General features: G+C 46.1%; 2 protein-coding genes across 2 annotated transcripts; one reads left to right on the top strand and one right to left on the bottom strand.

The window, feature by feature from the left end:
- The first annotated feature begins 53,979 nt into the window (after positions 1–53,979).
- Positions 53,980–57,482, top strand: LOC123121524 (keratin-associated protein 5-2). Its single transcript, XM_044541529.1, has 5 exons — positions 53,980–54,396; positions 55,561–55,619; positions 56,193–56,237; positions 56,316–56,360; positions 56,619–57,482. Exons 1-5 carry the CDS (start codon positions 54,265–54,267, stop codon positions 57,235–57,237), a joined length of 900 nt encoding a protein of 299 aa, XP_044397464.1. The 5' UTR covers positions 53,980–54,264; the 3' UTR covers positions 57,238–57,482.
- Positions 57,483–62,506: 5,024 nt separating this feature from the next.
- On the bottom strand, positions 62,507–65,454 carry LOC123121522 (serine/threonine-protein kinase RIPK). The gene is made up of 4 exons (XM_044541528.1): positions 64,757–65,454; positions 64,509–64,644; positions 63,963–64,099; positions 62,507–63,449 (listed from the first exon to the last, which is right to left on the bottom strand). Exons 1-4 carry the CDS (start codon positions 65,153–65,155, stop codon positions 62,760–62,762), a joined length of 1,362 nt encoding a protein of 453 aa, XP_044397463.1. The 5' UTR covers positions 65,156–65,454; the 3' UTR covers positions 62,507–62,759.
- Positions 65,455–72,089: the final 6,635 nt, after the last annotated feature.

Below are 72,089 nucleotides of genomic sequence, written 5' to 3'. Positions count from 1 at the left end.
GATTGGTTATCTTTGCAAGTCTCTTCGAATTATCAGTTTGGTTTGGCCTACTAGATTGATCTTTCTTGCAATGGGAGAAGTGCTTAGCTTTGGGTTCAATCTTGCGGTGTCCTTTCCCAGTGACAGCAGGGGCAGCAAGGCACGTATTGTATTGTTGCCATCGAGAATAACAAGATGGGGTTTATATCATATTGCATGAGTTTATCCCTCTACATCATGTCATCTTGCTTAAAGCGTTACTATGTTCTTATGAACTTAATACTCTAGATGCATGCTGGATAGCGGTCGATGTGTGGAGTAATAGTAGTAGATGCTGGCAGGAGTCGGTCTACTTGTCACGAACGTGATGCCTATGTACATGATCATACCTAGATATTCTCATAACTATGCTCAATTCTATCAATTGCTCAACAGTAATTTGTTTACCCACTGTAATACTTATGCTCTTGAGAGAAGCCACTAGTGAAACCTATGGCCCCCGGGTCTATTTTCCATCATATTAATTTTCAACACTTAGTTATTTCTTTTGCCTTTTATTTTACTTTGCATCTTTATTTCTCTTTATCATAAAAATACCAAAAATATTATCTTATCATATCTATCAGATCTCACTCTCGTAAGTGACCGTTGAGGGATTGACAACCCCTTTATCGCATTGGTTGCGAGGTTCTTATTTGTTTGTGTAGGTGCGAGGGACTCATGCGTGATCTCCTACTGGATTGATACCTTGGTTCTCAAAAACTGAGGGAAATACTTACGCTACTTTACTACATCACCCTTTCCTCTTCAAGGGAAAACCAACGCAGTGCTCAAGAGGTAGCAGGGCACCCCCAGGTGCAGCTCTGGCCCATTGGGTGTCTTCTGGTCCATAAAAAATCCTCAAAAAGTTTCGCGGTGTTTGGACTCCGTTTGATATTGATTTCCTGCGATGTAAAATACAAGCAAAAAACAGCAACTCGCACTGGGCACTGCGTCAATAGGTTAGTCCAAAAATATGATATAAAGTTGCTATAAAATGATTGTAAAACATCCAAGGATGATAATATAACATCATGAATACTTCATAAATTATAGATACGTTGGAGACGTATCATACGCCGCGCCGCAGCCCTATGCGGCGCCCTACGGGCCCCTCTCCTACGGGCAGCCGCCGTAGTCAAGTGGGCTGCCGCTGTTGCCCCTAATGGCCCCGCCCCAGCAGGCCGCGCTCCCACCGGCGCCGTGGGACTCAGCTCTCTTGGCATCCCTGCACTCCGTCCCCTCCCCGCCCACCTACACCGACGGCGACGACTGGTATATGGACACTGGAGCTACTGCGCATATGGCAGCTCATCCCGGTAACCTCACACCTCCTATCCTGTCCACAATTCCGCTCGCATCACTGTCGGTGACGGTTCCTCCCTTCCCATTACTCACATAGGACATGCTTCTTTTCCATCTAATTCTACTCCATTGTCATTATCTAACATCTTAGTTTCTCCCGATCTTATTAAAAATCTTGTCTCTGTTCGTTCTTTTTGAAAGTGCTAGTTATCGACTAGAGGGGGGGGGGGTGAATAGGCGATTTTTATGAAAGTCTTCAAAACATGAGGTCTTTGAAGACAAACAGATGAAATGAACCTATTGATAGGCAGCGGAAGATAGACTACGCTAGACAAGCTATAGTCAAGTAAGCAATGCAGTGCAAGTACGAAGACTATCATCAGCTAGGTAGTATGGATCAGAATGGGAGACAATATGAAGCCAAACAGGTAATAGTCTTCACACAATGAAGTCAAACAGATCAGACAGGCAAGCAATGACTTCGCGAAGACAAACAGTAAAGTAAAGGGAAGTGGAGGATAGAACCAGTTGCTTGGTGAAGACAAGGATTTGGTATACCAGTTCCAGTTGCTGTGACAACTGTACGTCTAGTTAGGGAGGCTGAGATTGAACTCAGAAGACCGCATCTTCACCTTATTCCCCTCGAGCTAAGGACACCCAGTCCTCACCCAATCATTCTGGTAAATCTTCAAGGTAGACTTCCAAACCTTCACAGACTTCATTCACCGGCAATCCATAATGACTCTTGGACGCTCACAACGCGACGCCTAACCAGCTGGAGGATACACAGTCCTCAAGTGTAACAAGTCTTCAGATCACGCGGACAGAAAGACTTCAGTGATGCCTAACACTCTTTGGCTCTGGGTGTTTTGGGCTTTGTCCTCGCAAGGATCTCTCTCTCTCAAAGGCTTCGGAGGTGGGTTGCTCTCAAACGACAAAAGTTGTGCACTAACTCTGAGCAGCCACCAATTTATGGTGTAGGGGGTGGGCTATTTATAGCCAGGAGGCAACCCGACCTGATACGTCCGAAATGACCCTGGGTCACTAAGGAACCGACATGTGTCAAAACCGACAGATCTCGGGTAGGGGGTCCCAGGCTGTGGATCTGGGATCGATGGGTAACGGGAGACAAGGGACACGGTGTTTACCCAGGTTCAGGCCCTCTTAATGGAGCTAATACCCTACTTCCTGCTTGATTGATCTTGATGAATATAAGGATTACAAGAGTTGATCTACCTCGAGATCATATGTTGTGGTCTAAAACCTAAGGGTATGATGAATAATGTCATAATGATCTAGCATATCCCTATCGACTAGCCCGGCCTCGGCTTATATAATGTACCAGAGGCCTAGGGTAACAAGATTCCTAGTCGAATACGTCAGTGGAGAGGAGTCCTTGTCTTGATCACCAAGTCTTGTGGAATCTTCCTCGTGTACGCATCGGCTGTCCGAACTGGCCCATGAGTAAACGGCCATGGGGGTCCTCGGCCCAATCCAACTGATCGAGAGACGATGTGGTGAGTATCCCCTAGTCCAGGACACCATCAGTAGCCCCCTGAATCGGTCTTGAAGTTGGGGACGCTCCTCGGTTCTTCCGAACCGTTCTTCGTCTTCGGTCGTCGGTCTTGAAAACAGGTTCAACAAATCTTCCCATCTTTTATCTTGAGGATTGCCGAGCTAAATCTGAAGATCTCACACGCCGGGTATCCGAGGAGCCCTTTAAGTCTTCGGCCTTTATCAATGCCTTGTTATTTTTATGCCACACCTCAGGTTTGAAGTGTTTGTCTTGCGGCAGTGTCCTCTTGCATCCGAGCTCCAACGTCGGACTGCATTCGAGGTATCTTTTTGCAGCCGAGCACCAACGCCGGACCGCTTCCGAGCTCCAACGCCGGAATGTATCCAAGCTCCAACGCCGGACTGTATCCGAAGAGTCTTGTTACAGCCGAGCTCCAATGCCGGACTGCATCCGAGCTCCAGCGTATCCGAGCTCCAACGCCGGACTATATCCGAGGTGTCATAGATCACCTTGGTTGAAAAAAGTTGAAGGAGTTTAGCAGATCTTAATGCCGGAAATGCCCTCTTTGGAGCCAGTCACTTGCATCCGAGCTATATCCAAAAATGCTTTCGAGGTGGTTCAGCACCTCGGTCATGGGCTGATTGTTTGCGGATTTTATTTCCGATGCATGTAAATTTATTTGCTGTTAATATGTACAACCAGTAGCCCTCAAGATGTGTGTCGGTCTAAAACCCGAGATGCACCTGAAGGAAAACATGAAACCGCTGATCCTAGTAGCCCCTGAGACTCAGGTCGATTCGCGGAATCGGCTTGAGGATCAACTCCTAGCTCGGCAACATACGTAGGAATAGAAATGCGGTGTAATATATTAGAGGTAATAGTGATCGGCGGACGGGCTTCTGAGAGAGGGTCGTGAGAAGTCACCGTAATATATTAGCTTGATGCCGGATAAGTCCCAGATGGTACTTATTGTTGTCCGAAGACGCGCTTGTCCGTAGTTCCGTCATGCCGAACACTGAGCACTTTGAATTTTCTGCATTGAATAGGCAATGCAGTAGCCCCCGAGCCACTGGTTGGGTGGCAACACCAGATCAGGGGATCGATGTGCCCCTTTAATATTTTAAGTAATGAGCGCGAAGCCCAGTAGCCCCCGAGCCTTAATGTGGGCATGGATTTCTAAGGATCGATATCCGTTTGATAGAAAAAATTGTTGTGTTTAACACAAACTTCTCAAAAAGAGAATAAGGTCTCTTAAAGGAGCGTAGAGCTGGTCGAAATCCGAGCTCACCAAGGTAGGCCCCAAGGGGTTTAAAAGATGGGTTGCAGTAAATGGATTTTAATCGCAATTTTTATGTGTAATGATTCTATGTATCCAAGTACTTTACATCATTAATGCTCGGATCTGCATTGTACAAAACTTTGTTGACCGACCATCGGCTTCAACCTCCTCGGCCAGTAGCTGGGGAGTGTTTGTCCCACTTTATAAAGCCGTTATAAGGGCAAAGATTTACGGCAAACAAGGCAATCCGGTCATATGGTTTTATAAACAAAGGTATGCGGAGAGATATGCTATAATGCTATTAAACGTAAGAAACATCTTCCAAAGAAAATATTCCTGCTATCGGTTCCTTTCTTTGGACTGTCATACTGATCATGATCATGAAACCTCACCTCCGATCAATGTGTGAGGAAAATACTGAGGATTTAGTTTGGGGACAATGCCCGAACTTATGTGGTCTTTAGCGAACCTGAATTTTCACTTCCATCGTTGCCGACCAATTATATCCGTTAAGATAGCTAGCTTTCGGCTTCAACCAGTCTGAGGTACTAACCCGGATGACCCGGTAGTAATAATCACAGAGGTGCTCCCTTTACCGCCTAGCCCAACAATCGGGAACGTAGGGGTAAGCACAAGAGCCAGGCAGCCCAGCTTGGCCAAAATCTTAAGTCAAATTGATGCAAATATATGGCTTTATAACGATAATTACGGAAGGCAGCGCTTGTATATTGAATACGAACACTGATGATATATGTTTATTTTGACTCTGTTGCGACCGTTTATCATTTGAAAGTGGCCCATCGTCGGCTTTTACCCCTTTGTAGATGCTACACAGGGTGTTTCCACTGTAACAAGACAACCCTTAGCCGGCGTCTCGGTGCCTAGAGGCGGCTGCTTTAGCGGAAACGAGGCAATCAGATATGCAGGCTTTATAACTTTCACTTAGTCATAGGAGCTTAAAGTTGGGAGGCCAGTTACTAGCAGCCGATTAGTGTTCGGCGTCAGCCGAGGTCAAGCCGTTAACACTTCGGCCAATGTTATGAATGGCCCGTCGCTTAACACGGGGTGACCTCCATTGATCTTATAGTTTAACACAGTCATCGGATCGCTGACCAGTTTACGCTTATCGTGACAGTCGGTTTTTGGCTTTCTCCACTGAGGTGCTTAACCATGCGAGCTGGAAGAACAATCGCAGTGGTTCTCCCTTTGCACACCTAGCCGAACAAAGCGGAACGTAGGAGGCAAGCACAGGAGCCGGGCAACCCAACTATTGATCGAAGACACAATTCGAAACCGATGCATATAAAGCAATGCCCGAGAATGCTTTGCCGAGGACTCTATGGGGTACCTTGGTTTTGGTGGGTTCAGCTGTAGTCTCAGCCCCCCGTGAATATTGCCAATACTTTAAAGGCGTCTGGCGTTGCACTGCTCGGGAACTAGTCCCGATGTGGCGTGTGTTTTGTCAACGCCGAGGTGTAGTTCGGTGGGAAAGATGCCAAGCTGTGGGTCGAAAAAGATCTCCCAAGCTGAATTATTATGCAGAGCACCTCGGTCATGAGGATGTCCCGCTTCCTGAAAGGAAAACATATAAATAGCTAAAAAAGTGCCATAAGCTCAAAAAGCCAAAAACTTATGTAAAAGCTTGACGTCCGAACTAAATCAAGTCATTTGGTGCCAATCCGAAAATTAGTCTTAAATTTTTTGTGCTTCTGTCGCACATTAATATGACACATCCGATCTCAAGACTTCAAGCGGGTCAGCCCACGACTGCAACCTCCTATCCCGAAGGCAGAGTAATTCTCATTAGGCCAGTTTAGCGAGCTAAACTCGAGTGGCTTTGAGAGAGAAACTAGGCTCCCCGGCTGTTCACCACACACTTGCGTCGAAAAAGGAGTGATAGAAACAGACTTTGCGACGACTAAGAATAAATTTTTTATTAAAAAATGGCTCATGGAAATTTTAAGAACCCCCAGTTAACATGGGTAAAGGGAGTTTCCTTTAACAAACAACGTATGTGAGCATGGTCGACCGAACAAAATTTAAAATTTAAAACTTTGAGCATGAAAGCGACTTAGCTGGTTAATGTGTTCGACATCGATGACGCGGTTCGTGCTTACGGCGGGATGAGGTCCCATCACCTAAGCCGGTCCCGAGGTGGCGGAGCGAAGTGTTCGGCACTCTGAAGTGGCGACATAGCACGGCCAATGTGGCGAGGTGGAACCCCCAGTCCGACCGAGGCGACGGAGCAGGCCGGCAGTATGACGTCGAAGTCCCTGGCGTGGGTTAATGAACTAATGACGAAGCCCCTGATCCAGCCGAGGTGACGTGGTACGTCAGTACGCCGAGGTGACAGCGCTGCCCAACCCGGATCATTTACTTGTGCACAGAAAATAGTGCAAGCCATAAATAATAGTAATAATAATAAATTAAAAGAAAACTCATTGCATAATTAATAATTTATGCAAAGTGAGTAATAAAAGAAATATGGCTCGTGTGCCGAACACACGATGAGGTAGATCTCTCTCAGCGATGACGAAGTCCCCAAGGCAACCGAACATGTCGGTATGGCAATTCGACCAACAAGGTGATCACGCGAGCCGATTTATGCCAATTGGGACGACGACATCGGCTTGCCGAAGTGACCGCGTGACGCAGTCGAAGTCGATTACCTACACATGAAAAATAGTGCAGTCCAAAAAATAATAATATAAACATATAAAAAAATCTTCGCATAATTAATTTACGCAAAATAATTTTTTTAAAGAGAAGTGGCCTGGCGTCGAAGTCAATGTCGATGCAGGGCATCGACTTGATGCAGTAAGGCGTGGCAAAGCCTGAATTCACAGGTCGGTCCGAGTTCCGGATGCGGCGTTCGCCGAACTGTGTACGAAAACTGACCGAACCACCATGCGACCGTCATTAATGCGGCCACCATTTGATAGACCTATGTACAGATGATGGAACAAACCAGAGTAATAATTCCTCGGGAAAAATAAACCCAAACAAGCCAAAATTATTAGGATTAATAGCACCTGGTTTATTTGTTGTAGCAATCCTGAAGAAAGGTAACTCCCAAAATTGGGACTCGATCCGCACACCCATTGGCTGATGGGTGATGAAGCGACGGCATGGCGATGCTGGCAAAGGTTGGCTCACCGAGGCAAAGCCCCCGGTCCAGCTAACGTGATGAAGCCGGTCGGCTGGTGACGCCGAAGTCTCCGGAGTAGGTTGATGAAGATATGGCGAAGCCCCCAGTCCAGACGACATGATGGAGCAGGTCGGTAAGGAGACGTTGCAGCTACCATGTCAGCCGAGGTGTTGGAGCAGTTCGGCGTGATGGACATCGGCTTGAAGAAGCAATAGTGCGGCCATGCCGACGCAGGTCGTAACTTGTGACGCGGTCAATGCCGGCTTGATGAAGTGACCATGCGGCGATGCCGGTGTGCCCGCTCCGTGTAATCCGTGGGGCGGCGATGTTGGTGATGATTTATCCTTGGCGATTCCGAACTCTTGTTCGGCTCGCCGAGATGATGATCCGAAGAAGTTGAGTTCGGCTCAACAAAGCGACGACGTGTCTAGCGCAGGTCATCAGCCGTGGAGCAATATTGCCGAACTGGTTTGACACCAGTGTGATGGTGAAGATTACCTCAGAGGAGGCTTAAAATTTTATGGGCACGTGTTTAAAAACAACGCACAATACCCTAGAAAAAAATTCCTTCAAAAAGGTTGTCTAGTATCCCATTCATGAAGAAACATGAACTCAGGCCGGATTCGTATTCGCACAGAAAACAGATCCAAAAATTGGTCCACTCATCGGAAGGTTCCCTAAGTTTGAATATAAGGATTACAAGAGTTGATCTACCTCGAGATCATATGTTGTGGTCTAAAACCTAAGGGTATGACGAATAATGTCATAATGATCTAGCATATCCCTATCGACTAGCCCGACCTCGGCTTATATAATGTACCAGAGGCCTAGGATAACAAGAGTCCTAGTCGAATACGTTGGTGGAGAGGAGTCCTTGTCTTGATCACCAAGTCTTGTGGAATCTTCCTCATGTACGCATCGGCTGTCCGAACTGGCCCATGAGTAAACGATCATGGGGTCCTCGGCCCAATCCAACTGATTGGGAGACGACGTGGTGAGTACCCCCTAGTCCAGGACACCGTCAACCGACACGTGTCCAACGATCGGATTTCAAACACACACGGCAGCTTGACTTGGGCTACAAGTAAAGTTGACTCATCCAACTTTGGATAAGATTTACTCTCATTGTCTTCGCTCGAAGACATAGGATTTTGGTTGAGCATCACATCAGTCATTCTGACTTTGTTCACTTGGACCCCACATAACAGTACAGTGGCTCCTATGACTCAATATAGAAGAAAAGGAAACTACGAAACAACTCTGTCTTCGCACTCCATAGTCTTCAAGTGAATGTCTTCACATGTCATAATCTTCATTGTGAATGTCTTCACGAACCACCATTGTCTTCAATGTCTTCACACATTTTTAGGGGTCATCTTTGGTAGGTAAACCAAATCAATAAGGAACTACTACCTGTGTTATCCTGCAATTCTCACAAACACATTAGTCCCTCAACCAAGTTTGTCGTCAATACTCCAAAACCAACTAGGGGTGGCAGTAGACGCACTTACAATCTCCCCCTTTTTGGTGATTGATGACAAACTGGTTGAAGTTTCCAACGGGGATAAAAGTATGTGAAAGTTAAAGATCAAAGTCATTGTCTTCATAAGTTGCAAAAGGCTCCCCCCGAAGATGTGCATATAAGTAGTTTGCTTTTCAATGCAAATGCACATGGCATGTTTTACTTTGTGGAGATCCTCTTCAACTTACGAAGACAATTCATCATGCATATATCAGAATAGCAAAGATAATGACATGCATAATGAGAAATGGGCGTCTGTAGAATGACTTCATGCGGAATTTATCACCGCATCACAGAGTAGCAGCAAAAGTAGTACACGACTATCAAGTTTAAGTGTTACAACTCAAAAGCCAAATAGTTTCAAAACGAGAGTTGTAAGAACTTAGCAAAAATAATTCAACCACCCCATATGGACCCGCTTGAAGACTATCAACCTCATATGCTTCTCCCCCTTTTGTCAGTAAGGACCAAAAAGGTTTGAAGACATAGATGATCTACTCGTTCCCAGTTGGAGTAGAAGTTGGAGCAGGGTCAACGTTGGAGTTGGGCGGTGCAGACGGGCCTGAAGCAGAATCGTGGTGCAGTGTAGCCAGATTTGGGGAAGTGGCGTCATCTTCTTCATCGACGACTCTTGCAACAACAGTTGCAGCCGAAGAAGAATGTTCAGAATCTTCAATTGAGGGTGTGCGATGCCAACTTGCAGATTGCGGAGGCCTGGAGTCAAACTTGAAGCTCTCGGTGAAGCCATCTTCGCGAAGATCATCTTCAGAGCAGAGCAATGTGAGGCTCTTCCAGGACCGCCGACAGGCTTCATGCACAACGAATGAGATCTTGGTGGCCAAGTTGCAAATGCGATTAACATCAACCAAGAGACTCTGCATTTGACGCTTCAGCCAGTCATGATGCCTATCCTGCTTTTGATGTAGAGACACTAGAAGCTCACGGTCGTTGAGGACACGGGTGCTGGCAGTGGCTTCATTATTGGCACGGTGCGGTAGACGCAAGTTGCCAGCCAGAGGATAAGCAGGAGTAGCAGAATTTGGCACATGAATCCCTTCAATTTGTTGCGTGAAGCTTTGGAATTCTGCATTTTGAAGATGGAGTGGCTTCTTTGCTAGCTCAGGGTCGTAGATGGCTTCAATGGACATATCAACATCAGGCGGAAATACAACGTAATTGCGTGCTGAAGGTTGATAGTTGATGGTTGAATGAAGTTTGATCAAACGCATCACCCATGGAGCATAGAATTTCAGTCCAAAAAGATCAATCCCAGAGGCTGCAAGCTGTCGGATGAAGAAATCCTGAGTGTTGAATCTGATGCCATTGATGATATAGAGCACCAATGTCTTCATGGCGCCTTCGAGTTTAGCTTCACAGGAATTGCCTATGATTGGCCAGAGAGTACGCCTCAGAATGTGATAAACTGTGCGCGGCAAGTACTCAAGGTCCTGAACAAAGAATTCCTTGGGGTATTCGGCGTCGTGAGGCAATGGCTTCATCATGCTCAACATCTGGCTCAGGTTGGGCTCTTGCTTTTGGAATATGCTCTACAGTTCGTTCTGATGAAGCTGACAACCAGGTTCATACAACTCACCTAGAGTGGGCAGGGAAGTAAGCTCAATGATGTCCTGAGCTTTGGCTTCATGATGAATATCACTTGTCATCCACTCAAGGATCCAAGTCTTCGGATCCCTGTTGTAGCCTCAAATGTGCAATGTAGCAAAAAACTGTAGCAGAAGTTCTTTATTCCAGTGCTCCTTGTCAGTCACAAACGGCAGCAGCCCAACGTCTCTGAAGCAGTCCAGTGCCTCCTCAAGGCATGGCATCCCAGCCATAGCATCACAATCCAGACGCTTATGAGGAAAAATCCAGTCCAGGTTGTATAAGATGCAGGAGTAGTAGCTTTGCTGCTGATGGCTCCAAAACCGGTCAGAGGAGATCTTGGGCTTCGTGTACGGGTTCTTGGCGCTGTCAAAGAAGGTGTTGTGCTCTCTGAAGCTGAGCACACTGAACGAGCCCTGTGTCGTTGCAGCACTTGGAAGCCTTGGCAGTCTTGGCTTTGGCTTCTGAACCTGAGGCCTTTGCTCCACGTGATAATCATATTGTGGGCCGGGAGAAGTGGGTGGAACCATGATAGGCCATCTGACTGTGACAAGCTCGCCACTACGATTGAACGTGCGTTCCATCGTATGAGGCCTTGGTGGAGGAACGGCGTCATCAGAAGTGATTGGCTGCACAATGGTGTCAGTTGCAGCATTGGCGTCGGGCTCCACATTGTCTTCACACATGACTATGTCATTGGCTTCAGTGGTGTTGGTGGTGGCAGCCTCATTGTTTTCAACCTCCATCTCTTCAACGACTAGAGGGTCTGGCACAATCACATTCTCTTCGGGTTGGACTGGATCACTGATACGTCTCCGTCGTATCTCCTTTCCAAACAATTTTCCCCTTGTTTTGGACTCTAACTTGCATGATTTGAATGGAACAAACCCGGACTGACGCTGTTTTCAGCAGACTTTCCATGGTGTTATTTATGTGCAGAAACAAAAGTTCTCGGAATGACTTGAAACTCCATGGAACATCTTTTTGGAAAATATTAAAAATACTGGAAGAAAAATCCATGTCAGGGGCCCACACCATGTCCACGAGGGGGGCGTGCCTGCCCCATGGGCACGCCCCCTACCTCATGGGCCCCCTGACGCTCCACCGACCTCAACTCCAACTCAATATATTCACTTTCGGGGAGAAAAAAATAAGAGAGAAGGATTCATCGCGTTTTACGATACGGAGCCGCCGCCAAGCACTAAAACCTCTCGGGAGGGCTGATTTGGAGTCCGTTCGGGGCTCCGGAGAGGGGAACCGGTCGCCATCGTCATCATCAACCATCCTCCATCACCAATTTCATGATGCTCACCGCCGTGCGTGAGTAATTCCATCGTAGGCTTGCTGGACGGTGATGGGTTGGATGAGATCTATCATGTAATCGAGTTAGTTTTGTTAGGGTTTGATCCCTAGTATCCACTATGTTCTGAGATTGATGTTGCTATGACTTTGCTATGCTTAATACTTATCACTAGGGCCCGAGTGCCATGATTTCAGATCTGAACCTATTATGTTTTCATGAATATATATGTGTTCTTGATCCTATCTTGCAAGTCTATAGTCACCTACTATGTGTTATGATACGGCAATCAGTATCTCTTACTCACCAATACTTTTGTGCAAAACTTCTACTATTATCCTAAGGAATCACCTCCTTCAGTAGAGTTTCATTTATATGATGTTGTTAAGAAGATGCCACTAGATGAATTTTGCAAGGTTTTCAAAATACCTTTTGAGGGTATTTTAGATGAACCACATCGTAAAGATGTGGATGGGTTTGTTGACACTATCACTGTGGGGGAAACCAGGAAGGTTTCTGATGCAAGAATCACTAGCATACATTTTCCTGTTTTACGCTACTTTGCCATATTTGCTAGTCGTTGCTTAATTGGTCGCGGAAAATGTGGAAACCTTAGTGTTCCTGATATTATTATCTTGTTCCATGGTTTATTATGCGATAACACTGTTAGTATGGGCGGTATTATTGCCAAACGGTTAAGTCCGAACCGTACAAAGGGCCCCATCTTTGGAGGTATTTATGCTTCACGCCTTGCTGTACACTATAACATACCTATTAGGCACTATGAAAAAGAAGAAAAATTGCTGCCCACTGCTTATTTAGATTATAAGAGTATGGTAGCGCATGACTTTATTGTTAAGAATAGGGAAGGAGCGCTTAAATACAAATTGTTCTTTGATAAACATCACCCTGAGACTATTACCTTTCCTGCTCCCTCCTTGTTTAATTTATCTGAAGGTCCGTATCTCGTTCCGTTGGCGGCCATTCACGCCTACCAGAACCCTACACCAACCACGGAGCCAGAACCACAATTTGAACCTCCACGACAGTCTAACTACCAGTGGGATCCGGAGATGATTGCCAACCAGTGGCAGTCAGAATCTTCTTCATCTCAGTACGACTCCAGCTACAACTATGGATATCCGCCAGGTCAAAAATCAGAGAGAAGGATTCATCACGTTTTACGATACGGAGCCGCCGCCAAGCCCTAAAACCTCTCGGGAGGGCTAATCTGGAATCCGTTCGGGGCTCCGGAGAGGGGAATCCGTCGCCATCGTCATCATCAACCATCCTCCATCACCAATTTCATGATGCTCACCGCCGTGCGTGAGTAATTCCATCGTAGGCTTGCTAGACGGTGATGGGTTGGATGAGATCTATCATGTAATCGAGTTAGTTTTGTTAGGGTTTGATCCCTAGTATCCACTATGTGTCTGAGATTGATGTTGCTATGACTTTGCTATGCTTAATGCTTGTCACTAGGGCCCGAGTGCCATGATTTCAGATCTGAAACTATTATGTTTTCATAAATATATGTGAGTTCTTGATCCTATCTTGCAAGTCTATAGTCACCTACTATGTGTTATGATCCAGCAACCCCGAAGTGACAATAATCGGGACCACTCTCGGTGATGACCGTAGTTTGAGGAGTTCATGTATTCACTATGTGTTAATGCTTTGGTCCGGTACTCTATTAAAAGGAGGCCTTAATATCCCTTAGTTTCCATTAGGACCCCGCTGCCACGAGAGGGTAGGACAAAAGATGTCATGCAAGTTCTTTTCCATAAGCACGTATGACTATATTCGGAATACATGCCTACATTACATTGATGAATTGGAGCTAGTTCTGTGTCACCCTATGTTATGACTGTTACATGGTGAACCGCATCCGGCATAATTCTCCATCACCGATCCAATGCCTACGAGCTTTCCACATATTGTTCTTCGCTTGTTTACTTTCCCGATGCTATTGTTACAATCACTACAAAACACCAAAAATATTACTTTTTCTACTGTTACCTTTGTTACCGTTACCACTACTATCATATTACTTTGCTACTAAATACTTTGTTGCAGATATTAAGTTATCCAGGTGTGGTTGAATTGACAACTCAACTGCTAATACTTGAGAGTATTCTTTGGCTCCCCTTGTGTCGAATCAATAAATTTGGGTTGAATACTCTACCCTCAAAAACTGTTGCGATCCCCTATACTTGTGGGTTATCAATCACTGGCCGGGGGAGTAGCTTCTCTCTCTTCTTCTTTCTCTTTTTCCTTTTCTTCTTCGGCTGATGCAGCCGGAATGTCTTCAGCAGCTTTAGCTTCAGACTCAGAAGCAGACACAGAAGGGATGGCTTCAGGGAACACTTGACATGCTACTAAGCTTGTGTGTTGCACATCCTCTTCTGGAATGCTTGACATGGAGACCTGAGGCCTTTGCGAAGCCTGCGGAATGCTGGCGACGCCTTTGGAGAGGGAGTGGTCTGTTCCATGTAGTCATCATCAAGCACTGGAGTGGTGACTTGAGCTGGTGGAGTACAGGGGATCTCATCTTGCAGGGGGTGTCAGGTTGTTGCTCTACCCATGAATCATCTTGAGCAACTGGCGTCAAGGGACGACCATTGCTAATGAGTTCACTGCTCGTGGGAGTAGGCGATGATACCGATTTGGGTTCAAGCCGAGGAAGGACTTCATCATCATTTACATTGTCTTCACGACCAATGTCTTCAGCTGCGTTGGGGTCAACAACTGGAATCTCTTCACTTTCTGGAGCCTCTGTGGAAGCAGACTCATGAATCACAAGGCGGCGTTCGCGGTTTTCAGGTGGAGCAATAGAGATTCGCTTGACATTCGGCGGTACTTGGGCAGTGGCACGCTCTTTCTTTGAAGACTTAGAAGCCTTAGTCTTCAACTTCTTTTTGGAGGGGCAGCATCAGGGGTGTCATGATGCTTCCTCTTCCTAGCTTCGGCTTCGGCTAGCCGTGTCTTCTTTTGCTCAGAAACTGCTGAGGGGACCTTTCGCTTCGAGCCAGTCATGCTGGCAGGGAAGACAATGCTTCGTTGGCCCTGCCTTGAAGATTTTGGTTCAGCTTCAGCAGACTGCTTGGTTTTCTTGGCAGCCATCTTGGGGTCGATGCCAAGACACTCAAGTGCTTTTCTCTTCTTAGCTTCATTGTGTGCTTGCACACATTTCTGTGCATAGTACTTCATGCGCTCGCGTGATCCTTTGGCTTCTTCATGCTTCTTGTTGAACTCGGCGTTGAGGTCATTCATCATTTGCTTGAATATTTGCACATCAGCAACACCGAGCTTGGCCATGTGCTTCTTGAAATGTGCCTTCTCATAGTCTATCTTGTTCTTGAGCTCAACGATTTTCTAAGCCAAGGCAAGTTCATTGGCAATATTAATGCGTTCCTAGATAAAGCTAAGTTGAAAGATGATGGTAGCAACTGCACGGACTGGGTCCGTAACTTAAGGATTATCATTATTGCTGCACAGAAGAATTACGTCCTAGAAGCACCGCTAGGTGCCAAATGTTGGGGAACGTAGTAATTTCAAAAAAATTCCTACGCACACGCAAGATCATGGTGATGCATAGCAACGAGAGGGGAGAGTGTTGTCCACGTACCCTCGTAGACCGACAACGGAAGCGTTAACACAACGCGGTTGATGTAGTCGTACGTCTTCACGATCCGACCGATCAAGTACCGAACGCACGACACCTCCGAGTTCAGCACACGTTTAGCTCGATGACGTCCCTCGAACTCCGATCCAGCCGAGCTTTGAGGGAGAGTTCCGTCAGCACGACGGCGTGGTGATGATGATGATGTTCTACCGACGCAGGGCTTCGCCTAAGCACCGCTACGATATTATCGAGGTGGATTATGATGGAGGGGGGCACCGCACACGGCTAAAAGATCAAACGATCAATTGTTGTGTCTCTGGGGTGCCCCCCTGCCCCCGTATATAAAGGAGCAAGGGAGGAGGAGGCCGGCCCTAGGAGGGGGCGCACCAAGTGTGGAGTCCTACTAGGACTCCCTAGTCCTAGTAGGATTCCACCTCCCATATGGAATAGGAAAAGAGGAAGGGAAAAAGAGAAGGAAGGAAGGGGGCGCCCCCTTTCCCTAGTCCAATTCGGACCAGACCAAGGGGAGGGGTGCGGCCACCCTTGAGGCCCTTTTTCTTCTTTCCCGTATGGCCCAATAAGGCCCAATACGTATTCCCGTAACTCTCCGGTACTCCGAAAAATATCCGAATCACTCGGAACCTTTCCGAAGTCCGAATATAGTCGTCCAATATATCGATCTTTACGTCTCGACCATTTCGAGACTCCTCGTCATATCCCCGATCTCATCCGGGACTCCGAACTCCTTCGGTACATCAAAACTCAATAAAACTGTCATCGTAACGTTAAGCGTGCGGACCCTACGGGTTCGAGAACTATGTAGACATGACCGAGACACGTCTCCGGTCAATAACCAATAGCGGGATCTGGATGCCCATATTGGCTCCCATATATTCTACGAAGATCTTTATCGGTCAGACCGCATAACAACATACGTTGTTCCCTTTGTCACCGGTATGTTACTTGCCCGAGATTTGATCGTCGGTATCTCGATACCTAGTTCAATCTCGTTACCGGCAAGTCTCTTTACTCATTCCGTAACACATCATCCCGCAACTAACTCATTAGTCACAATGCTTGCAAGGCTTATAGTGATGTGCATTACCGAGTGGGCCCAGAGATACCTCTCCGACAATTTGAGTGACAAATCCTAATCTCGAAATACGCCAACCCAACAAGTACCTTTGGAGACACCTGTAGAGCACCTTTATAATCACCCATTTACGTTGTGATGTTTGGTAGCACACAAAGTGTTCCTCCGGTAAACGGGAGTTGCATAATCTCATAGTCATAGGAACATGTATAAGTCATGAAGAAAGCAATAGCAACATACTAAACGATCGAGTGCTAAGCTAACGGAATGGGTCAAGTCAATCACGTCATTCTCCTAATGAGGTGATCTCGTTAATCAAATGACAACTTATGTCTATGGCTAGGAAACATAACCATCTTTGATTAACGAGCTAGTCAAGTAGAGGCATACTAGTGACACTCTGTTTGTCTATGTATTCACACATGTATTATGTTTCCGGTTAATACAATTCTAGCATGAATAATAAACATTTATCATGATATAAGGAAATATATAATACTTTATTATTGCCTCTAGGGCATATTTCCTTCACCAAACCCGTTGCTGGAGCAACGCCAGATGTTATGAACGTCTGGCAGAGCAAAGCTGATGACTACTCGATAGTTCAGTGTGCCATGCTTTACGGCTTAGAACCTGGACTTCAACGACGTTTTGAACGTAATGGAGCATATGAGATGTTCCAGGAGTTGAAGTTAATATTTCAAGCAAATGCCCGGATTGAGAGATATGAAGTCTCCAATAAGTTCTACAACTGCAAGATGGAGGAGAATAGTTCTACAGCTGCAGTTGCTACCATCATCTTTCAACTTAGCTTTCTCTAGGAACGCATTAATATTCAATGGAATAACATAGACATGCAAAATACTATCAGGTACTAAGTTCATGACAAATTAAAGTTGAATTAATCAAATTACTTAAGAACTCCCACTTAGATAGACATCCCTCTAATCATCTAAGTGATCACGTGATCCATATCAACTAAACCATGTCCAATCATTGCTACCTCTTGAGCACTGCGTTGGTTTTCCCTTGAAGAGGAAAGGGTGATGCAGCAAAGTAGCATAAGTATTTCCCCCAGTTTTTGAGAACCAAGGTATCAATCCAGTAGGAGCCCACTTACGAGTCCCTCGCACCTACACAAACAAATAAATCCTCGCAACCAACGCGATAAGGGGTTGTCAATCCCTACACGGTCACTTACGAGAGTGAGATCTGATAGATATGATAGGATAATATTTTTGGTATTTTTATGATAAAGATGCAAAGTAAAATAAAAGCAAAATAAAAGGCAACGGAAATAGCTAAGTGTTGGAAGATTAATATGATGGAAAATAGACCCGGGGGCCATAGGTTTCACTAGTGGCTTCTCTCAAGAGCATAAGTATTTACGGTGGGTGAACAAATTACTGTTGAGCAATTGACAGAATTGAGCATAGTTATGAGAATATCTAGGTATGATCATGTATATAGGCATCACGTCCGAGACAAGTAGACCGACTCCTGCCTGCATCTACTACAATTACTCCACACATCGACCGCTATCTAGCATGCATCTAGAGTATTAAGTTCATAAGAACAGAGTAACACTTTAAGCAAGATGACATGATGTAGAGGGATAAACTCATGCAATATGATATAAACCCCATCTTGTTATCCTCGATGGCAACAATACAATACGTGCCTTGCTGCCCCTACTGTCACTGGGAAAGGACACCGCAAGATTGAACCCAAAGCTAAGCACTTCTCCCATTGCAAGAAAGATCAATCTAGTAGGCCAAACCAAACTGATAATTCGAAGAGACTTGCAAAGATAACCAATCATACATAAAAGAATTCAGAATATTCAAATATTGTTCATAGATAAACTTGATCATAAACCCACAATTCATCGGTCTCAACAAACACACCGCAAAAGAAGATTACATCGAATAGATCTCCACGAGAGAGGGGGAGAACATTGTATTGAGATCCAAAAAGAGAGAAGAAGCCATCTAGCTAATAACTATGGACCCGAAGGTCTGAGGTAAACTACTCACACATCATCGGAGAGGCTATCGTGTTGATGTAGAAGCCCTCCGTGATCGATGCCCCCTCCGGCGGAGCTCCGGAACAGGCCCCAAGATGGGATCTCACGGGATACAGAAGGTTGCGGTGGTGGAATTAGGTTTTTGGCTCCGTATCTGGTAGTTTGGGGGTACGTAGGTATATATAGGAGGAAGGAGTACGTCGGTGAAGCAACAGGGGGCCCACGAGGGTGGAGGGCGCGCCTGGGGGGGGGGGGGGTAGGCGCGCCCCTACCTCCTGGCCTCCTGGTTGAAGTCTTGACGTAGGGTCCAAGTCCTCTGGATCACGTTCGTTCCGAAAATCACGTTCCCGAAGGTTTCATTCCGTTTGGACTCCGTTTGATATTCTTTTTCTGCGAAACTCTGAAATAGGCAAAAAAAACAGCAATTCTGTGCTGGGCCTCCGGTTAATAGGTTAGTCCCAAAAACAATATAAAAGTGTATAATAAAGCCCAATAATGTCCAAAACAGAATATAATATAGCATGGAACAATAAAAAATTATAGATACGTTGGAGACGTATCAGGCATCCCCAAGCTTAATTCCTGCTCGTCCTCGAGTAGGTAAATGATAAAAACAGAATTTTTGATGTGGAATGCTACTTGGCATAATTTCAATATAACCCTTCTTATTGTGGCATGAATGTTCAGATTTGATATGATTTAAGATAAAAGTTTAATGTTGACATAAAAACAATAATACTTCAAGCATACTAACTAAGCAATTATGTCTTATCAAAATAACATAGCCAAAGCAAGTTATCCCTACAAAATCATATAGTCTGGCTATGCTCCATCTTCCCCACACAAAATATTCATATCATGTACGACCCCGGTTTTGGCCAAGCAATTGGTTCATACTTTTAACGCGCTTCAGCCTTTTCAGCTCTTACGCAATACATGAGCGCAAGCCATGGATATAGCACTATGGTGGAATAAGGTATAATGGTAGGGGTCATGTGGAAAGACAAAAAAGGAGAAACTCACATCAACGAGGCTAATCAACGGGATATGGAGATGCCCATCAATTGATGTTAATGCGAGGAGTACGGATTGCTATGCGACGGATGCACTAGAGCTATAAGTGCATGAAAGCTCAAAAAGAAACTAAGTGGGTGTGCATCCAACTTGCTTGCTCACGAAGACCTCGGGCATTTGAGGAAGCCCATCATTGGAATATACAAGCCAAGTTCTATGATGAAATTTCCCACTAGTATATGAAAGTGACAAAATGAGAGACTCTATATCATGAAGATCACGGTGCTACTTTGAAGCGCAAGTGTGGTAAAAGGATAGTAACATTGTCCCTTCTCTCTTTTTCTCTCATCATTTTTTTTTTATTTGGGCCTTTTCTCCTTTTTATGGCCTCTTTTTTAATTTTTAGTCCAGAGTCTCATCCCGACTTGTGGGGGAATCATAGTCTCCATCATCCTTTCCTCACTTGGGACAATGCTCTAATAATGATGATCATCACACTTTTATTTACTTACAACTCATGAATTACAACTCAATACTTAGAACAAAATATGACTCTATATGAATGCCTCCGGCGGTGTACCGGGATATGCAATGAATCAAGAGCGACATGTATGAAAGAATTATGAACGGTGGCTTTGCCACAAATACAATGTCAGCTACATGATCATGCAAAGCAATATGACAATAATGGAGTATGTCATGATAAATGAAACGGTGGAAAGTTGCATGGCAATATATCTCGGAATAGTTATGGAAATGCCATAATAGGTAGGTATGGTGGCTGTTTTGAGGAAGATATAAGGAGGTTTATGTGTGATAGAGCATATCATATCACGGGGTTTGGATGCACCGGCGAAGTTTGCACCAACTCTCAAGGTGAGAAAGGGCAATGCGCGGTACCGAAGAGGCTATAAAATTGCGGAAAGGTAAGTGTGCGTATAATCCATGGACTCACATTAGTCATAAATAACTCATATACTTATTGCAAAAATTTATTAGCCCTCGAAGCAAAGTACTACTATGCATGCTCCTAGGGGAAGGGTTGGTAGGAGTTAACCATCCCGCAATCCCGACCGCCACACAAAGGAAGACAATCAACAAATACTTCATGCTCTGACTTCGTTACATAACGTTTCACCATACGTGCATGATACGGGAATCACAAACTCCAACACATGTATTTTTCAATTCCACAATTACTCAACTAGCACAACTATGATATTACTACCTTTATATCTCAAAACAATTATCAAGCATCAAATTTCTCATGATATTAATTAAAGAAAATTGCCATGCTATTTTAAGACTCTCAAAATAATATAAGTGAAGCATGAGAGATCAATAGTTTCTATAAAACAAATCCACCACCGTGCTCTAAAAGATATAAGTGAAGCACTAGAGCAAAAACTATATAGCTCAAAAAATATAAGTGAAGCACATAGAGTATTCTAATAAATTCCGAATCAAGTGTGACTCTCTCAAAAGGTGTGTACAGCAAGGATGATTGTGGTAAACTAACAAATAAAGACTCAAATAATACAAGACGCTCCAAGCAAAACACATATCATGTGGTGAATAAAAATATAGCTCCAAGTAAAGTTACCGATGGAAGTAGACGAAAGAGGGGATGCCTTCCGGGGCATCCCCAAGCTTTGGCTTTTATGTGTCCTTAGATTATCTTGGGGTTCCACGGGCATCCCCAAGCTTAGACTCTTGCCACTCCTTGTTCCATAATCCATCAAATCTTTCACCCAAAACTTGAAAACTTCACAACACAAAACTCAGCAGAAAATCTCGTAAGCTCCGTTAGTGAAAGAAAACAAAAGACCACTTCAAGGTACTGTAATGAACTCATTATTTATTTATTTTGGTGTTAAATCTAATGTATTCCAACTTCTCTGTGGTTTATAAACTATTTTACTATCCATAGATTCATCAAAATAAGCAAACAACACACGAAAAACAAAATCTGCCAAAAACAGAACAGTCTGTAGTAATCTGTAACTAACGCAAACTTCTCGAACTCCGAAAATTCAGCCAAAATAGTACGACCTAGAAAATTTGTTTATTGATCAGAAGCAATTGGAATCAATATTTTATCACGTTCTGGTGATTTTTAACAATTATTTTCGTGAACAGAAAGTTTCTGGAATTTACAGCAAGATCAAATAACTATCATCCAAGAAGATCCTATAGGTTAAACTTGGCACAAACACTAATTAAAACATAAAAACACATCTAACCAGAAGCTAGATCAAATATTTATTCCTAAACAGAAGCAAAAAGCAAAAAACTAAAAATAAAATTGGGTTGCCTCCCAACAAGCGCTATCGTTTAACGCTCCTAGCTAGGCATAAAATCAAGGATAGATCTAGGTATTGCCATCTTTGGTAGGCAATCCATAAGTGGCTCTCATAATAGATTCATAAGGTAATTTTATTTTATTTCTAGGGAAGTGTTCCATGCCTTTCTTTAATGGAAATTGGAACCTAATATTCCCTTCCTTCATATCAATAATTGCACCAATCTTTCTAAGGAAAGGTCTACCAAGAATAATAGGACATGAAGGATTGCAATCTATGTCAAGAAAAATAAAATCTACGGGCACATAGTTCCTATTTGCAACAATAAGAACATCATTAATTCTTCCCATAGGTTTTTTAATAGTGGAATCCGCAAGGTGCAAGTTTAAAGAGCAATAATCAAAATCACGGAAACCTAGCAAATCACATAAAGTTTTTGGAATAGTGGAAACACTAGCACCCAAATCACACAAAGCATAGCATTCATGATCTTTAATTTTAATTTTAATAGTAGGTTCCCACTCATCATAAAGTTTTCTAGGGATAGAAACTTCCAACTCAAGTTTTTCTTCATAAGATTACATTAAAGCATCAATGATATGTTTGGTAAAGGCTTTATTTTGACTATAAGCATGAGGAGAATTTAGCACGGATTGCAACAAGGAAATACAATAAATCAAAGAGCAATTATCATAATTAAATTCCTTGAAATCCAAAATAGTGGGTGTATTGAGATCTAAAGTTTTGACTTCTTTATTACCACTTCTATCAATTTTAGCATCATGATCTAAAAACTTCGAATTTCTAGAACGCCTTCTAGGTAAAGGTGGATCATATTCAGTCCCATCATTATCAAGATTCATATTGCAAAGCAAAGATTTAATAGGAGACACATCAATAACTTTTAGATCTTCATCTTTGTTTTCATAAAAATTAGAAGAACACGCTTTTATAAAGCAATCTTTCTTAGCACGAATCCTAGCGGTTCTTTCTTTGCACTCATCAATGGAAATTCTCATGGCCTTGAGAGACTCATTGATATCATGCTTAGGTGGAATAGATCTAAGTTTCAAAGAATCAACATCAAGAGAAATTCTATCAACGTTCTTAGCCAATTCATCAACTTTAAGCAATTTTTATTCAAGCAAAGCATTGAAATTCTTTTGCGAATTCATAAATGCCTTAACACTAGTCTCAAATTCAGAAGGCATCTTATTAAAATTTCCATAAGAATTGTTGTAGGAATTACCATAATTATTAGAGGAATTACTAGGATAAGGCCTAGGATTAAAGTTTCCTCTATACGCGTTGTTACCAAAATTATTCCTACCAACAAAATTCACATCCAAAGATTCATTATTATTCTCAATCAAAGTAGACAGAGGCATATCATTAGGATCAGAAGAAACACTTTTATTAGCAAATAATTTCATAAGTTCATCCATCTTTCCACTCAAAACATTAACTTCTTCTATCACATGCACTTTTTTATTAGTAGATCTTTCACTGTACCATTGAGAATAATTAACCATAATATTATCTAGGAGTTTAGTAGCTTCTCCTAAAGTGATTTCCATAAAAGTGCCTCCCACGTCCGAATCTAAAAGATTTCTAGAAGCAAAATTCAATCCGGCATAGAAATTTTGTATAATCATCCATAAATTCAAACCATGCGTAGGGCAATTACGTATCATTAATTTCATCCTCTCCCAAGCTTGTGCAACATGTTCATGATCAAGTTGCTTAAAATTCATAATATCGTTTCTAAGAGAGATGATCTTGGCGGGAGGAAAATACTTAGAGATAAAAGCATCTTTGCACTTATTCCAAGAATAAATACTATTTTTAGGCAAAGACGAAAACCAAGCTTTAGCACGATCTCTAAGCAAAAAAGGAAATAGCTTCATTTTAACAATATCATTGTCAACATCTTTCTTCTTTTGCATATCACACAAATCAACGAAGCTATTTAGATGGGTAGCGACATCTTCACTAGGAAGGCCGGCGAATTGATCTTTCATGACAAGATTCAATAAAGCAGTATTGATTTCACAAGATTCAGTATCGGTAAGAGGAGCAATTGGAGTGCTAAGGAAATCATTGTTGTTGGTATTGGTGAAGTCACACAATTTAGTATTATCTTGAGCCATCGTGACAAGCAAGCAATCCAACACACGAGCAAACAAGAGACGGGCAAAAAGAGGCGAACGGAAAAGAGAGGGCGAATAAAACGGCAAGGGTGAAGTGGGGGAGAGGAAAACGAGAGGCAAATGGTAAATAATGTAATGCGGGAGATAAGGGTTTGTGATGGGTACTTGGTATGTTGACTTTTACGTAGACTCCCCGGCAACGGCGCCAGAAATGGCTCGTTGTCGGGAGTCAAATATTGACTTGACTTCGCGTAAGCCTCCCGGGCAACGGCGCCAGAAATCCTTCTTGCTACCTCTTGAGCACTGCGTTGGTTTTCCCTTGAAGAGGAAAGGGTGATGCAGCAAAGTAGCGTAAGTATTTCCCTCGGTTTTTGAGAACTAAGGTATCAATCCAGTAGGAGGCCACGCACGAGTCCCTTGCACCTACACAAACAAATAAATCCTTGCAACCAACGCGATAAGGGGTTGTCAATCCCTACACGGTCACTTACGAGAGTGAGATCTGATAGATATGATAGGATAATATTTTTGGTATTTTTATGATAAAGATGCAAAGTAAAATAAAAGCAAAATAAAAGGCAACGGAAATAGCTAAGTGTTGGAAGATTAATATGATGGAAAATAGACCCGGGGCCATAGGTTTCACTAGTGGCTTCTCTCAAGAGCATAAGTATTAACGGTGGGTGGACAAATTACTGTTGAGCAATTGACAGAATTGAGCATAGTTATGATAATATCTAGGTATGATCATGTCTATAGGCATCACGTCCGAGACAAGTAGACCGACTCATGCCTGCATCTCCTACTATTACTCCACACATCGACCGCTATCCAGCATGCATCTAGAGTATTAAGTTCATAAGAATAGAGTAACGCTTTAAGCTAGATGACATGATGTAGAGGGCTAAACTCATGCAATATGATATAAACCCCATCTTGTTATCCTCGATGGCAAATACAATACGTGCCTTGCTGCCCCTACTATCACTGGGAAAGGACACCGCAAGATTGAACCCAAAGCTAAGCACTTCTCCCATTGCAAGAAAGATCAATCTAGTAGGCCAAACCAAACTGATAATTCGAAGAGACTTGCAAAGATAACCAATCATACATAAAAGAATTCAGAAGATTCAAATAGTGTTCATAGATAAACTTGATCATAAACCCACAATTCATCGGTCTCAACAAACACACCGCAAAAGAAGATTACATCGAATAGATCTCCACGAGAGAGGGGGGAATATTGTATTGAGATCCAAAAAGAGAGAAGAAGCCATCTAGCTAATAACTATGGACCCGAAGGTCTGAGGTAAACTACTCACACATCATCGGAGAGGCTATGGTGTTGATGTAGAAGCCCTCCGTGATTGATGCCCCCTCCGGCGGAGCTCCGGAACAGGCCCCAAGATGGGATCTCACGGGTGCAGAAGGTTGCGGTGGTGGAATTAGGTTTTTGGCTCCGTATCTGGTAGTTTGGGGGTACGTAAGTATATATAGGAGGAAGGAGTACGTCGGTGGAGCAACAGGGGGCCCACGAGGGTGGAGGGCGTGCCTGGGGGGGTAGGCGCGCCCCCTACCTCGTGGCCTCCTTGTTGAAGTCTTGACGTAGGGTCCAAGTTCTCTGGATCACGTTCGTTCCGAAAATCACGTTCCCGAAGGTTTCATTCCGTTTGGACTCCGTTTGATACTCTTTTTCTGCGAAACTCTGAAATAGGCAAAAACAACAATTCTGGGCTGGGCCTCCGGTTAATAGGTTAGTCCCGAAAACAATATAAAAGTGTATAATAAAGCCCAATAATGTCCAACACAGAATATAATATAGCATGGAACAATCTAAAATTATAGATACGTTGGATACATATCAATCATCACGTGAGATGGAGTAGTTTTCAATGGTGAACATCACTATGTTGATCATATCTACTATATGATTCATGCTCGACCTTTCGGTCTCAGTGTTCTGAGGCCATATCTGCATATGCTAGGCTCGTCAAGTTTAACCCGAGTATTCTGCGTGTGCAAAACTGGCTTGCACCCGTTGTATGTGAACGTAGAGCTTATCACACCCGATCATCACGTGGTGTCTCAGCATGACGAACTTTCGCAACGGTGCATACTCAGGGAGAACACTTGTACCTTGAAATTTAGTGAGAAATCATCTTATAATGCTACCGCCGAACTAAGCAAAATAAGATGCATAAAATATAAACATCACATGCAATCAATATAAGTGATATGATATGGCCATCATCATCTTGTGCCTTCGATCTCCATCTCCAAAGCACCGTCATGTTCACCATCGTCACCGGCGCGACACCTTGATCTCCATCGTAGCATCGTTGTCGTCTCGCCAACTATTGCTTCTACGACTATCGCTACCGCTTAGTGATAAAGTAAAGCAATTACATGGCGATTGCATTTCATACAATAAAGCGACAACCATATGGCTCCTGCCAGTTGCCGATAACTCGGTTACAAAACATTATCATCTCATACAATAAAATTTAGCATCATGTCTTGACCATATCACATCACAAAATGCCCTGCAAAAACAAGTTAGACGTCCTTTACTTTGTTGTTGCAAGTTTTACGTGGCTGCTACGGGCTGAGAAAGAACTGTTCTTACCTACGCATCAAAACCACAACGATATTTCGTCAAGTATGTGCTGTTTTAACCTTCAACAAGGACCGGGTGTAGCCACACTCGATTCAACAAAAGTTGGAGAAACTGACACCCGCCAGCCACCTGTGTGCGAAGCACGTCGGTAGAACCAGTCTCGCGTAAGCGTACGCGTAATGTCGGTCCGGGCCGCTTCATCCAACAATACCGCCGAATCAAAGTATGACATGCTGGTAAGCAGTATGACTAGTATCGCCCACAACTCACTTGTGTTCTACTCGTGCATATAACATCTACGCATAAACCTGGCTCGGATGCCACCGTTGGGGAACATATTAATTTCAAAAAAAAATCCTACACACACGCAAGATCATGGTGATGCATAGCGACAAGAGGGGAGAGTGTTGTCTATGTACCCTCGTAGACCGTAAGCGGAAGCATTATGACAACGCAGTTGATGTAGTCGTACGTCTTCACGATCGACTGATCCTAGCACCGAAGGTACGACACCTCCGCGATCTGCACAGGTTCGGCTCGGTGACGTCCCATGAACTAACGATCTAGCAGAGTGTCGGGGAAGATCTTCGTTAGCACGACGGCATGATGACGGTGATGATGAAGCTACCGGCATAGGGCTTCGCCTAAGCACTATGACGATATGACCGAGATGGGTTATGGTGGAGGGGGCACCGCACACGGCTAAGAACAATGTCTGTTGTGCTTCTAGGGTGCCCCTGCCCCCGTATATAAAGGAGCAAGGGGGAGGCCGGTCGGCCTTGTGGTGCGCCAAGGAGGGGGAGGAGTACTCCTCCTAGTAGTAGGACTCCCCCTTTCCTAGTCCAACTAGGAGGAGGAAGGGGGAGGAAAGAGAGGGAGAGGGAGAGGGAATGAGGGGCCGCGCCCCCCTCCCGTAGTCCAATTCAGACTCCCCTTGGGAGGGGGCGCGCCACCTCCTGGGCTGCTGCCCTCTCTCTCCCCTCAGGCCCACTAAGGCCCAATACTTCCCCGGGGGGTTCCGGTAACCCCTCCGGCACTCCGGTTTTCTCCGAAATCACCCGGAACACTTCCGGTGTCCGAATATAGCCGTCCAATATATCGATCTTTATGTCTCGACCATTTCGAGACTCCTCGTCATGTTCGTGATCATGTCCGGGACTCTGAACTACCTTCGGTACATCAAAACACATAAACTCATAATACCGATCGTCACTGAACTTTAAGCGTGCGGACCCTACGGGTTCGAGAACTATGTAGACATGACCGAGACTCATCTCTGGTCAATAACCAATAGCGGAACCTGGATGCTCATATTGGTTCCTACATATTCTATGATCTTTATCGGTCAAACCGCATAACAACATACGTTGTTCCCTTTGTCAACGGTATGTTACTTGCCCGAGATTCGATTGTCGGTATCTCAATACCTAGTTCAATCTCGTTACTGGCAAGTCTCTTTACTCGTTCCGTAATGCATCATCCCGCAACTAACTCATTAGTTACATTTCTTGCAAGGCTTATAGTGATGTGCATTACCGAGAGGGCCCAAAGATACCTCTCTGACAATCAGAGTGACAAATCCTAATCTTGATCTATGCCAACTCAACAAGTACCATCGGAGACACCTGTAGAGCACCTTTATAATCACCGAGTTACGTTGTGACGTTTGGTAGCACACAAAGTGTTTCTTCGGTATTCGGGAGTTGCATAATCTCATAGTCATAGGAACATGTATAAGTCATGAAGAAAGCAATAGCAATATACTAAACGATCAAGTGCTAAGCTAACGGAATGGGTCAATTCAATCACATCATTCTCTAATGATGTGATCCCGTTAATCAAATGACAACTCATGTCTATGGCTAGGAAACTTAACCATCTTTGATCCAATGAGCTAGTCAAATAGAGGCATACTAGTGACACTTTATTTGTCTATGTATTCACACATGTACTAAGTTTCCGGTTAATACAATTCTAGCATGAATAATAAACATTTATCATGATATAAGGAAATATAAATAACAACTTTATTATTTCCTCTAGGGCATATTTCCTTCAGTCTCCCACTTGCACTAGAGTTAATAATCTAGATTACACAGTAATGATTCTAACACCCATGGTGTCTTGGTGCTGATCATGTTTTGCTTGTGAGAGAGGCTTAGTCAACGGGTCTGCAACATTCAGATTCGTATGTATCTTGCAAATCTCCATGTCTCCCTCCTTGACTTGATCGCGGATGGAATTGAAACGTCTCTTGATGTGCTTGGTTCTCTTGTGAAATCTGGATTCCTTTGCCAAGGCAATTGCACCAGTATTATCACAAAAGATTTTCATTGGACCCGATGCACTAGGTATGACACCTAGATCGGATATGAACTCCTTCATCCAGACTCCTTCATTTGCTGCTTCCGAAGCAGCTATGTACTCCGCTTCACATGTACATCCCGCCACGATGCTTTGTTTAGAGCTGCACCAACTGACAGCTCCTCCGTTCAATATAAATACGTATACGGTTTGTGACTTAGAGTCATCCGGATCAGTGTCAAAGCTTGCGTCAATGTAACCATTTACGATGAGCTCTTTGCCACCTCCATAAACGAGAAACATATCCTTAGTCCTTTTCAGGTATTTCAGGATGTTCTTGACCGCTGTCCAGTGATCCACTCCTGGATTACTTTGGTACCTCCCTGCTAAACTAATAGCAAGGCACACATCAGGTCTGGTACACAGCATTGCATACATGATAGAGCCTATGGCTGAAGCATAGGGAACACCTTTCATTTTCTCTCTATCTTCTGTAGTGGTCGGGCATTGAGTCTGACTCAACTTCACACCTTGTAACACAGGTAAGAACCCTTTCTTTGCTTGATCCATTTTGAACTTCTTCAAAAATTTATCAAGGTATGTGCTTTGTGAAAATCCAATTAAGCGTCTTGATCTATCTCTATAGATCTTGATTCCCAACATATAAGCAGCTTCACCGAGGTCTTTCATTGAAAAACTCTTATTCAAGTATCCGTTTATGCTATCCAGAATTCTATATCATTTCCAATCAACAATATGCCATCCACATATAATATTAGAAATGCTACAGAGCTCCCACTCACTTTCTTGTAAATACAGACTTCTCCAAAAGTCTGTATAAAACCGTATGCTTTGATCACACTATCAAAACGTTTATTCCAACTCCGAGATGCTTGCACCAGTCCATAAATGGATCGTTGGAGCTTGAACACTTTGTTAGCATCCTTTGGATCGATAAAACCTTCAGGTTGCATCATATACAACTCTTGTTCCAGAAATCCATTCAGGAATTTAGTCTTTACATCCATTTGCCAAATTTCATAATCATAAAATGCGGCAATTGCTAACATGATTCGGACGGACTTAAGCATCACTACGGGTGAGAAGGTCTCATCGTAGTCAACTCCTTGAACTTGTCGAAATCCTTTCGCAACAAGTCGAGCTTTGTAGACAGTAACATTACCGTCAGCGTCAGTCTTCTTCTTGAAGATCCATTTATTCTCGATGGCTTGCCGATCATCGGGCAAGTCAACCAAAGTCCACACTTTGTTCTCATACATGGATCCCATCTCAGATTTCATGGCCTCAAGCCATTTTGCGGAACCTGGGCTCATCATCGCTTCCTCATAGTTCGTAGGTTCGTCATGGTCAAGTAACATGACTTCCAGAACAGGATTACCGTACCACTCTGGTGCGGATCTTACTCTGGTTGACCTATGAGGTTCAGTAGTAACTTGATCTGAAGTTACATGATCATCATCATTAGCTTCCTCACTAATTGGTGTAGGAGTCACATGAACAGATTTCTGTGATGAAATACTTTCCAATAAGGGAGCAGGTACAGTTACCTCATCAAGTTATACTTTCCTCCCACTTACTTCTTTCGAGAGAAACTCCTTCTCTAGAAAGGATCCATTCTTAGCAACGAATGTCTTGCCTTTGGATCGGTGATAGAAGGTGTACCCAACTGTCTCCTTTGGGTGTCCTATGAAGACACATTTCTTTGATTTGGGTTCGAGCTTATCAGGTTGAAGCTTTTTCACATAAGCATCGCAGCCCCAAACTTTAAGAAACGACAACTTTGGTTTCTTGCCAAATCACAGTTCATAAGGTGTCATCTCAACGGATTTAGATGGTGCCCTATTTAACGTGAATGCAGCTGTCTCTAAACTACGGATCACACAGAACAAGGGAGCACCTTGCTCTGATACCAATTGAAAGTGCTAGTTACCGACTAGAGGGGGTGAATAGGCGATTTTTATGAAAGTCTTCAAAGCACGAGGTCTTTCAAGACAAACAGATAAAATGAACCTATTGATAGGCAGCGGAAGATAGACTGCACTAGACAAACCATAGTCAAGTAAGCAATGTAGTGAAAGTACGAAGACTATCAGCAGCTAGGTAGTATGGATCAGAATGGAAGACAGTATAAAGCCAAACAGGTAATAGTCTTCACACAGTGAAGTCAAATAGATCAGACAGGCAAGCAATGACTTCACAAAGACAAACAGTAAAGTAAAGGGAAGTGGGGGATAGAATTAGTTGCTTGGTCAAGACAAGGATTTGGTAGACCAGTTCCAGTGCTGTGACAACTGTACGTCTGGTTAGGGAGGCTGAGATTAAACTCAGAAGACCGCGTCTTCACCTTATTCCCCTCGAGATAAGGACACCCAGTCCTCGCCCAATCACTCTGGTAAGTCTTCAAGATAGACTTCCAAACCTTCACAGACTTCGTTCACCGGCAATCCACAATGACTCTTGGATGCTGAGAACGCGATGCCTAACCGGCTGGAGGATACACAATCCTCAAGTGTAACAAGTCTTCAGATCACGCGGACAGAAAGACTTCAGTGATGCCTAACACTCTTTGGCTCTGGGTGTTTTGGGCTTTGTCCTGACAAGGATCTCTCTCTCAAAGGCTTCGGAGGTGGGTTGCTCTCAAACAACAAAAGTCGTGCACTAACTCTGAGCAGCCACCAATTTATGGTGTAGGGGGTGGGCTATTTATAGCTAGGAGGCAACCCGACCTGATATGTCCGAAATGACCCTGGGTCACTAAGGAACCAACACGTGTCCAACGGTCGCATTTCAAACAAACGCGGCAGGTCGAACGTGTGCAGATCGCGGAGGTGCCGTACGTTCGGTACTAGGATCGGTCGACCGTGAAGACGTACGACTACATCAACCGCGTTGTCATAACGCTTCCACTTACGGTCTACGAGGGTACGTGGACAACACTCTCCCCTCTCGTTGCTATGCATCACCATGATCTTGGGTGTGCGTAGGAAAATTTTGAAATTACTACGTTACCCAACAACTACTACCTGTGTTATCCCGCAATTCTCACAAATACATTAGTCCCTCAACCAAGTTTGTCGTCAATAGTCCAAAACCAACTAGGGGTGGCACTAGATGCACTTACACTTTTACACGTGAAAATCATGTTACCGTTGAGTTTGACGAATGTGGTTTTTCTATTAAGGACGCTCGCACCCGGATGGTACTCCACCGATGTGACAGCCCCGACGAGCTCTACCCGGTCCACTCCACCGCGTCCACCACCTGCGCCGCCCCTGTCGCTCTCACCACCGGAGTGGATCTTTGGCATGCTAGCTTGGGTCATCCCAACCCCGCCACCCATCATCATATACTTCGGAGTTTTTATTTCACGTGTAATAAGATCGGGGATCACTCATGTCATGCATGTCGCCTCGGCAAACATGCTTGTATTCCGTTTAGGGCGTCTTCTCATGTTGCATCGTACCCGTTTGAGTTAATTCATAGTGATGTTTGGACCTCTCCAGTTGCAAGTAATACGGGCTATCTTTATTATCTTGTTATACTTGATGATTTTTCGCACTATGTGTGAACCTTCCCGTTGCGTCGTAAGTCGGATGTCATCTCCACTCTCGGCGCTTTCTACTCCTATGTTTTCACGCAGAAAGGTCATCGCATTCTCGCGTTTCAGACAGATAACGGGAAGTAGTTCGACAACTTAGCTGTTCGCATTCTCCTCACCACACATGGCACGACTTTTCGTCTCACATGCCCGTACACTTCGCAACAGAACGGTCGCGCTGAGGGTGTCCTTCGCACTCTTAATGACTGCGTTCGGACCCTTCTCTTTCATGCCAATGTGCCTTCGTGCTTTTGGCCTGACGCTCTCGCCACTACATCACTCCTCATTAACATCCTCCCCTATCGTACTCGCGGGAACTTTGCACCTCATCACCTCCTCTTTGGCGCACCGCCTTCTTATGATGAGCTTCGCATCTTCGGCTGTCTCTGCTACCCTAGCACCGACGCCACTGCCCCTCATAAGCTTGCACCCCGCTCCGTCGCTTGCATCTTTCTCGGCTACCACTTAACACTAAAGGCTACCGCTACTACGCCCCTGTCTCACATCATGTGTTCACCTCCCGACACGTTTACTTTGATGAGAAGGTGTTTCCGTTTCAGCAGCAGGTACTGTCGGTGGCTCTTCGGCGACCCCGTCAGGTGGACGGCCCCGCTCAGCTCTCGGACCGCCTTCGGGCTTTGGCGGTCCTCGCACCATGGGACGAGCTGCGCCTCGTGCCCCCATGCCGCCGTCGCCGTCACCGCCGGCGCCCTCTCCGGGCGCCTCGGCCGGCCTCGCTACCTCGCCCGCCTCCACTGCCTTGGGCGCCTCGGGTGACATGCCCTCCCCAGCTGCCTCGGGGGCATCGGGTGTTGCCCCTTGGCCGGCCACATCACTGGCCGCTGTTGGGAATCGTAGCATAATTTAAAATTTTCCTACGCTCACCAAGATGCATCTATGGAGTCTACTAGCAACGAGGGGAAAGGAGTGCATCTACATACCCTTGTAGATCGCGAGCGGAAGCGTTCCAATGAACGTGGATGACGGAGTCGTACTCGCCGTGATCCAAATCACCGATGACCGAGTGCCGAACGGACGGCACCTCCGCGTTCAACACACGTACGGTGCAGCGACGTCTCCTCCTTCTTGATCCAGCAAGGGGGAAGGAGAGGTTGATGGAGATCCAACAACACGACGGCGTGGTGGTGGATGTAGCGGGTCTCCGGCAGGGCTTTGCCGAGCTTCTGCGAGAGAGAGAGAGAGAGAGAGAGGTGTTGCAGGGGAGGAGGGAGGCGCCCAAGGCTGTGTGTTGCTGCCCTCCCTCCCCCCTTTATATAGGCCCCCTTGGGAGGGGGGCCGGCCAAAACCCATCTAGGGTTGGGGGGGCGGCGGCCAAGGAGTGGAAAGGGGTGCCTTGCCCCCCAAGGTAAGGGGGAAGCTCCCCCTAGGGTTCCCAACCCTAGGCGCATGGGGGGAGGCCCAAGGGGGCGCCCCAGCCCACTAAGGGCTGGTTCCCTTCCACTTTCAGCCCACGGGGCCCTCCGGGACAGGTGGCCCCACCCGGTGGACCCCCGGGACCCTTCCGGTGGTCCCCGTACAATACCGGTAACCCCCGAAACTTTCCCGGTGGCCGAAACTTGACTTCCTATATATAATTCTTCACCTCCGGACCATTCCGGAACCTCTTGTGACGTCCGGGATCTCATCCGGGACTCCGAACAACTTTCGGGTTTCCGCATACATATATCTCTACAACCCTAGCGTCACCGAACCTTAAGTGTGTAGACCCTACGAGTTCGGGAGACATGCAGACATGACCGAGACGCCTCTCCGGTCAATAATCAACAGCGGGATCTGGATACCCATGTTGGCTCCCACATGTTCCACGATGATCTCATCGGATGAACCACGGTGTCGAGGATTCAATCAATCCCGTATGCAATTCCCTTTGTCAATCGGTATGTTACTTGCCCGAGATTCGATCGTCGGTATCCCAATACCTTGTTCAATCTCGTTACCGGCAAGTCTCTTTACTCGTACCGCAATGCATGATCCCGTTGAAGGAAATATGCCCTAGAGGCAATAATAAAGTATTATATATTTCCTTATATCATGATAAATGTTTATTATTCATGCTAGAATTGTATTAACCGGAAACATAATACATGTGTGAATACATAGACAAACAGAGTGTCACTAGTATGCCTCTACTTGACTAGCTCGTTAATCAAAGATGGTTATGTTTCCTAACCATAGACATGAGTTGTCATTTGATTAACGGGATCACCTCATTAGGAGAATGACGTGATTGACTTGACCCATTCCGTTAGCTTAGCACCCGATCGTTTAGTATGTTGCTATTGCTTTCTTCATGACTTATACATGTTCCTATGACTATGAGATTATGCAACTCCCGTTTACCAGAGGAACACTTTGTGTGCTACCAAACTTCACAACGTAAATGGGTGATTATAAAGGTGCTCTACAGGTGTCTCCAAAGGTACTTGTTGGGTTGGCGTATTTCGAGATTAGGATTTGTCACTCCGATTGTCGGAGAGGTATCTCTGGGCCCACTCGGTAATGCACATCACTATGAGCCTTGCAAGCATTGTGACTAATGAGTTAGTTGTGGGATGATGTATTACAGAACGAGTAAAGAGACTTGCCGGTAACGAGATTGAACTAGGTATCGAGATACCGACGATCGAATCTCGGGCAAGTAACATACCGATGACAAAGGGAACAACGTATGTTGTTATGCGGTCTGACCGATAAAGATCTTCGTAGAATATGTGGGAGCCAATATGGGCATCCAGGTCCCGCTATTGGTTATTGACCGGAGAAGTGTCTCGGTCATGTCTACATAGCTCTCGAACCCGAAGGGTCCGCACGCTTAACGTTACGATGACAGTTTTATTGAGTTTTGATGTACCGAAGGAGTTCGGAGTCCCGGATGAGATCGGGGACATAACGAGGAGTCTCGAAATGGCCGAGACGTAAAGATTGATATATTGGACGACTATATTCGGACTTCGGAAAGGTTCCGAGTGATTCGGGTATTTTTTGGAGTACCGGAGAGTTACGGGAATTCGTATTGGGCCTTAATGGGCCATACGGGAAAGGAGAGAAAGGCCTCAAAAGGTGGCCGCGCCCCTCCCCATGATTTGGTCCGAATTGGACTAGGGAAGGGGGGCGCCCCCTTCCTTCTTTCTCCTTCCCCCTTCCCTTCTCCTACTCCCACAAGGAAAGGAGGAGTCCTACTCCCGGTGGGAGTAGGACTCCCCCATATGGCGCGCCTCTCCCCTTGGCCGGCTGCCTCCTCCTTGCTCCTTTATATACGGGGGCAGGGGGGCACCCCAGAAACACAACAATTGATCCTTGAGATCTCTTAGCCGTGTGCGGTGCCCCCCTCCACCATATTACACCTCGATAATACCGTTGCGGAGCTTAGGCGAAGCCCTGCGTCGGTGGAACATCATCATCGTCACCACGCCGTCGTGCTGACGAAACTCTCCCTCAACACTCGGCTGGATCGGAGTTCGAGGGACGTCATCGAGCTGAACGTGTGTAGAACTTCGGAGGTGCCGTGCGTTCGGTACTTGATCGGTCGGATCGTGAAGACGTACGACTACATCAACCGCGTTGTGATAACGCTTTCGCTATCGGTCTACGAGGGTACGTGGACAACTCTCTCCCCCCCTCGTTGCTATGCATCACCATGATCTTGCGTGTGCGTAGGAATTTTTTTGAAATTACTACGTTCCCCAACAGTGGCATCCGAGCCTGGTTTTATGCGTTGATGCTATGCACGAGTAGAACACAAGTGAGTTGTGGGCGATATAAGTCATACTGCTTACCAGCATGTCATACTTTGGTTCAGCGGTATTGTGAGATGAAGCGGCCCGGACCGACATTACGCGTACGCTTACGCGAGACTGGTTTCACCGTTCGGAGCACTCGTTGCTTAAAGGTGACTGGCGGGTGTCTGTCTCTCTCACTTTAGTTGAACCGAGTGTGGCTACGCCCGGTCCTTGCGAAGGTTAAAACAGCACCAACTTGACAAACTATCGTTGTGGTTTTGATGCGTAGGTAAGAACGGTTCTTGCTAAGCCCGTAGCAGCCACGTAAAACTTGCAACAACAAAGTAGAGGACGTCTAACTTGTTTTTGCAGGGCATGTTGTGATGTGATATGGTCAAGACATGATGTGATATAATTTGTTGTATGAGATGATCATGTTTTGTAACCGAGTTATCGGCAACTGGCAGGAGCCATATGGTTGTCGCTTTATTGTATGAGATGCAATCACCATGTAATAGTTTTACTTTATCACTAAGCGGTAGCGATAGTCGTAAAAGCAATAAGTTGGCGAGACGACAACGATACTACGATGGAGATCAAGGTGTCGAGCCGGTGACGATGGTGATCATGACGGTGCTTCGGAGATGGAGATCACGAGCACGGTGCTTTGGAGATGGAGATCACAAGCACAAGATGATGATGGCCATATCATATCACTTATATTGATTGCATGTGATGTTAATCCTTTATGCATCTTATCTTGCTTTGATTGACGGTAGCATTATAAGATGATCTCTCACTAAAATTTCAAGATAAAAGTGTTCTCCCTGAGTATGCACCGTTGCAAAAGTTCTTCGTGCTGAGACACCACGTGTTAATCGGGTGTGATAGGCTCTACGTTCAAATACAACGGGTGCAAAATAGTTGCACACGCGGAATACTCAGGTTAAACTTGACGAGCCTAGCATATATACAGATATGGCCTCGGAACACAGAGACCGAAAGGTCGAGCGTGAATCATATAGTAGATATGATCAACATAGTGATGTTCACCATTGAAACTACTCCATCTCACGTGTTAATCGGACATGGTTTAGTTGCTTTGGATCACGTAATCACATAGATGATTAGAGGGATGTCGATCTAAGTGAGAGTTCTTAAGTAATATGATTAATTGAACTTAAATTTATCATGAACTTAGTCCTGATAGTATTTTTCAAATTATGTTGTAGATCAATAGCTCGTGTTGTTGCTTCCCTGTGTTTATTTTTGATATGTTCCTAGAGAAAAATTATGTTGAAAGATGTTAGTAGCAAAGATGCGGATTGGATCTGTGATCTGAGGACTATCCTCATTGCTGCACAGAAAAATTATGTCCTTGATGCACCGCTAGGTGACAGACCTATTGCGGGATCAGATGCAGACGTTATGAACGTTTGGCTAGCTCAATATGATGACTACTTGATAGTTTAGTGCACCATGCTTAATGGCTTAGAATCGGGACTTCAAAGACGTTTTGAACGTCATGGACCATATGAGATGTTCCAGGAGTTGAAGTTAATATTTCAAGCAAATACCCGAGTTGAGAGATATGAAGTCTCCAACAAGTTCTATAGCTAAAAGATGGAGGAGAATCGCTCAACTAGTGAGCATGTGCTCAGATTGTCTGGGTACTTCAATCGCTTGAATCAAGTGGGAGTTAATCTTCCAGATAAAATAGTGATTGACAGAATTCTCTAGTCACCATCACCAAGTTAGTAGAACTTCGTGATGAACTATAATATGCAAGGGATGACGAAAGTAATTCCCGAGCTCTTCGTGATGCAGAAATCGACGAAGGTAGAAATCAAGAAAAACATCAAGTGTTGATGGTTAACAAGACCACTAGTTTCAAGAAAATGGCAAAGGGATAGAAGGGGAACTTCAAGAAGAACGGCAAGCAAGTTGCTGCTCAAGTGAAGAAGCCTAAGTCTGGTCCTAAGCCTGAGACTAAGTGCTTCTACTGCAAAGGAACTGGTCACTGGAGGCGGAACTGCCCCAAGTATTTGGTGGATAAGAAGGATGGCAAAGTGAACAAAGGTATATTGGATATACATGTTATTGATGTGTACTTTACTAGTGTTTATAGAAACCCCTCGGTATTTGATACTGGTTCAGTTGCTAAGAGTAGTAACTCGAAACGGGAGTTGCAGAATAAACAGAGACTAGTAAAAGGCGAGGTGACGATGTTTGTTGGAAGTAGTTCCAAGATTGATATGATCATCATCGTACACTCCCTGTACTTTCGGGATTAGTGTTGAAACTAAATAAGTGTTATTTGGTGTTTGCGTTGAGCATGAATATGATTTGATCATGTTTATTGCAATACGGTTATTTATTTAAGTTAGAGAACAATTGTTGTTCTGTTTACATGAATAAAAAACCTTCTATGGTCATACACACCAACGAAATTGGTTTGTTGGATCTCGATCGTAGTGATGCACATATTCATAATATTGAAGCCAAAAGATGCAAAGTTAATAATGATAGTGCAACTTATTTGTGGCACTGCCGTTTAGGTCATATTGGTGTAAAGCGCGTGAAAAAACTCCATACAGATGGGATTTTGGAATCAATTGATTATGAATCACTTGATGCTTGCGAACCATGCCTCATGGGCAAGATGACTAAAACGCCGTTCTCCGGAACTATGGAGAGAGCAACAGATTTGTTGGAAGTCATACATACAGATGTATGTGGTCCAAAGAATATTGAGGCTCCTGGCGGATATCATTATTTTTTGACCTTCACAGATGATTTGAGCAGATATGGGTATATCTACTTGATGAAACACATGTCTGAAACATTTGAAAAGTTCAAAGAATTTCAGAGTGAAGTGGAGAATCATCGTAACAAGAGAATAAAAGTTTCTACGATATGATCGCAGAGGTAAAATATTTGAGTTACGAGTTTGGCCTTCAGTTAAAACAATGTGAAATAGTTTCACTACTCACGCCACCTGGAACACCACAACATAATGGTGTGTCCGAACGTCATAAACGTACTTTATTAGATATAGTGCAATCTATGATGTCTCTTACCAATTTACCGCTATCGTTTTGGGGTTATGCATTAGAGACAGCTACATTCACGTTAAATAGGGCACCATCAAAATCCGATGAGACGACGCCTTAAGAACTGTGGTTTGGCAAGAAACCAAAGTTGTCGTTTCTTAAAGTTTGGGGTTGCGATGCTTATGTGAAAAAGTTTCATCCTAATAAGCTCAAAACCCAAATCGGAGAAATGTGTCTTCATAGGATACCCAAAGGAGACCATTGGGTACACCTTCTATCACAGATCCGAAGGCAAGATATTCGTTGCTAGGAATGGATCCTTTCTAGAGAAGGAGTTTCTCTCGAAAGAAGTGAGTGGGAGGAAAGTAGAACTTGATGAGATAACTGTACCTGCTCCCTTATTGGAAAGTAGTTCATCACAGAAATCTGTTCCTGTGACTCCTACACCAATTAGTGAGGAAGTTAATGATGATGATCATGTAACTTCAGACCAAGTTACTACCAAACCTCGTAGGTAAACCAGAGTAAGATCCGCACTAGAGTGGTACGGTAATCCTGTTCTGGAGGTTATGTTACTAGACCATGATGAACCTACGAACTATGAAGAAGCGATGGTGAGCCCAGATTCCGCAAAATGGCTTGAGGCCATGAAATCTGAGATGAGATCCATGTATGAGAACAAAGTGTGGACTTTGGTTGACTTGCCCGATGATTGGCAAGCAATTGAGAATAAATGGATCGTTAAGAGGAAGACGGACGCTGATAGTAGTGTTACTATCTACAAAGCTAGAATTGTCGCAAAAAGGTTTTTCGACAAGTTCAAGGTGTTGACTACGATGAGAGTTTCTCACTCGTATCTATGCTTAAGTCTGTCTGAATCATGTTCGCAATTGCCGCATTTTATGAAATCTGGAAAATGGATAAACAAAACTGCATTCCTTAATGGATTTATTAAAGAAGGTTGTATATGATGCAACCAGAAGGTTTTGTCAATCCTAAAGATGCTAACAAAATATGCAAACTCCAGCGATCCGTCTATGGACTGGTGCAAGCATCTCGGAGTTGGAATATACGCTTTGATAAGTTGATCAAAGGATATAGTGTTATACAGACTTGCGGTGAAGCCTGTATCTACAAGAAAGTGAGTGGGAGCACTACAGCATTTCTGATAAGTATATGTGAATGACATATTGTTGATCGGAAATAATGTAGAATTATTCTGCAAAGCATAAAGGAGTGTTTGAAAGGAGTTTTTCAAAGAAAGACCTCGGTGAAGCTGCTTACATATTGAGCATCAAGATCTATAGAGATAGATGAAGACGCTTGATAAGTTTTCCAATGAGTACATACCTTAACAAGATTTTGAAGTAGTTCAAAATAGAACAGTCAAAGAAAGAGTTCTTGCCTGTGTTACAAGGTGTGAAATTGAGTAAGACTCAAAACCCGACCACGGCAGAAGATAGAAAGAGAATGAAAGTCATTCCCTATGCCTTGGCCATAGGTTCTATAAAGTATGCCATGCTGTGTACCAGATCTATTGTATACCCTACACTGATTTTGGCAAGGGAGTACAATAGTGATCTAGGAGTAGATCACTGGACAGCGGTCAAAATTATCCTTAGTGGAATAAGGACATGTTTCTCGATTATGGAAGTGACAAAAGGTTCATCGTAAAGGGTTACGTCGATGCAAGTTTTGACACTAAATGTAGATGACTCTAAGTCTCGGTCTAGATACATATTGAAAGTGGGAGCAATTAGCTAGAGTAGCTCCGTGCAGAGCATTGCAGACATAGAAATTTGCAAATATACTTACGGATCTGAATGTGACAGACCCGTTGACTAAAATTATCTCACAATCAAAACATGATCACACCTTAGTACTCTTTGGGTGTTAATCACATAGCGATGTGAACTAGATTCATTGACTCTAGTAAACCCTTTGAGTGTTGGTCACATAGAGATGTGAACTATGGGTGTTAATCACATGGTGATGTGAATTATTGATGTTAAATCACATGGCGATGTGAACTAGATTATTGACTCTAGTGCAAGTGGGAGACTGAAGGAAATATGCCCTAGAGGCAATAATAAAGTATTATATATTTCCTTATATCATGATAAATGTTTATTATTCATGCTAGAATTGTATTAACCGGAAACATAATACATGTGTGAATACATAGACAAACAGAGTGTCACTAGTATGCCTCTACTTGACTAGCTCGTTAATCAAAGATGGTTATGTTTCCTAACCATAGACATGAGTTGTCATTTGATTAACGGGATCACCTCATTAGGAGAATGACGTGATTGACTTGACCCATTGCGTTAGCTTAGCACCTGATCGTTTAGTATGTTGCTATTGCTTTCTTCATGACTTATACATGTTCCTATGACTATGAGATTATGCAACTCCCGTTTACCAGAGGAACACTTTGTGTGCTACCAAACTTCACAACGTAAATGGGTGATTATAAAGGTGCTCTACAGGTGTCTCCAAAGGTACTTGTTGGGTTGGCGTATTTCGAGATTAGGATTTGTCACTCCGATTGTCGGAGAGGTATCTCTGGGCCCACTCGGTAATGCACATCACTATGAGCCTTGCAAGCATTGTGACTAATGAATTAGTTGCGGGATGATGTATTACAGAACGAGTAAAGAGACTTGCCGGTAACGAGATTGAACTAGGTATCGAGATACCGACGATCGAATCTCGGGCAAGTAACATACCGATGACAAAGGGAACAACATATGTTGTTATGCGGTCTGACCGATAAAGATCTTCGTAGAATATGTGGGAGCCAATATGGGCATCCAGGTCCCGCTATTGGTTATTGACCGGAGAAGTGTCTCGGTCATGTCTACATAGCTCTCGAACCCGAAGGGTCCGCACGCTTAACGTTACGATGACAGTTTTATTGAGTTTTGATGTACCGAAGGAGTTCGGAGTCCCGGATGAGATCGGGGACATGACGAGGAGTCTCGAAATGGCCGAGACGTAAAGATCGATATATTGGACGACTATATTCGGACTTCGGAAAGGTTCCGAGTGATTCGGGTATTTTTTGGAGTACCGGAGAGTTACGGGAATTCGTATTGGGCCTTAATGGGCCATACGGGAAAGGAGAGAAAGGCCTCAAAAGGTGGCCGCGCCCCTCCCCATGATTTGGTCCGAATTGGACTAGGGAAGGGGGGCGCCCCCTTCCTTCTTTCTCCTTCCCCCTTCCCTTCTCCTACTCCCACAAGGAAAGGAGGAGTCCTACTCCCGGTGGGAGTAGGACTCCCCCATATGGCGCGCCTCTCCCCTTGGCCGGCTGCCTCCTCCTTGCTCCTTTATATACGGGGGCAGGGGGGCACCCCAGAAACACAACAATTGATCCTTGAGATCTCTTAGCCGTGTGCGGTGCCCCCCTCCACCATATTACACCTCGATAATACCGTTGCGGAGCTTAGGCGAAGCCCTGCGTCGGTGGAACATCATCATCGTCACCACGCCGTCCTGCTGACGAAACTCTCCCTCAACACTCGGCTGGATCGGAGTTCGAGGGACGTCATCGAGCTGAACGTGTGTAGAACTTCGGAGGTGCCGTGCGTTTGGTACTTGATCGGTCGGATCGTGAAGACGTACGACTACATCAACCGCGTTGTGATAACGCTTCCGCTGTCGGTCTACGAGGGTACGTGGACAACTCTCTCCCCCCCTCGTTGCTATGCATCACCATGATCTTGCGTGTGCGTAGGAATTTTTTTGAAATTACTACGTTCCCCAACACCCGTGACTAACGCCTTAGTCACATTAAGCTCATTATGATGATGCATTACCGAGTGGGCCCAGAGATACCTCTCCGTCTCACGGAGTGACAAATCCCAGTCTCGATCCGTGCCAACCCAACAGACACTTTCGGAGATACCCGTAGTGCACCTTTATAGTCACCCAGTTACGTTGTGACGTTTGGCACACCCAAAGCACTCCTATGGTATCCGGGAGTTGCACGATCTCATGGTCTAAGGAAAAGATACTTGACATTGGAAAAGCTCTAGCAAACGAAACTACACGATCTTTTATGCTATGCTTAGGATTGGGTCTTGTCCATCACATCATTCTCCTAACGATGTGATCCCGTTATCAATGACATCCAATGTCCATAGTCAGGAAACCATGACTATCTGTTGATCAACGAGCTAGTCAACTAGAGGCTTACTAGGGACACGTTGTGGTCTATGTATTCACACATGTATTACGATTTCCGGACAATACAATTATAGCATGAACAATAGACTATTATCATGAACAAAGAAATATAATAATAACCATTTATTATTGCCTCTAGGGCATATTTCCAACAGTCTCCCACTTGCACTAGTCAATAATCTAGTTACATTGTGATGAATCGAACACCCATTGCGTCCTGGTGTTGATCATGTTTTGCCCTAGGGAGAGGTTTAGTCAACGGATCTGCTACATTCAGGTCCGTATGTACTTTACAAATATCTATGTCTCCATTTTGAACACTTTCACGAATGGAGTTGAAGCGACGCTTGATATGCCTGGTCTTCCTGTGAAACCTGGGCTCCTTCGCAAGGGCAATAGCTTCAGTGTTGTCACAGAAGAGAGTCATCGGGTCCGACACATTGGGAATAACCCCTAGGTCGGTAATGAACTCCTTCATCCAGACTGCTTCCTGTGCTGCCTCCGAGGCTGCCATGTACTCCGCTTCACATGTAGATCCCGCCACGACGCTTTGCTTGCAACTGCACCAGCTTACTGCTCCTCCATTCAATATATACACGTATCCGGTCTGTGACTTCGAGTCATCCAGATCTGTGTCGAAGCTAGCGTCGACGTAACCCTTTACGACGAGCTCTTCGTCACCTCCATAAACGAGAAACATATCCTTAGTCCTCTTCAGGTACTTCAGGATATTCTTGACCGCTGTCCAGTGTTCCTTGCCGGGATTACTTTGGTACCTTCCTACCAAACTTACGGCAAGGTTTACATCAGGTCTGGTACACAGCATGGCATACATAATAGACCCTATGGCCGAGGCATAGGGGATGACACTCATCTCTTCCATATCTTATGCCGTGGTCGGGCATTGAGCCGTGCTCAATCGCACACCTTGCAATACAGGCAAGAACCCCTTCTTGGACTGATCCATATTGAACTTCTTCAATATCTTGTCAAGGTACGTACTCTGTGAAAGACCAATGAGGCGTCTTGATCTATCTCTATAGATCTTGATGCCTAATATATAAGCAGCTTCTCTAAGGTCCTTCATTGAAAAACACTTATTCAAGTAGGCCTTTATACTTTCCAAGAATTCTATATCATTTCCCATCAATAGTATGTCATCCACATATAATATGAGAAATGCTACAGAGCTCCCACTCACTTTCTTGTAAACACAGGCTTCTCCATAAGTCTGTGTAAACCCAAACGCTTTGATCATCTCATCAAAGCGAATGTTCCAACTCCGAGATGCTTGCACCAGCCCATAGATTGAGCGCTGGAGCTTGCATACTTTGTTAGCATTCTTAGGATCGACAAAACCTTCCGGCTGCATCATATACAACTCTTCCTTAAGGAAGCCGTTAAGGAATGCCGTTTTGACGTCCATCTGCCATATCTCATAATCATAGTATGCGGCAATTGCTAACATGATTCGGACGGACTTCAGCTTCGCTACGGGTGAGAAAGTCTCATCGTAGTCAACCCCTTGAACTTGTCGATAACCCTTAGCAACAAGTCGAGCTTTGTAGATGGTCACATTACCATCTGCGTCCGTCTTCTTCTTAAAGATCCATTTGTTTTCTATGGCTCGCCGCTCATCGGGCAAGTCAGTCAAAGTCCATACTTTGGTTTCATACATGGATTCTATCTCGGATTTCATGGCTTCTAGCCATTTGTCGGAATCCGGGCCCGCCATCGCTTCTTCATAGTTCGAAGGTTCACCGTTGTCTAACAACATGATTTCCAGGACAGGGTTGCCGTACCACTCTGGTGCGGAACGTGTCCTTGTGGACCTACGAAGTTCAGTAACTTGATCTGAAGCTTCATGATCATCATCATTAACTTCCTCCCCAGTCGGTGTAGGCACCATAGGAACATTTTCCCGCGCTGCGCTACTTTCCGGTTCGGAAGGGGTGACTATCACCTCATCAAGTTCCACTTTCCTCCCACTCAATTCTTTCGAGAGAAACTCCTTCTCTAGAAAGGACCCGTTCTTGGCAACGAAGATCTTTCCCTCGGATCTGAGGTAGAAGGTATACCCAATAGTTTCCTTAGGGTATCCTATGAAGACGCATTTTTACGACTTGGGTTCGAGCTTTTCAGGTTGAAGTTTCTTGACATAAGCATCGCATCCCCAAACTTTTAGAAACGACAGCTTAGGTTTCTTCCCAAACCATAATTCATACGGTGTCGTCTCAACGGATTTCGACGGAGCCCTATTTAAAGTGAATGCGGCAGTCTCTAAAGCATAGCCCTAAAATGAGAGCGGTAAATCGGTAAGAGACATCATAGATCGCACCATATCCAATAGAGTGCGATTACGACGTTCGGACACACCATTTCTCTGAGGTGTTCCAGGCGGCGTGAGTTGTGAAAATATTCCACATTTCCTTAAGTGTGCACCAAACTCGTGACTTAAATATTCTCTCCCACGATCTGATCATAAGAATTTTATTTTCCTGTCACGTTGATTCTCAACTTCACTATGAAATTCCTTGAACTTTTCAAAGGTTTCAGACTTGTGTTTCATTAGGTAGACATACCCATATCTACTTAAATCATCAGTGAGAGTGAGAACATAACGATATCCTCCACGAGCCTCAACACTCATTGGACCGCACACATCGGTATGTATGATTTCCAATAAGTTGGTTGCTCGCTCCATTGTTTCGGAGAACGGAGTCTTGGTCATCTTACCCATGAGGCATGGTTCGCACGTGTCAAATGATTCGTAATCAAGAGACTCCAAAAGTCCATCTGCATGGAGCTTCTTCATGCGCTTGACACCAATGTGACCAAGGCGGCAGTGCCACAAGTATGTGGGACTATTGTTATCAACTTTACATCTTTTGGTATTCACACTATGAACATGTGTAACATCACGTTCGAGATTCATCAAAAATAAACCATTGACCAGCGGGGCATGACCATAAAACATATCTCTCAAATAAATAGAACAACCATTATTCTCGGATTTAAATGAGTAGCCATCTCGAATTAAACGAGATCCAGATACAATGTTCATGCTCAAAGCTGGCACTAAATAACAATTACTGAGGTTTAAAACTAATCCCGTGGGTAGATGCAGAGGTAGCGTGCCGACGGCGATCACATCAACCTTGGAACCATTCCCGACACGCATCGTCACCTCGTCCTTCGCCAGTCTCCGTTTATTCCGTAGTTCCTGTTTTGAGTTACAAATATGAGCAACCGCACCGGTATCAAATACCCAGGAGCTACTACGAGTACTGGTAAGGTACACATCAATTACATGTATATCACATATACCTTTGGCGTTGCCGGCCTTCTTGTCCGCTAAGTATTTGGGGCAGTTCCGCTTCCAGTGACCACTTCCCTTGCAATAAAAGCACTCAGTCTCGGGCTTGGGTCCATGCTTTGACTTCTTCCCAGTAACTGGTTACCGGGCGCGGCAACTCCCTTGCCGTCCTTCTTGAAGTTCTTCTTACCCTTGCCCTTCTTGAACTTAGTGGTTTTATTCACCATCAACACTTGATGTTCTTTTCTGATCTCCCCTTCCGCTGATTTCAGCATTGAATATACCTCGGGAATGGTCTTTTCCATCCCCTGCATATTGTAGTTCATCACAAAGCTCTTGTAGCTTGGTGGAAGCGACTGGAGGATTCTGTCAATGATCGCGTCATCCGGGAGATTAACTCCCAGCTGAGACAAGCGGTTGTGCAACCCAGACATTCTAAGTATGTGCTCACTAACAGAACTATTCTCCTCCATTTTACTGCTGAAGAACTTGTCGGAGACTTCATATCTCTCGACCCGGGCATGAGCTTGGAAAACCATTTTCAGCTCCTCTAACATCTCATATGCTCCATGTTTCTCAAAACGCTTTTGGAGACCCGGTTCTAAGCTGTAAAGCATGCCGCACTGAACGAGGGAGTAATCATCAGCACGCTGCTGCCAAGCGTTCATAACGTCTTGGTTCTCTGGGATTGGTGCTTCACCTAGCGGTGCTTCTAAGACATAATCTTTCTTGGCTACTATGAGGATGAGCCTCAGGTTCCGGACCCAGTCCGTATAGTTGCTGCCATCATCTTTCAGCTTGGTTTTCTCTAGGAACGCGTTGAAATTGAGGACAACATTGGCCATTTGACCTACAATACATAGTGTAAAGATTTTAGACTAAGTTCATGATAATTGAGTTCATCTAATCAAATTATTTAATGAACTCCCACTCAGATAGACATCCCTCTAGTCATCTAAGTGATACATGATCCGACTTTAACTAGGCCGTGTCCGATCATCACGTGAGACGGACTAGTCAAGATCGGTGAACATCTCCATGTTGATCGTATCTTCTATACGACTCATGCTCGACCTTTCGGTCCTCCGTGTTCCGAGGCCATGTCTGTACATGCTAGGCTCGTCAAGTCAACCTAAGTGTATTGCGTGTGTTCCGAGGCCTTGTCTGTACATGCTAGGCTCGTCAACACCCGTTGTATTCGAACATTAGAATCTATCACACCCGATCATCACGTGGTGCTTCGAAACAACGAACCTTCGCAACGGTGCACAGTTAGGGTGAACACTTTCTTGAAATTAATATAAGGGATCATCTTACTTACTACCGTCGTTCTAACCAAATAAGATGCAAAAACATGATAAACATCACATGCAATCAAATAGTGACATGATATGGCCAATATCATCATGCTGCTTTGATCTCCATCTTCGGGGCACCATGATCATCTTCGTCACCGGCATGACACCATGATCTCCATCATCATGATCTCCATCATTGTGTCTTCATGAAGTCGTCACGCCAACGATTACTTCTACTTGTATGGCTAACGCGTTTAGCAACAAAGTAAAGTAAATTACATGGCGTTATTCAATGACACGCAGGTCATGCAAAATAATAAAGACAACTCCTATGGCTCCTGCCGGTTGTCATACTCATCGACATGCAAGTCGTGATTCCTATTACAAGAATATGATCAATCTCATACATCACATATATCATTCATCACATCTTCTGGCCATATCACATCACATAGCACTTGCTGCAAAAACAAGTTAGACGTCCTCTAATTGTTGTTGCAAGTTTTTACGTGGTTTGTAGGTTTCTAGCAAGAACGTTTCTTACCTACGTATGACCACAACGTGATTTGCCAATTTCTATTTACCCTTCATAAGGACCCTTTTCATCGAATCCGTTCCGACTAAAGTAGGAGAGACAGACACCCTCTAGCCACCTTATGCAACTAGTGCATGTCAGTCGGTGGAACCTGTCTCACGTAAGCGTACGTGTAAGGTCGGTCCGGGCCGCTTCATCCTACAATGCCGCCGAAACAAGAAACGACTAGTAGCGGCAAGAAGAATTGGCAAACTCAACGCCCACAACTGCTTTGTCTTCTACTCGTGCATAGTAACTACGCATAGGCCTGGCTCATGATGCCACTGTTGAGAATCGTAGCATAATTTAAAATTTTCCTACGCTCACCAAGATGCATCTATGGAGTCTACTAGCAACGAGGGGAAAGGAGTGCATCTACATACCCTTGTAGATCGTGAGCGGAAGCGTTCCAATGAGCGTGGATGACGGAGTCGTACTCGCCGTGATCCAAATCACCGATGACCGAGTGTCGAACGGACGGCACCTCCGCGTTCAACACACGTACGGTGCAGCGACGTCTCCTCCTTCTTGATCCAGCAAGGGGAAGGAGAGGTTGATGGAGATCCAGCAGCACGACGGCGTGGTGGTGGATGTAGCGGGTCTCCGGCAGGGCTTCGCCGAGCTTCTGCGAGAGAGAGAGAGGTGTTGCAGGGGGAGGAGGGAGGCGCCCAAGGCTGGTGTTCTGCCCTCCCTCCCCCCTTTATATAGGCCCCCTGGGAGGGGGGGGCGCCGGCCAGATCCCATCTAGGGTGGGGGGCCGGCGGCCAAGGGGGGGTGCCTTGCCCCCCAAGGCAAGTGGGAAGCCCCCCACCCTAGGGTTCCCAACCCTAGGCGCATGGGGGAGGCCCATGGGGGGCGCCCAGCCCACTAGGGGCTGGTTCCCTTCCCACTTCAGCCCACGGGGCCCTCCGGGATAGGTGGCCCCACCCGGTGGACCCCCGGGACCCTTCCGGTGGTCCCAGTACAATACCGGTAACCCCCGAAACTTTCCCGGTGGCCGAAACTTGACTTCCTATATATAATTCTTCACCTCCGGACCATTCCGGAACCTCTCGTGACGTCCGGGATCTCATCCGGGACTCCGAACAACTTTCGGGTTTCCGCATACATATATCTCTACAACCCTAGCGTCACCGAACCTTAAGTGTGTAGACCCTACGGGTTCGGGAGACATGCAGACATGACCGAGACGCCTCTCCGGTCAATAACCAACAGCGGGATCTGGATACCCATGTTGGCTCCCACATGTTCCACGATGATCTCATCGGATGAACCACGGTGTCGAGGATTCAATCAATCCCGTATGCAATTCCCTTTGTCAATCGGTATGTTACTTGCCCGAGATTCGATCGTCGGTATCCCAATACCTTGTTCAATCTCGTTACCGGCAAGTTTCTTTACTCGTACCGCAATGCATGATCCCGTGACTAACGTCTTAGTCACATTAAGCTCATTATGATGATGCATTACCGAGTGGGCCCAGAGATACCTCTCCGTCACACGGAGTGACAAATCCCAGTCTCGATCCGTGCCAACCCAACAGACACTTTCGGAGATACCCGTAGTGCACCTTTATAGTCACCCAGTTACGTTGTGACGTTTGGCACACCCAAAGCACTCCTACGGTATCCGGGAGTTGCACGATCTCATGGTCTAAGGAAAAGATACTTGACATTGGAAAAGCTCTAGCAAACGAAACTACACGATCTTTTATGCTATGCTTAGGATTGGGTCTTGTCCATCACATCATTCTCCTAACGATGTGATCCCGTTATCAATGACATCCAATGTCCATAGTCAGGAAACCATGACTATCTGTTGATCAACGAGCTAGTCAACTAGAGGCTTACTAGGGACACGTTGTGGTCTATGTATTCACACATGTATTACGATTTCCGTACAATACAATTATAGCATGAACAATAGACTATTATCATGAACAAAGAAATATAATAATAACCATTTATTATTGCCTCTAGGGCATATTTCCAACAGCCGCCTCGCCGGCTGCCTCGCCTGTCGCCTCGCCGGCTGTCTCGCCGGCCGCCTCCTCAGGCCTCATCCCGGAGTTGCCGTCTCGCCCCCTCACTCGGGCTCGAGCCGGCGTTCACCGCCCGAGTCTGCGGTACTCCAGCGACGAGTATCTCCTCGCCGCCTCCACCATCGAGCCGTCACCGATTCCTGCTTCCACCAGAGCAGCCCTTCGTGATCCTCACTGGCTTGCTGCAATGCAGGAAGAGTTCGACGCCCTTCAGCAGAACCGCACCTGGACACTGGTTCCTCGACCTTCTCATGCCAATGTCATCAGCGGCAAGTGGGTTTTTCGCCATAAGACCCACTCGGATGGTACACTTGAGCTCTACAAGGCTCGTTGGGTGGTCCGTGGTTTTCGGCAGCGTGCTGATGTCGACTTCACTGAGACGTTTGCACCTGTTGTCAAACCGGGCACGATCCGCACTGTTCTCCAGCTGGAAGTTTCCCGAGGATGGTCGGTTCATCAGATGGATGTCTCCAATGCCTTCCTTCATGGCCATCTTGATAGCAGGTTTACTGTGAGCAGCCCACCAGTTTCGTCGACGCATCTCTTCCTGGGCACGTGTATTTGCTGTCCCGGTCTCTCTACGGGCTCAAGCAAGCACCTCGCGCCTGGTACCAGCGTATCGCCGGCTTCCTTCAGACACTGGGCTTCAAAGTTACTCGCTCGGATGCCTCGTTGTTTGTGTATCACCGCGGCGACACGACATCATATTTGCTCCTCTACATCGACGACATCATCCTGACGGCCTCCTCCGCAGCCCTTCTTCAGCAGATTACTCTCCGGCAGCGTGATGAGTTTGCCATCAAGGACCTGGGCGCTCTACATTATTTCCTTGGCATTGTGGTTGCTCGGCGACTCGACGGCTTCTTCCTTCATCAGCAGAAGTACGCGCATGAGCTACTTGAGCGTGCCGGCATGCTCAATTGTCACCCTGCCGCTACTCCTGTTGACACGAAGGCCAAGGTCTCTGCCCTCGAGGGCTCGCCCGCGTCGGATGCTCCGTTCTACCAGTCCATTGTTGGTGCTCTTCAGTACCTGATCTCACCCGGCCGGATCTACAGTATGTTGTTCAGCAGGTGTGTCTTCATATGCACGCCCCTCGTGACTCCCATTGGACCCTCGTGAAGCGGATTCTCCGCTACATCCGTGGCACGATGGCTCTTGGGCTCACTCTCATGGTGTCCACTTCTCTGGAGACGGTGGCCTATTCCGGGCAAAGCAGTCTTCCCAAACTAACTAATTGTTGAATTAATACTTGCGGACTGGGCCGGCTGCCCTGACACCCGTCGCTCCACCTCTGGCTACTGCGTCTACCTCGGTCCTTCACTCGTCTCGTGGTCGTCCAAGCGACAACCCACCGTTTTGCGCTCTAGCGCGGAGGCTGAGTACCGAGCAGTGGCTAACGCCGTCGCCGAGGGCACCTGGCTACGACAGCTACTTCAGGAGTTGCATCATGATGTCTCCCACTGTGGTGTACCTTTTCGCCAACCCCGTTCATCATCGCCGGACTAAGCACATTGAGCTGGAAATTCACTTTGTGCGTGAGCAGGTAGCCCTTGGATGCATTCGGGTCCTCCATGTTCCGACCGCCCAACAGTTCGCTGATGTAATGACTAAGGGACTGCCGACTTCCACCTTCGAGGAGTTTCGTTCCAGTCTTTGTGTCTCCGGCGCCACTTCGACTGTGGGTGTGTGTTGAATATATTGTGTCTTGGGCCCACCTCCTAGTCCATCTGTATAGTTGATGTTGTGACCTTCCTTTGTACATCATATATATGTGCTTGGTGCATCGATCGTGTGTTGCACATCCTATTCTTCGTCTTCTACAACGAGGACCGGAAGGATCTCGTGTTTATTTGAGTTCTTGATCAGGTGTGGCACTGTATCTAGAGATTCAGGAAAACCTGATCGAATAATCGTTTTATTGTACTGCTACTTGGGGAAGATGAAGGACGAGGATCCCCTGCCGTGCGGCAGGGTGCCGTTCCGTCGCTGACTCGTGTGCCCGACTGAAACTTGACCCACCTGTCAGTGGCCTAACGGCAGGCGCCGTACGTCAGAGGAGCTTCCTCCGAAGATGAAACACAGAAGAGCACACTTGCATTCGGAACGACCCTGGGATGAACAGCGTAGCCCCTGCCCTCGCCCATCCCCAGAGAGGCACCGCCCGAAGCGAACACTCGCCTCAACATCCGATCGCCCTGTCAGTCAGTCCCGGGCGCACGGCGCCGCACATGCGGCGCAGGCGCAGCGGGTGTGCAGGTGCAGCGCAACGCGTGACGGCCATTACTCCGAAATGGAACCACCCCTTCCTTCCTCCCCTCCCTCGTGCGGCATGCCGCAGCAGGCAGGCCCAGAGCGGCAGGCACCGGAGAGGAGAGGAGAGGAGAAGCGGAGAAGCGCGGTGGGGGGAAGGCATTGATTGATCCGGCCTGCCCGTTTCAAATCGGGCAACCCCGGTCGCTGCCACCGCTCTGCCGCGCCGGCCCCCCCCTCGCAAGTGCTACGGGCTACTACTACTACTGCTAGCCAGTAGCGAGCGCGCCCATCTTATGCTGGGCCCCCGGGCGGACGTGGACGCGTCAGTGTGTGTGCGCGCGGATGCGTCTCTGTCCGAGCAAGCCGATCGAGGGCCTCCTTCTGTCCCGTTGCCCCGCGGATGGCTTTTCCGTACGCCCGGCTCCGGCTCGGGGGACGCGCCACCCCGGCCACCGTCACGCTTGTGGTGCTACACGTACGTACTCCTGGTACGTGATGGATCGGTGAGGACGCCGTGCGTGCAATCAATGTGGCCGTCCGTGCGTGGCGGTACTATTCCCCACCCGTCGCTGGCAAACTCAATTCATCACATCACCCTGCAGCAGCCTTTTCCTCCATCAAACTCGGCACTATTTGCAATTGATCGCTCCTACTCCTACTACCAAGTGTTTGAACTCTATAATCATCGCTCCAACATACTTCTGGAGTGGCATTTGTTTCCTTGGCACTACGGGCGGCCGTTGCGCTGGCTCACGGTCACGGCCGCGCTCGCTGCCCAGCCCCCATACCGGGCGGGCGGGCGGACCCATGGCACATCACCGATTCACCGGCACGGACGAGCGCAGAGGCTCATCACAAGTCACGAACCGGCCCGCACAGTCGCCTCCTCCGTCCTCCCTTGATCTTCTTTCTCTCTCATTAAACCCCACTCCACCCCACCCCACCCCTGCGGCTGCACTCGCACTCTCTCTCTCTCTCTAAACCCCACGCGCCCTGCTCCCTCCCTCCCTTTGCTATTATTGCCCGCGCAGCGCGAGCTATATGGAGAGACTCCTCGCCTCCGCCTTCATTTCATTTCCACCACCTGCTCTACTCTGCTCTGCTCCTCCCCAGCCCACGCCCCCGCCCCCGCCCCCGTCCCCCGCCTCCATCTCCTCGCATCGCACGCACGCACGCACGCACGCACTCACCTGCGCTGCTCAGATTCCTTATTACATCACCGCCGGCCAGTGCGCAACCACCGCTCCGCCGCGCCTCCTGCTGCTAGCTGCCGCCCCGCCGCCGGCGCCTAATGCGGGCCGGTGGCTAAGCCTAAGCCCTCCGGGTCCGGGCGTGTGAGAGACAGAGAGACATGGGGGAGGGCGCGGTGGTGGTGCTGGAGGCGCCCAAGCCCAGGTCGCCGCCGAGGTACCCGGACATGTGCGGCCGCCGGCGCCTGCAGCTGGAGGTGCAGATCCTTGACCGCGAGCTCACGTTCCTCAAGGTCAGTCACGGCCGCGTTTCTCTGAATCTCTCTCTCTCTCTCTCTGACCACCGCCTCGGCCGCCGCGCTACTCACTGCTTCATCGCTCCTCCCTCTTCCTTTGACTTTGCCGATCCCATTTTTAAAACAAGATCCGATTTGCTTCTCGCTCGCTCATCTACTAGTAGTCCCATTGGTAGCAGCAGTTGCTGGTGGTGAAGGGCGACGAACGCCACGTCGTCGTTGTTTATTTTCTACCCTCCGTAGGTACGGTTAGGCCGTTCAATTCTTTATTAATCCACTCCTGCTCCTGCATCTGTGCTAGCTAGTAGGGTTATTTATCTCGGCAGCGTTCTGGGGATTCGAGCCTAATGAGAGCTGCGAATGGGGAGGGGAGGGGAGGGGGAGGCGGCGTTGCTGCGTGCCCCGGCGTGCGCAGACAATCCGGGGCCGGACAAGCGTTTGCCCTCTTTGGGTGTGCCATGGATGTACCTTTGTCGTGTTTGGTCCGGTTCCTTGCGGGAAAAGAAGGCATGGGCAGTGACCAGTGATGATGATGAGTGGTGGCCCTGTCAGTCGCATGCATGTATGGAAGCGCTGTCGTGTCGCCGTTCTTGCTTGCTTGCTAGGACGAGTAGCCTGGGCACGGGGACGGCATGGCCCGTGGCCAGGCATGGCATTATTCCGCCGTGCGAAGCTGGGGTTGATGGGCTGCCATCCAGCTTTGGGGCTTTTTATGTGATATATAGATTTTGTGTTTTTCCACGGAGGAGAATAATACCCCTTTTTTTTTGTGAACACATCTGCTCTGCTTTCAAGGAGCAGATTTCCGAAGGTGCTCAGGTGACGGGGTTCCCTTCTTCTTTATGCCTTTGTGCTAGCAGTGGCTTTAGAATCATAGTAACTTTGTTTAAAGCAGGAGCCAGTCCAGTCCAGTCCAGACTATTATTGCTGCTTTTAAGCATCCATTTGCTAGCACTTACAAAGACAACCTTAATTTGGTCAGTCAGATTTCCATTTTATCGGTTATTCTCTCTTCTTGAATTATCTAGTATAAAACATCTGAGGTCCTACATAATATTTACAGTACCAATTCTCTGGTAATTTACCACATTCATGCATATCAAATGCAGAAAGATCTTCTACCTACAGTGGGTGACTTTTGACATAAACACTGTTTCGCAGGACGAGCTACATTTACTTGAAGGGGCTCAACCAGTCTCACGTTCTGGTTGCTTGAAAGAGTATGCATACACCATCATCCTCGCTGCATTGCAAACTAGTATTCCACCTGAAAGTTGTACCAACTAATTAAGTTTAGGATTCTATGTTTTCTTTACTCTAGTATGCATGCAGTTGCCTGTTTCTGTCAAGTTCTTGCCATATGTATGGATTAGTCTGTATGTTGTACCTTCATACGGTTTCTATGTCAGTTTGGTCTCTGTAAGTTTCTGTTTATCTGTTCCATATTCCAAACTTGAAGTCATGCTCTGAAAGCAGTACTCCCCAGCAAACCCCACTTGCATCAGAACATTTATTATACGAGTTCAATTGGGAGTGACATTTCTTGGGTTTCATCCATAAACGATAATGCTCTCGAAGTTGAAATAGCTGAAATGGAGAGCTAAATGCTTGAGTGAACTCAAGCACAATTCTCTTGCAAAGCATTCTTTGCTTTGTTCATGGATAGAGCTAGCCCTTAATTTCTTATACATGTCGCCAATATCCTTGCACAATGCTTTTATTTTGTCCATTGTTACAGGCTATTTTTTTCTACATGCTGCTACCTGCTAATATCCGTGTACAATACTTTTCAGGGTAAATGAGTTTGTTGGTACAAAACAAGACCCGCTAATACCAATGTAAGGCCCTCTATACTCAAACATCCTATTTCTTTGAAGCATGTATAGTGTGTTTTTGACGGAACCAATTTTTTGCAGTAACAAAAGGAAGCACCGGTCCTGCCGTCTTTACTGGTGGATCAGGTATCTCTTCTCTCCTGTATTGCTTTCAGGCGTTTAGTGGCAAGAATACACAAGTTCTGGTAATAATTCATGCTGGGTCACAGAATCTGTCCCAAGAGAAAATGACATTGCAGTAGCAGATAACACTATGAAAGATACGCATTCATTTGTAATTCTGAATACTTGTTTTCAGATGGCATGATAGTTATTTGCCCAAAACTTGTAACCTGCTAACTGAACCCGCCCAGGTCTAACTTGGGGGAAATGTTTTTCCTGCAGATCAAAACTGTGCATATGTGCTTCATGGCTGTGCTGCTCCTGCCAATGCCTACCAACTTGCAAAAGACCAATGTGCTTGGACTGTTCATGCTGCAAACCAAATTGCTCATGCTGCAGCCCAAACTGCTGCAGCTGCTTCAAGATCCCTTCATGCTGCAAACCAAGCTGCGGCTGCTTCGAGTGCTGCAGCTGCAGCAAGCCACAGTGCTGCAGCAGCGGCTGTAACCCTTGCGGCGAGTGCAAGCCCGAGTGCGGCTCATGTTCGGGCGGCGGCGGCTGCTGCGGCGACTGCAAGCCAAGCTGCAGCTGCTGCGGCGAGCAGTGCTGCAGCTGCGCAGGCTGCTCCTGCCCTCGGTGCACGGGGGGCTGCTTCAAGCTCCCCAAATGCTCGTGCGCGCGGTGCTTCAACTGCCAGTCGTCGTGCTGCAAGGGGCAGCCGTCGTGCTTCAGGTGCCAGTCGTCGTGCTGCGACAAGGGAGGCTGCTGCAGCGGCGGGTCGTGCCTGAGCTGCCCGAAGCCGTCGTGCCCCGAGTGCTCCTGCGGGTGCGTGTGGTCGTGCAAAAACTGTACAGACGGATGCCGATGCGCCCGGTGCTGTGCTGGCGGGTGCCTGTGTTAAATTAGGCCACATGGTGTTTAAGCCTTTCTCTTTTGGTAGTAGTTGCCTTTGTGCTTGCTGTTTAAGCCGTTGTTTGGGTCCGTTCGGGGCCTTGACATACGGTGGTGTTTCACATGTATGTAAAGAAATAACTTGACCTCCGGATCACAAGGCGGAGTGAGTAGCTCTAGTATCAGTAGCCAAGTTATATATATTGGTGATGCACATTGTCAACCATTTTACAGGGATTTTATTTTTATTTTTTATTCGGGAGATGCATCGAGTTATTTTCCACACTCAGGACCTCCTTCAACTAATTGTGATCATCTCATTCTTCCCTCTCCCCTTTCTGGATCTTGTTCTCGGACTGATGTACTCCCTCCGTGTTTATTTACTCTGCATATTAGATTTGACCGAAGTTAAACTTCATAAAGTTTGACCAAGTTTATAGAAAACAATATGAACATTTACCATATCAAATCTATATGATGTGATCCGTTATTGTATATGCTAATATTTTTGTTTATATAAACTTTGTCAAAGTTTACAAAGCCTGACTTTGATCAAATCTAATACGCGAACTAAATAAAAATTGAGGGAGTATTTCATCATAAAATAATAATTACGATCACTTTCGGCATGTTTAAAAAATGATTATGGTCATTTTCATGGTTTCGAGGAAAAACATGACCAGTTTTATGGCGTCATGCGGCGCCGTGCTCCGTGACGAAATCATAGAAACTTCACCGGATTTTCCACTGTTTCTTTACTCGACTCGAGAAGGCCTTGAAATGCAGGCGGCAGTCGCACTCGCACCGGCCGCCCAGCCCTGCCTTTTGTTTTGAGGCCTCTTTTGTTTTCAGAAGGAAACTGGCACCTGCAGCGAGTCACTAGCTCCCCGGTCTCATTCACTGACCGCTGGGCCCGGGACTAGGCCAGGCCCACGAGTCAGTCAGTTTGTGCACAGTGCACAAGTGCAGCGGTGTCGTAGATGTCGACATCGGCCAGTGCCATGGCGACCGTGCGACGTCGCCGCCGACGCGAAACGGGAGGCGCTTTGCTTCCCATGGAGTACTATAAACAGCCGTCGTCAGTCGCATTCCATCCGCAGACGAGGGAACAATCCGCACATCTTCCAGTGCTGTGCTGTGCCGTCGAACCCGCCGCCGGCGCCCGCGACGATGCGTGACCAGGAGGCGCCCACCCAACTCCCCCGCTCCCCCGCCGGGACCCATCCCCCGGCAACGCCGACCCAGCCACCTCCACGAGCAGCTGCGGCCAGCGGTGGGAGATCGCGTCTCCTCCACCTCGCATTCCTCTGCCTCGGCGCGTCGACGGTGGCGGCGTGGTTCGTGGAGCCCTTCGTGGCAGCCGCGGAGTCCCGCCTGCCCGCGTCCGCCGTCGCCGCCACGGCCCTGCTCCTCGCCGCGTGCTTCCACCTCACGCTCCACCTCGTGCACTCCTTCGCCGCGCCCTGCCCCCCGCGCCCCGCCGCCAACGCCGTGGCCAAGGCCGCCGCAACGATCGCCGTCACCGTTGGGGTAGGGGTCGCTTCGTGCCTTCACGGTGCCTGTGGAGCTCCCCAGGATTACACCACAGCTTATAGCTGAACGAGGTTCGGCTTCGGGTATGTTGTTTCTGTGGTGTAGGTGCTGCTTTGATTACACTGTTACTGCTGTATTATTGTGAATGAAATATACCCAGGAATTGGTAACAGAAGGTTCTCCATTGAAGTGTCATAAGATATCGATTGTTTGCTTGCCTGCTGGTGGTTTCTAACCTGTTTTTATTATCAGTAGCATCGATTCGATCAAGTCACACACTCTGTATTCCAGAGAAGGGGAAAACATGCTGGACGCCCAAATATGTTCAAGTAGTATATGCAATCGAAATTTGGCTATTGTTAACAACACCTTTGTGATGTCCATTTGAATTTGGCACAATCATCGACCGACCGTAAGAAATTACCCTTTTCAGCTTACCTTTACAGTTTACATGTTTTACATAAAAGAATTTAGAGCTAACAGAACAAGAGAAAAAATTTGATTCAGAAAATGAAAATTAAACCAATAGCAATCAAAGAATTGTGTGCGAACCTGATTCCCCGCATATTTTTTTCAGTATATTTTGTTTCAGATATTAAATATTGTATAATTTTGTGGCCAAATTCAGTATCGTTCTGCTGACTTGTATGATTCTCACATGTTTTAATGAGAATATTTTCCCTTATTCCTTGGGAAACCTTAATTTCCAATAGCTCAGTGACAGGATAGTTCCTATGAAGCACCGATACGGCGATACGGATACGGGGATACGGGATACGGCAATTTCTAAAAACAGCAATACGCCGATACGGCGGGTATATATAAATAATTAATAAAATGCCATATTATTGTGAAGACAATGAATTGAATGCCTGAGATGAGATCAAAATACTACCCATTTGTTGCATCCATGCCTATTTCTCGATGACTGAATGAGTGACTGATCATCACTTTACTCAATCCTCGCCTACTGGATGACTGAATCATCATCAATTTACTCAGCAGTGAGCAAGCACGCACACATAAACAACAACCACGCATGCATGGCGGAAATAAGCACACACAGCCAGCACGCCCAGGCCGCGGCAACGAGCGACTCCAGGCGGCGGCGGCGACGAGAGACTGAAGTCATCCGCAGCGATGGGCTCGCCCGACGATCCAGTCTACCGCCCTAACGAATTGGGTACGCTGGCTGTTTAGGGTTACGAGTGGGCTCGTACTGGGCTTCCCGTGTCCCCGACGTGTCGGCGCCGTCCCGGCGGCCGTATCAGCATTTTTTTCGTTCTTTTTAAATCGAAAAACGAGATACTCATTGGATACGCGTATCGATGGCGTATCTGACGTATCGGAGTATAGGCAACATATTATACGCCGATACACAGCTTCTGGACGTATCGGTGCTTCATAGGATAGTTCTTTGTTAATAGGGAGATGGCGCAAATTACTGTGAAGATAAATGTTCGATTTTCATAGCATCTATAAGAAGTATGCATGTGATATCTTATAGCCGTTTGTTTTTTCCTATTACCTAAGTGAAACTTCAAGGTCAACACATAGTAATTACTCTGCTCCTTATACAGTGTAGCCTAGACAAGCTCTTAACTCCAAGAACAGTAATGCTGTTTCAGAATGATGATGCATAGATCACTTTAGCATTTAAGGTACCAACTTTATAATGTTCCTCACTAAAAGTTAAGCTATAGAATAAGTTGCTAAAATGTTTCCAAGTGCACCAAGCTGTGCCATGTTCTTTATCAATATTGCAGAAATATATAACCAGTACAAATAGCCATCGTAACTAAAAGTGCTTCTGCTGTAGATGATGTCTAATAGCGCAATAGTTATAGGTCATTCCGGTATGAAAGTGCCTCATACATTTAAGTTAGTGGCTACAACAGAAGTTCTCTACACGTACAGACAGTTTGTATCCTGTATGAACTGGGATGCTCTACGTGTGATCTCACTCCTTCAACATGTCAGTTTAAATTAAATAAATATGTACAATTGCTTTGTGCTTTCACTCTTTATCACATTGACAGTGTTATCAGAAGTTCGACTTTTATATGTACAACAGTGAAGCACCCTGGTCATAAGCCCCGACTTAGATACATATCGCATATTATTTTATAAAGCTGCTGGAGTTAATATTTAAAGATTGAACCTTCCATTCTGTAGCAACAATTTTCTTGATTGAGCTATACTATCAGAGAAGAACATCTTATCTGTTCTTTCTGAACCACGAAGAACTCTAAGTTTGATGCATCAGGGCGGCAAATGTAGTGCATTCCTACTTATGGTCATGTTTTAATGAATGAGCCACTTGTATACTTGGAATGCATTTCTGATCCTCTGTTTCATGACCCAATCCTGGCACCTGAGACTGACTAGCCTCATCAATTGCACTTTTAAGGAAAATTGCTCATGGCATTCTGATCATACCTTGCATTTGCATCCTACAGAATCATCCTTGTGCAATAAATCCTGCAGTTTGATTCCTATTGATTTGCATATCTGTCAGATTTTTACTTGATTGGGTATCTGATGGCATCATTGTCTGGTGATAATGGTGTACACTTCTTAGGTTTTCACTTCATTCTGTTATGTGTCATTTTCTATATGTTATTCTGAAGACGAAAACAATGCCAAATCACATGGAGCTTGGCATGACAAGTACATCAGAGATTGTGCACGACTCTTGTATATTTTCATCCCCTGTTTTCTCTGGACGTTCCTGATTAGAGCAGAAACATGGTATTTTACAAATGATTCTGTTGTATGAGTGCTATATAGGTGATGTGATATTGAATATTTGGAGTACTCCTTGCCTCCGATGATGGTGCTCCCAAAAGTCTCTTCAAAATTTATTTGCAGTTCTTTTTTCAACTCAAGGCTTCTCAATTATAGTTTTTGCATATATGATTCATTAAGATTGATGTCCTATCAGATACTGATAATTTATGTATATCTTGTAAACAGATGCGTAGCAAACCTTCAGTTCTGGTGGTTGCATTCCTATTGGGCTATCTCTTGTCTCAGCTGGACGGGTGAGACTTAATTTAAAGAAACATGCATTTCAGTTAATCTATTGCCATGTAAGCTAGCTTGCCAAACGTTCTTCTGTACAGTTTCACAGTTGAAGCTTATCATTGCAAAGCTGATGTTGACTTGACCTTAGTCCTTTTGCGTCAACCTTCAATATGTCAGGTGACATGTACTTGCCCATCCCCCAGCATTTATATTTACTGATAAACATGTGCTCGGTCCAGCTTGCCAGTATTAACTGACACCATCAACATTAACTTGTCACAGTGTTAGTTTCATGTTGCATTGTTTTCTCTATTTTCTTAAAGAATCACGAAAGCCTCGCTTGCAATTTTTTCAAGTACACATTTCACTTTCTTAAAGAATCACAAAAGCCCTGCATGTCAATTTTTTCAACTACTCATTTCATTTGCAAACAATGGACGATATTGGACCAAAATTTATGCAAATGAAAGAAGCATTGGGCATCCCTTTGAACTAGACCATTGATTTGTAAACAACATCTTGATCACTCCTCTGGCATTTTGGTTTTCGGCCCGGTTTCACTCATAAACGAGGTCAATTTGTTTAGGTTTTCGATCCGGTTTTCCTTATAAACTGGATCAGTCCACAATCCTCATGCATTTTGGTCACTTTGAGTAAAATATTCAGGTGGGGGAACTCCCCCCCCCCCCCCCCCCCCGGCTGATTCTAAAAAAATCATCTTGAACAACAAACCTTGCGAAAATCAAAACCGGACTTTTGTCACACTGTTTTGCATCCCTATATTTATCTAACACCCATTGTCACTATCAAGAAGAAAGGTGGGCGTAAGTCCCCTGAGACCTTTCCAAAAACTATAAAGAAGAAAAGAAACACAATCCACAAATCCGAAACAAACAAACCGATGTGACATTGTATCACATCTCTATGGTATGTACATAACATTCTGTCCTACTCACTTCCCTACCTTAGGTCCTATGCCCCCCTCTCCCGATTGTAGCTCGACGACCTTTGTTGCCGCCGCTGCGCACCGGTGAATCCGGTAATGAGCCCATCGCCGCGGCGGAGCACAATGCCGGCATGGATTGCTGAGTCGGGGTACTTCTGCCGGTGCCTGTCTTGATGGTTCTGGCGTGGGTGCTGGTGCTTCTCCTCGACCTCCACCTTCATGTCCACTACCTTGTCCTCCTCCACAATGACTGTGAACACAAATGGGCCCACAGGGAAGAAGTCTTCCATGCCGAGGACGGGCTCGAGGGCCTTGACCACCTCCCTCATGGTGGGCCTAGACTTTGGGTTCTGGCTGAGACACTTGTATGCCACCAGTGCTGCCACCTCGGCGCCTTTGCATGAGTATTGGCACTCGAGAGCTGGGTCCATGACTTTGTACAACCTGTCAGAGCGCTTGAGGTATGGTCTAGCCCAGTCGACCAGGTTCTGTTCCCTGAGTCGCCGTGCACGGTCTACTGATCGCAGCCCAGAGAGGAGCTCCAGGAGCACTACACCAAAGCTATATACATCGCTCTTGGCGGTCAAGTGGCCTGTCATGATGTACTCTGGCGCTGCATAACCATGCGTCCCCATGACACGTGTTGTCACATGTGTCGCATCGCCCTGAGGCCCATCCTTGGCCAGCCCGAAGTCGGACAACTTGGTGTTGTAATCCTGAAATCAAGCATTGAAATTTTGTTAGGGAAATGGCATGAAGTGAAATACAATGCGTTACAAGCTGAACAATTTTCTCAAAGTAGATGCAAGGTAAATATATGTGTACAATTGTACTACTGTTTGTGAATTACTAATCTATAGGTGTTTCTGTAAACTTGATCATGACTGCTAAATGTATCTCAATTAATTGGATTCCTCAGATTTGGCATTCATCCAAGAATCTTCAGAGTTTCAGTCAGGTCAGAGCTGCCCATAACACACTGGGCCAGCTAAGTTCAGAAACATGGCATCTTGGATGGTTCAACTGGTCAAAAGCTAAAGGTTGGAAATTAAGACTTGAGATCAAATTAATTTTCTTTTTCAGACACCTTTGTAGTAATTCCAGCGCAAGAGGTGTGAAGTTGTGTTCGACCCCATTTGTTGGTAACCACTACTACAGTTCCCAAATGACAATCATTTTCAAAACTGCTTCTTTTCTTTGCAGAAAGTCTGAAGTTACAGGTGGCTTACCGAGTCGAGCAAGATGTTGGAGGCCTTGAAGTCGCGGTAGATCACCGGCGGGTCGGCATCGTGGAGAAAGGCAAGGCCCTTGGCCGCGCCGACAGCGATCTTCATCCTTGTCATCCACGGGAGAGAGCCATTGGTACCTGAAGATGGTAGGATGTTTCAGGTCAGTTTCCTTCTCCACGTTGACCAAGAGTTGTAACTTGCAAGCACCAGGAAGTTGGTAGGATAAATAATTTTTTAATCCAAAATATCCGGTATCCCTTTTTAGTAAATATCCAATATCCACATTCATCTGATTTTAAAAAGAGAAAGTGTGTGTTGTTCTTTTGGAAGGCAGGGAGCAGCTCAGCTATCCTCTTGACTTCGAGAAAAGAAACTTCAGGGGACAAGAACAGCTCATCGCTGATGGACCAGATGGCACTCGTACGTGCTACCCAGATTTCCAAATTAAAACATTTCTTTATCTTGCTGGTCTCGAGAACCACCAAACGTACTACTAATCCTCAGAATGATCAATCGACAGCAGAAAGCAGTGAAGAAGTAACTCACTTTTGAAGAGGTGCGTCTCCAGGCTCCCGGCGTTCATGAACTCGTACACGAGCATCCGGTGCTCGTCCTCGTAGCAGTACCCGATCAATTTCACCAGGTTCTTGTGCCTCAGTTGCCCAAGAAAGAATACCTCAGCCTGCAAGAACAACCCACATAATGAGCTAGCTGTTCATCGACCAGGCTTCGAAATTGATCTGCCAAGCATCTGATCGTGCTTGAGAGTGCATTGCACTCTGTTGGGCACTCACCAGCCACTCCTTGTGGCCCTGCGTGCCGCAGTCCAGGTCGAGGTACTTGACGGCGACGGGCTGCGCGGCCAGCCCGGGGCGGAGCTTGTCGTCGACGGCGCCCTTGTAGACCGGGCCGAAGCCGCCGCAGCCGAGGTAGTGGGTGCGCGAGAAGCTCCCGGTCGCGGCGCGGAGCTCGGCGTAGGTGAAGGCGTGCAGGTTGGACCCGGACAGCGTGATCGACAGGTCCTCCGGGGACAGCGTCCCCGACGAGCTCAGGCTCTTGAAGGACATCCTCGACGACGACCTCGCGCAGCCTTTCCCCCGCCGCCCGATCCGCCGCTTGCAGTCGTCGTCGTCGTCCGCCACTCTGCCACCGCCGACGCAGCACGAGAACGGGCTCCAAGATTTGGCGGCCATGGCAAGAACCGAGAAGCTCCGCGTATATCAATATCGTGTAGGATCAAGAATGTTTCCCGCCACCCGGTGGCTGTGAATGCAGGGGAGCTCGGGCGAGGGAGAAGGTCAGGTTAGCAGGATTGGAGAGAAGGAGAAGGCGGGGATCGGCTTGGGTGGAGGATGGAGTGGCTAGCCGGGCCTTTATATAAGTGTGGAGTGCGGGCCTCGACCCTGCCGTAGGACTGTGATGGAGCAAACAGGGCAAGGGAGGGAAGGGATGTGGTGGTGGTTGGTGGCGGGAACGGCTCGCCCTCCCCTCCAACGGGACCAGAGTTTCTACCGGCGACACGACGTAGGTTTTCATTCATGGAGTTGACCCAAACCTTCTTCGTGGGAACGAACATGGGTGGATCAAAGAGACGGGCATGTCACACCGCGGTTTCATATACCAAATCGAACCGCGGGTTCGCGTTTATATGGCGAAAAGTTTGTCCCGGGGTCGGGTGGACCATCGGACGTAGGATAGGATGATTAAATTGACTATTCAACTTCGCAGGTTAATTCGGTTTAGTGTACGTGGTTTTGCGCTACTGTCGCCGTGGGTTTATGCTACAGCTGCCTTTAGCCTTTGTTTAAGCCCTGACCGTGTAACAGTTGCTTCAATTTGCAGGAACGAGTGAAGGACTGGTCGAACCGTACCTGAAATAGAATTGACAGAAAGCGCAGGGCCTTTTAGCTAAGCCATTCACCTTGGGAAATTATAATTTGGACTTTGTGCAAGCCGTTCTGGTGAATAGTAGAGTGAATTGCTCGAGGGAATGGAAGTTTCAAGATCAACAAACAGAGAAGAAGAGAACGGCCTGGTAAGCTGAATATTTTTTCTTATAAACACCCGAGTTGTTACTACCTGTATCTTTAAGAAATAGGCGAAATTCAAGGTAGCACACCCGTTTTACCGGTCAAAATTATACAATACTCCTTTTTACCGAGTAAACATGATAGAAGTTCTACAACAGTCTAAAGCAAAAAAAGAATTTCGCTTACTTTTTTTGCAGTCAATTTCGCTTACTTTAGTAGGTACTGGTACAGATTAATACAGTTTAGATTAGTCCTGGCCACAGGGAAAAAACACGTTGGCTTATTTGTGCCGATATAGTTGTGTAGACTGGCATAAAATATGAATATCGTAAATTTTACACACATGAACCACATGTAGTCATTTTGGGAATAGACACATCACACATGTAAACCATAATCATCTTAAGCATTGTACAATTCGGCTAGAGTAAACTACGAATGTTGCTTTCTGTCGGCTCTTGTGTGATAACAGTAGAAGTGCCCGCAGCCTTTGTGCACAATCATCGCATTCGACGCCGTGTAGGGATGTAGCCGACGTGGTCTACGTACAGCGTAGTAGTGGCTCAACCGGGAATCTCCTTTTGCCGGATAATGCCATGCAGTGCAGACAGGGGGAGTGTTACCATCAGAATGTTTTACAAGTAAACTCAATCATTCTTCTTTCTCAGGTTACTGTGTGCCTCTATGCTACTCCCTCCGTTTCAAATTATTCGTCGTGGTTTTAGTTCAAATTTGTTTATTTAATTTCTTTGTCCAACGTAACGAAAACTTTCAAAAAAGTCCGATTCGGTGTTGTAATATTGCGAACCGAAAAAATCTCCCACCGGAGCCTTTTTCCCGCAAAAAAATTGGGCGTTTACGTGATTACGTGCAAAGTAAGGGGGTTTTCTGTAAAAAGATTGCCACGTCAGCGCCTGACAGGTGGCCCCCGCCAATCAGATACACCGTCAATACGTGTTTATACGCGTTTTAGACTTTTTGCAAAAGTCTGAAGCAATGATGGTACTGACACGCAAAAATTAGTAATCGTGGTACCAATCTGCATGTGATGCCCCGTACTTCTATGCAATTAACTCATGTCCCCTGGGGTCCGGTAATGGCAAATGAGTGCCTTGTTGGTTTGGCCGGTGCATCCATCCATCCATTATTATCATGGAGAGAAAAAAAGGGCCACCGTCTCAGACGCTTGGTGCAACGCAGGCCAACCGGGGCCGTGGACGTCTGACCGGACATGGTAAGCAAGCACGTTTTTACCGCCGCTGCATGTAGAAACTGCAAGACCTTTCACCCTCGGGAGTCCTGACCATAGATTGTCGTTGCCGTAACACTACCGACCTTGTAAAAACTCTTATTCTTCTTTTTTGCGCGTGATGGTAAAAACTCTTCCCCGACCAAGAGTAAAAGAAGAATCTAGAAAGGAATTCAGAGAGGGAAGAACAATCCAGAATCAGAAGAAGGGTATGTATTAACCCTAGTCCGCCGGAGCACCGCAGCCTCAAATAAAATAAAATAAGAATCATTTCCGTTGAATGATCGAGCGCATGAGATCGCTGGGCAACGCAGGTATTGAACAGCGCATCGGAACGTTTCTTTCATCACCCGGGCACGAAAAGACCTTCTTGCGTGGCTTCTCTTCCTTTTCCTGCCATTTTCTCGGAAGACAAGTTTCGACAATTGACTTATTCCAAGAGGGGCTGTGCGCTAATTAAAATAGTCCTCTGGAGGAGCAAGAATTAAGATAACATTCGCAAACGTGTGACCTAGCTAGGCTGTTTCTATGTGAAACGGCGGTGAGCCGATACGACATCTCCATTGGAAATACTCCTATTTGAATTCAACTCGCAGGGAGACAAGACAGAGCCAGAGATTAGAGCACCTACACGTGGACTCCTACAGGTTTGTTTACAAGATATAGGGCGTGTGGCCTCATGATTCGCTTTGTCTTTCTAGCAATGGACAAGATGTTCGCTAGCCTCCGACTACTTACTATAAGATGTCCTATATAATTGGTGAAAGATTTCGTGCGTATGGTGGTTCGGATATGGTACGGGCATGCAGCTACATGCGGTGCCTTGTGGAACTAACGGACAACAGTTTTCAGGTTTATTATTAAAACAAGTTCAATCGGACATGAACATCATGATGATCCATGAAGCAACCAAAGCATCAAGTTGTACAACCGCTACACGAAATAAATAGAGTCCAGAGCACGTCAACGTTGTTACTACAACGTCGGTACTACCAAAATCTTGTGGTTTGTTAATCCTATGGATGTATAGGATTAAGTGGGCATGGCACTTCAATTTTGTATTTTCTTGCTCCTGCGTTTTAAAATTCTTGTGAATCAATGAGGCTCTACATCTCTAGCTAGACTCTAGGAATCGAATTCCTTCGCCTAGTTTGCAACTAGGATTAGGCAGAAAACTAGCTTCAAACCGGCTAAGCTTCTACCAGTTGGGCCACTTGATAATTTGATACTAGCAAGGATGGAAAGGGTGAGCTAAAGATGACTAGGCAGCAAATCTAGTTAATCTACATGTACTCCCTCCGTTCCAAATTACTCGTCGTGGTTTTAGTTCAAATTCCAAATTACTCGTCGTGGTTTTAGTTCAAATTTGTTTCAAATGCATATTCAATTTTTTAAAAATATATGTTGAACATTGTACATAATGCGTGGCTGGTTTTTCCTAAAAAAACCTTTTTTTTTTCTGGTTTTAGCTTATTTTTTGGATTTTCTTCCTTTGTTTTTTATTTCTATTCCTCCTTATTTTTTAATTCATTGGGCTAGTTTTTCTTCTGGATTTTTAACATACTTACTGAACATTTTTTAAGATAGGCTCCATTATATGATGAACATGTTTTCAAATGAGCATGAACATTTTTTTAATGTATGCCGAGCACTTTTTCTGCGTATAGTGATCATTTTTAATGCACGATGAACTTTTCTTCACAAATTGTGAACATTTATTTAATATATTAAATTTTTTTAATATACGCTGAACATATTTTAAATGCATATTCAAATTTTTTAAAAATATTTGTTGAAAATGTACATAATGCGTGGTGAAACAAAAGTAAAACATAAGAGAAATGAAATGAAAAGAAAGTTTGGCAACGAACGAGCCGAACGCGAACCAAAAAAAAAGTAGCAGGCCTAGCTGGGCCTAACCGCCGACCCTTCGCATTCGGGTCTGTATAAATAAGGCAACACCTGGACACTGACACAGCTAACACAGCAGTAGCTGTGTCGTGGTGGCTAGAGCGCCCAGCGTCTGCATCGCGCGTCGCAGGTTCGAATCCTGTAGGCTCTTCTTTTTCGTTTATTTAATTTCTTTGTTCAATGTAACGAAAACTTCAAAAAAGTCCGATTCGGTGTTGTAATATTGCGAAAAAAAAAACTCTCACCGGAGCCTTTTTCCCGCAAAATAATTGGGCGTCTATGTGATTACGTGCAAAGTAAGGGGGGTTTTCTGTAAAAAAATTGCCACGTCGGCGCTGGACAGGTGGCCCCCGCCAGTCAGATACACCGTCAATACGTGTTTATACACGGTTTAGACCTTTTTGCAAAAGTCCGGAGCAATGCTGGTACTGACACGTAAAAATTAGCAATCATGGTACCAATCTGCATATGATACCCCAATTGTGGTATTTCTGTGCAATTAACTCAGGGGACACTGAGAGCGACCATTTCAAAGTCCAAAGGTAGTACCTTCCCTTCTTTATATCCGGGATCCAGCGTTGCCGCCCAAAATCCAGTTAACAATCCTTTCAAAAGATGCACGAACAATATTCTACACTATATCGGGTGCCAGCAAGGGATCCAGTTTGTTTTTTAGAGAAAGCAAGGGTTTCAGATGAACAGTTGCAACTTGCACCGCTCTCTATCCGGACGCCACGCCTCCACGCGCGCTCCGGCGCACGAGCCAGTCGGTCGGGCCGACAGCAGAGCATCCAGGCGACACCGCCGGCGAGTCAACTAGTACAATCCCTCTCCGGCTTTTTACCCCCGCTCCTCCTAGGCGAGGCGGGGTGGCACGGGAGGAAGCGTACACGCTACACGGTCGGCGGTTCGCCCGTCGCCGGCAGCGCACGCGGACACGTGGTTGGCCGTCGGGCTCCCCGGCCCCGCGGAGCGGCGCACCGGCGTGCCGGTGGCCGGACGTGCGCGAAATCCCAGGGCTGGCATCGCAGCCGATCATTCTTCCTCTTCCAGCAGGTGAGGTGACCTCGAGCCCGCCGTATCCTGGGCCGTATCAGGCCGGACGTTTTAGTCCACGCCGTCCGAACGATGGAAACCGATTAGAATTTACAAACCGGCGTCGTGTCGTTTTCGGGGCAGGAGGACGCGACGGATTCGCGTGCGTGCGTGCGTGGCGTGGGTCGCATGGCGTGGGAAGCTGCCGAAAAGAGTAGAGTAGATGGATTTCGTGTACTCCCAGACTCCACTGCTACTACGCGCGCACGACACTGCGACGTGCGGTGCGGGTGGGAGCAGGAGGACGGCTTAACCTGATGGAACACTGGCAGATCGAGAGCCGATCGAGCAGCCGCATACCCCCATTCTGGGCTCTGGCGCCGCCGCGGGCCACCGGGAGGGAAAAATGGGTCGGCAAACATCAAAGTACAGTAAACTTGCCATAACATGCCAATTAATGGTGTCATTGAAAATTTGACATTTCTTTTTCTTTTTCTTTTTTGTGTCAGCTGACACTGACGGACACCTATGGCTCTGCCGTGGACCCGTCATTAGCGGCAGCACGATCGCGCTCTGCCATGCTAGGTCATGTACATCCGGACTTAGCAAATATGATCCCCTAAACGCGAGCGGACGAGCCCGGTCAGTGACCGGGCGTGTCCGTTTGAGCCTTTATTTGTCCGTCCGCGTAGCCACGATCATCATTTTATTCCTCATATGTCCGGTCATGTGCACGTAATTGATGGAGACGGGAGAAAGAAAAGATTGAACAAAGAAAAATAAAAGGTTGTCCGGGGTGGGTTTGCGTCCTGCATGACAGATAGACCGGGCGCGTCTGCGAGCCCTCGCATCCTCTTTATATTTGTCCTTAATATGAGGATTCGCGGACAGCCCGGACGTATAGATAATATAAAAGATTCGGTTGGGTCATTTTTTTTCTTCTCCCTTCTATTCGGTCACTGATCGGGCGCGTCCAATGAACGTATGAGAGAAGGTTTAAGGCGTCTGCATGTAGATGCTCTTATATTCCTTTCCGTCGACGATGCTGCTGCTGCAAGGATAGACTTCTCATCCCGGGGATATTTCGCGCCTGCTCCTTTTGATTTTGATTTTGGGAGGAAAAGGGGCACGCCCCATGTATTTTTGTCATTCGGCGCCCTCCCTTGTCTCCTCCTGGATCCAGCAAATATCTCGATCCTCCTGACAAGTGTTCGGCAACAACCGTAATATCAATATTGGGGTTGCTTCGGGCCGTCCGTCAATTCATGCTTGTTCATACCAATACACTATAGAGAGGACGCTCTTGCAGCTAATTACCATCCTTCACTTCTTCGGCACGGTGCTGTCTAAAACTTATCCGACTCCAATGCTTTCTCTCCTCTTCAGCTCAATCTTACATTACGTACGTGTCAGATGTCGCTGTGGCGTCCGAGCTGCATGCAAGAAAATATCTCCGGCCCAAACGGACTCCGAAATATCTTTCATGCCGTGAAATTATAAAGAATGAGGTCTGTGTTTCGTACCTTCTCTTTTGGAGATAAACGGAACCAAAGTGTGCAAAACGACGGCCCCGTCGGTGAATTACAGTGAAGAGAAGCTGCAGACGGAGGAATCACACAAAATACACCGGCGCGTATTCTCCGACTTCACCAAGCCAAGTCACGGCTGCTGTTCAGTATATTGATTAGTTTGAAAACATAGGATAGACTAGGAAGTATTCTGGCTTGTTTTAGTACTCCAAGTAAATTATGTACTCTTATATATGTGCCCACGAGGCTCAAGCAATACAACGAACTATTCCACTAATCCTCTCTCTCCCTTTTAACATGGTATTAGCCTAACTGATCCAAACCCTAGCCGCCGCCGTCGCTTCCGCTCCGCACCGCCCCCGGGACGGTCGGC

This window comes from Triticum aestivum, chromosome 5D, assembly GCF_018294505.1.
Source record: "Triticum aestivum cultivar Chinese Spring chromosome 5D, IWGSC CS RefSeq v2.1, whole genome shotgun sequence".
In the NCBI taxonomy this organism is placed as follows: Eukaryota; Viridiplantae; Streptophyta; class Magnoliopsida; order Poales; family Poaceae; genus Triticum; species Triticum aestivum.
Note: the sequence above shows the minus strand (reverse complement) of the source record. Positions and strands in the feature narration are given on the sequence as shown.

What these genes read in the sequence shown, in the direction of transcription:
- LOC123121522 (XM_044541528.1), bottom strand. Translation starts at nt 65,155, where the DNA reads ATGGCCGCCAAATCTTGGAGCCCGTTCTCGTGCTGCGTCGGCGGTGGC. An exon ending in AGGGCCACAAGGAGTGGCTG is followed by an intron (nt 64,645 to 64,756) that starts GTGAGTGCCCAA and finishes TTGTTCTTGCAG; the next exon opens with GCTGAGGTATTCTTTCTTGG. An exon ending in GGAGACGCACCTCTTCAAAA is followed by an intron (nt 64,100 to 64,508) that starts GTGAGTTACTTC and finishes TACCATCTTCAG; the next exon opens with GTACCAATGGCTCTCTCCCG.
- LOC123121524 (XM_044541529.1), top strand. Translation starts at nt 54,265, where the DNA reads ATGGGGGAGGGCGCGGTGGTGGTGCTGGAGGCGCCCAAGCCCAGGTCG. An exon ending in GCGAGCTCACGTTCCTCAAG is followed by an intron (nt 54,397 to 55,560) that starts GTCAGTCACGGC and finishes ACTGTTTCGCAG; the next exon opens with GACGAGCTACATTTACTTGA. An exon ending in CGTCTTTACTGGTGGATCAG is followed by an intron (nt 56,361 to 56,618) that starts GTATCTCTTCTC and finishes TTTTTCCTGCAG; the next exon opens with ATCAAAACTGTGCATATGTG.